The following is a 72,089-nucleotide window of genomic DNA, read 5'->3' on the forward strand; positions in this document are numbered from 1 at the left end:
TGTTGTATCACAGTTTATACCAGTCATCAAATCTACACAGATTGGATAAATTCACCTTTCCCCAGTAGCACAGAACACCATCTCAAATTATAGTTCTTTAGTACTCTTCATTTCAGCGTCATTAAGAGTTTCTTTGGTTCTGTCTCAGCTATATTTTTTTTCATAAAACATAGTAGATGAAGAAGATGATGGGGTAGCAGAAGTGGTCATCAGAAGCAGAAATGATCAGCAGAGAAGGAAGGCAAACATTTTGAGAGTATGAGAGAGAAAGTAAACAAAAATGAGAGTTTGGTCTGAAAGTTAAGGCTTTTTGATTGCACAACACAATTAACAATGCATAACAGTCACTCTCCATGTACTCCAAATTCTACCATGTATGGCATTTATTTGAGAAATTTGACTGTTTTATGTCATCTTACTGTTGAATACTTAGTTATAATCAGAACCATTCCTTATAAAAGTGCTTGTATTTATAACATCACGGTTTAACAAATGAAATTGGCTTTAGGTCAGCATTCTAGGGATATTTTATAAGAACAATCCAAGTGTTAGTGTTGTTCACTGGAAAATAGGCAGATAAGTAATATCATTCTATGTTTTTTAGTACACACAAGCCTTTGCTGTCCTTTATGCAAAACAAAATGTAGAAAGTGAAAGTTTTTTTTAAAGAAACATTTAATTCTTGTGGGAATGTAAATTACACTGATGACACTGGCCTTTGAAATGCAGCTGCAGATAGAAGCAGCTGGGAGGGATTGCTATGGGATTCTGAGCATTAAGCTGTGTTTTACATCAAAAGATCCCACCTAAGAACTGAAATTCTATGCCGTTCCGTAAAGTATAATTGTAATACACTTATTGGCATGTGGTTCCATAACAAAATAATTGTCACCTACATTTTTTAACTTTGAAAGTCACCTGTTGCACTGATATGTCTATAAGCAGCAATGCATTGGTATAATTAAAATCAACTAATCCAATTGCTTTCAGGGTAGCCACCACCAGAGCTCAGGTCTAGCAGATGTCAGCTCCTACAGGAATGCATTCACTCCATAACTGCCTTATAACAGGGTGAGTTATAAAGCAGTTCACTCAGCCAAGTGGCCAAGTTATAAAGCAGCTCCAAAACACATTGTGCACTTTCCAGTCCTGTCCAAAACATATAAAAATCCATAACCAGAAAGAATACAGGTAGTAAGTAAATGGTGACCAAAGTTATTGGGGTCTGTCACCAATGGGAGAGTTGTCAGGATAGTTGTGTTTCATTGACTTCACTTTACATTGAACTTGGCTGGCCTTGTAAAATGTGTAGTGAAATCACTAAGATTTCTTAAAGGGCTTCTTACACATTGAATTATGCATTGTACAGGGCCAGTACAGCCCTTCACATTAGAGAAACTTGTCATTGTTAGCCCTTCATTAGTGAAGAGAGAGAGTAAAAAACCCAAACTCTCCTACAAGAATCTTTAAATATGAACAACTGAGGGGCAATTGTCTCCTACCCCTCCCCTACCTTGATAGCCTTCAAGTGAAAGAAGCCCCCTTAAAAATTCACTGAAATGTGAAATGTCTATTTTCTCATACCAATAAAGAAAAAATTTACACGCTAATAAATTGTGCAGTAAAAAAACAAACTTTCCTTCAACTGAAGTTTAATGGAAACATTCAAATAAGATTATCTTCTATAATTAGGGAGCTTTCTTGGACACACAGTACCCACACATCTATATTTGCTCCCAAAAATGTGTTTATGACTATTGCACAGAAAAAATCTGAGTTCTCAGTTGGAGTCCAAGAAGCTACGCATTGTGTTTTAGTGAGAGCATATGGTTTTGCTGCATTTAATTAACCACTGGGTTTTTTTCTTGGAAATGTGGATAATGCATTGGTAAGTGCAATGTTTAGTTTCTTAGAATAGTCAACCGACTTCACAATGTCAAATGAGTCTGCTATGATATATTTGCATTATTTACTGTTTTTTGTTTTGGTTATGTTACAACTCCCAATATTCCAATCCAGGAGTACATATTACATACAAGCTCTACTTGGCGCTGTAATGCATTTCATAATTGGTATTTATGTATAATTCGGGATGTTTATAGATAAAATGCTAATAAGGATGAAAAACATACAACAAATAAATGTTATGTTTCTACTTTTTGTGATCAATGTTTTGGACATATGATAAAACTGTTTTAAGAATGTAAGAATATTTAGAATTACTCTAACTGCTTTGTATCATCTTCCTTAAATATATTATAATATACTTATATTTTTGGTTATAGAGAAGTTTCAAGAAAGTGCCATATAACCTACCATGAAAGGGAAACATCACAAATGTCCCAGCAGATGGGTTAAACCACAGCATTCTTCCGCAATGCTATCAGTGCTTTTACTAATGCTCCTGCCAGCAACTGACAGCTTGAAACAGAATATTCCACGACTTAAGCTCTCCTACAAAGGTAAAAAGTCTTTCACAAATGCACGATACATTTCATGGACCTTGTTGGAATTTATAATGTCTTTATTTACTGTGGTATCAAGAGATCTTGCACTGCAAACATTTTCCCCCATAAGGCGTTCTGTAAAAAGTATTATTTACCTGAATGTCTGCATACCGATTATGATGTGTAATGACATAATGGAGTACTTTGTCTTAACACTGCACGTATTTTTTTTTTTAAAAGTATAAATTAAAGGACATTGCCTTTATACCAAATATGTCATTATTTTGTGGCTGGTACTTGAAGGTACCAGAGCAGATTATTTTACAAAAATTGGCAGCAGCATTGTAGATACATACATGGCTCATTTCATATTTTGTGCTATGACATACTCAAGGAGAACATGGCTTTTTTTTTAAAATTGTATTTTAGGCATAGACTGTTTTGAAGGGATGTAATAGACTTGCCTCCAGTCTGCCTCTGTGGGATTATAATAATTATGATGCGCTTAAAAAAGTAAGCATTTAAATGTATATATTAGATAAAGTGAAGTCTATGAAGTGGATTAGAAAAGAGATGCACCACTTATGTCTGAAGCTGCTTCAGTGAATAGAAAGGTGATTTCATGGCTTCAGCTGGGCATAGTAATGAAAATGAGTTTGCTGAAGTTACAATGAAAAGCAGGCTGCAGAAAACATTGATAAGCAAGTAAGTTGGCAGCAATAGATATATGACATTTCCTAAAACTCCATGTAACATATACATAACGATGGTTGTAACATGTATGCTGGTTGACACAATACGAGAACAAGATTTCTCCCATGAGAGTTTCCATGAGGTGGAGAGGGTGTTCACTCAACTCTATTCATGACATCAACAAAAGATTGTAAGCATCTGTATACTATCCCTTATTTTCAGTCCCTGTATACTTGAAGAACAATGTTAATGTAGCCCTATTGTTTTCATTTTACATTTTTCGAATATACATTTTGCATAAATCTGGCAAAAATATTTGGGATTGCAGCTCCCTCTGAATAATGTGGGTGTATTCCTTGTATACCTTATCCTGCCGTGAAATTTCATCATTATGTCTATATGTGTCCTCGGTAAATCCTTGTGATAACATCTTTGTTATGCTACACAAAGTGACAAACCTGGCCTGGCTTAATAATAGAATGTTATCTGATGATTTAGTGAAGCTATTTCTACTATGGTAGTAGAATATGAAATAATTTACCCAGTAAACACATGACTGCTTAGGCCAATTGTACCCTTACATATCAGTAGAATACCTTTACTCTTCCCCAATAAGACACAAATATGTGGGCAATTAACCACTGCCAGCTGAAGACCATGTCATACACCCATCTTATACACCAAGAGCTTCCAGCCAGTTGCATTGGCCACCACTGGCTCGTCCGCTTCCAGTTTCTTCTGTTGCCAGTTAGTCTTCTTAGCAATCTATTGCAAGCGGGAGGGTAAGAAAGTTCAAGATCTTCTCCCTGTCTGATCCTGGTATTCCTGCTTGATACAAAATTGTAAATATGACCAATGAAGGAGAAGGACACAACATTCCTGTATAATCCAGCAGTCATATCCCCCTTTCCCATTGATCCAGGCTGCCCCATTGATATCTGCCATATTGCTTCATTTAATCCATTTACTTTCAGTTAATTCTTATGTAACGAGTAAAGTAGCTTTATTCCCTCAAGAGTTTTTTTAGGGCATTTTAACAATTATAAACAATGAAAACATAATTTTGTTAAATGAGAAACTGATGCAAATGTTTACATTCACTGTAAGGCTATGTTTGAACGTATCATCAATGTTCATTCTATGAGGACATTACAGGAATAGTTAAAACATTATGAACATATTTTTATTCACCAACAAACACAGTCATATATGTGATAGAATGAGGTAGTTTTGAGGTTTTCTGAAAGTAAGCCAGAATTTTATAGTAAACTGAAAAGAATGTGTAGGTGAATAAACATAAAAAGTTACACCCATAAAACTGTGAATTGATTGTTTAGCATGTGAAGCACTGAGTCATTCAGCAAAAATGTGTGAAAAACAGACACTCAACAAAGTTGAACTATTAAATGTTTGATCTGGAACTGAAGGATATGTCGTTTCCGGACATATGTAATAATCACTGAAAGTTCATTGTTTGAACTTAAAATGTCCAAAAGGAATAGGTTTAACATGCTCATACTGTGGTAACAGGACAACACCCTATGATTGGTGTCATCATCCTTATTTGCAATTATTACAAATGTGTTCTTTTATTACTTTACATATGTTTCGTGGGCTGTATATATTAAGAAAATAAACTAATACATTTTCATTATCTTTGTTTCTCATATTTCTCCACCCCACCTCTTCGTTCACCATAAATCATAGATTTTCCTGATCCGTGATTTCCTTTTCTCATACTTGTGTAGGCTGATGTAACCTTGATTATCTCTTTATCTACATAGCTTTGTGCTGTAAAGGGGTCAGCACAGGATGTATTAATCATATGTTTTCCTCCAATAGCTCTCTTACCAGTGCAGTCAGTGTACAATTTAATATGGAGCGGAGGACAAAATATAACAATGCATACATGCAAACAAATGGGAAAAAACAAGGAGCACAGTGAAATAAAAAAGTAGATTGTGGCACTTTTTTTTTTTTTTTTTAATTACACCATATGCTTTATGTATTGAGTCCACTTTTCATTGTGTTCAAATTTCATTTTATTTTGTTGATCTTCCCAGAATGGCAAAGTTCAATTCATAGATGAAGCATTTTCTCGTGTTCCAATTTCTTGTGTTCCAATTGCAAAAGGTCAATTAGGATTTTACGAGCATGGAATGTTTCCTCAAAGCATGCTTTTACAATACAAGAATCCAAATAAATGATGCAATAGTTTTGTGAGGCACTGCTATATATATTAAAAAAAATCGTAAAGATCTCTGAAATCAACATTTTTGTGTGATTTGTTTGATTTTAATGCACACTAGAACTGATGCATCATTTATTATGACCAAGACTTGTTCAAAATCCTTTTGTAAGACTTAATTTTTTTTAAACTATTTTTATGGGATAAACAAAAATTTTTGTTCAATCTAAAAACATGTTACAGATTTAGTCAAACACTGTACATGCATCTGTGCTTTGTGATATCACTTTGTGATAATCTAGGCATTTAAAGCAGCTGTCCATTACTGGGTTTTATTTCAGTTTTGCAAAGATGATAAAACCATGATATCAAATTCAAGGGAAGTGTGTTTTCCCTCCCTCAGCACCTACTTCTCAAAAAAAGTATTGTTACCAAATGCCAACGCCGGTCAGACATTATTCTGCCTGTGCCCAAGAGTTAAATGCTGCCCCCCCAACAAAACCATGCCCACCAAAACTACATCTACATACATTATGTGTCACCCACACTAACACACCCAGACACCCACACTAACACACATGCATACAGAAATACGCAAATAGAATACTAACACACTCATCCAGAAATTCACACTAACACACACATCAAGACACTCACACTAGCATGCACACACACTAGTATACTCAGAGACACAGACACTCACGCAAACACATTAACGCAACTGGACGCTAACACACTCTAACAACACACAGACACCAATTTTAACATCCAAAGACCTTGTTATTTAATTTTTGAAGGAATCTGTCTTACATAAAAAAGGCTATACCAGTCAAGAATGCAATCTGTCATTGCCACCACAGTGCACATCGCTATTTTTTTCTCTCTATTATTTTTAAATTGTATTTCTCACTAGTTTCAAAAGTGTTCCAGTTGTCACTTTTACATAAATGGAGCCAGGGGTGTTCTAATGTTGCAACAACATGATTCCTATTGCTCATATAAGAGCATATGGTGCATATATTTAAACATACTGACAAAAATAGTTTTCTGCAGATCAAGATTTATAATTTTGCCTCTCCAAAAAAACTTTTTTTGATCTGCTGGGTTTAAAAACTAAAATGCTGAGCCTTACAGATTTTATTTTTTTATATTTCATACATGCTTAACATCGCAGCTATTTCGGTATATTAAATTATGTATCAAAACATTTAATTGCCTTTGTTGTATATCATTCTCATAACAAAGCTAAATATAATTTTCATGCAAGGCAGATTAAAGAAAAATCTTCCTGATGAAATAATTTAATTACAGGAAGAAGCAAAATTAGGGAAATTCCACAAATGCTGGGGGGCTTAATCAGATTGCAAAATAAAGCATTGTCTAATGACTTCTTTGTAGGGTTAAATGTGTGGTAGCGCACAGAAAACGGCAGCTTGAACTCTGAAATGAAGAGATGAAACAATGTGCATATAAAAGCAAATAGACTTTATTCGCATCCTTTATTCACATTGCAAAAGCTATAAAGAAAACTTAACAGGACCAGGCTAAGCGTTTTACAATTTTCGCACCATTGTTGCTTGGTCCTCCCTTTGCAGCTATAACAGCTTTCACTCATCTGGAGAGGCTTTCCGCAAGATGTTGCAGTGTTTTTTGTGGGAATTTTTGCCCATTTATCCATTTGTGAGGTCAGGAACTGATGTTGGACGAGAAGGCCTGGCTCGCAGTCTCTGTTCCAGTTCATCCCAAGTGTGTTCAATGGGGTTGAGGTCAGGGCTCTGTGCGGGCCAGTCAAGTTCTTCCACACCAAACTCATCCTACCATGTCTTTATGGACCTTGCTTTGTGCGCTGGGTCACAGTCATGCTGGAACAGTAAAGGGCCTTCCCCAAACTGTTCCCACAAAGTTGGAAGCACAGCATTTTCCAAAATGTCTTATGTCCCTTTCAGCATACCAAGACATTTTGCACAATGCTTTATGTTCCTCTAATGCATGAACAATGTAGTGGGATGACAAGTGAATAACTTCATGAGGACTCAACTTAAGGTAGGACTGGCATCATCTGGAGAAACCTAACCTGATGGCCCATATAAGAGATTCTACTTGAAACCATTAAAATGGCCAGCATAGAATAGAGGTTCCATAAAAGTTGCTCAAAAAAACACAAGTAAATGCTACATTTGTTGATGTAGACAAGTAAAATAAACCAAAAAAGCTTTTGGTAGTGTCACAGAATGAGAAACATTTTTATAAACGCTAACTATAACTAAATAAATATTAAACTATTATGTCTAAGCTGATGTTTAAGCACTGTTAACCAGTTCAACACATCTGGATAAGACAAACTGTGTGAAAAGTTGCTATGTTACTCCTTAAATTAAAATAGTTGATTAGCTTAATGCTTCACACTACTAAGAAATGTATACTGTTTGATACATCTATAATAGAATGCTATTAGAGATGTCCCGTTGGGTCCCATCAACAGCCACAAGGGATGTGATAATACTTTGATGCAGGATAAGGTCTATGTAGCAATTCCCAATAACAGTGTAAGCATTACCTAACTGTGTGTGTGGAGAACACCCAGATATGGCATAGTGTTCTGAAGCCCAGGAACCAGGTACCTCACAGATTGTGAAGAAGCAGTTATGTACCAGCTGCTGCACAGTCCTCCAACTACATGATACTGTGGCAGGCACAACTGGTCTTGGAGTGGGACAGTTAGAGATGCTTGCCAGGGGTCAAATATTATTAAAGTCCCGCTACTACAGGATATCTACAGTTCTTAGCCTTAGGTACCGTGTCACAGATTTCACTAGAAACAGGTTTAATTGTTTAATAGAGAACTGCTAGATACCAATATAATGTGCTGCATAGTTTATTCCCAAATGGAAAAAGTATAAAAGAGTTGAAACTACGAATTACCCAGGGCCAACCACATCAAATTTCTATCGCATACAGATCTTAAGAGAATGACCCCTGAGGCTGCAACCAGAGTAGGTTAAAATTGTTACCTTATGGAAAGAAGCTAAGGGAAAACCGTCCTTCAAAATTGTCCAGCTGACTTCCACATTGTTCTAAATAACAATCAGATTGGTTATGTAACATGTATATCTAGTGAAACATTAAAGGTAATTATTTTCCTTATAAGCTGTGTTAACTTAATTGGAATTAGGTTGCGATTTTATGTTGTCTCTACTCAGTTCGACTACTGATCTTATTGATGATTGTTTCAGGAGGCAGAGAGTATTTTTTTGTGTTTCAGCTGTGAAAGCATAGCAAGGAACCATCAAATTGCTAGGTATCATTATTTTTAACCAACTTGTTTATTAGATGGTAGGGAGCACAGGAAAATAAAATTATAGAATATTTCCTCAAATTATATTTACATAACCAGCAAGGCCATTAGGAAGTGTTTAGGGATCCCTTAGGAGTAACTATAATTAGTTGGTTTACATTCCAAGTTTTGGAACGCATTCTGTGGTACTTATTATCTAACTTGTGTTACTGTAAGGTTGTGGTAATTTCCGTGGTAGTACAAGGGAACTGGACAGGGAGCAGAGAAAAGTGGATGGGGAGTAGGCCAAATGCAGTTAGGAAATGCTGCTCCCCGAAAAAGAAATAAAATGACCCAAAGACCCAGGGAAGCAGAGCATTACCTGGGGACACCTGGTCAAATCCAACGAGATCTCAGATATGCTTATTATTTAACATACACCATATCATTTCATCTAAATTGAGTACATTTATTCGGTTTAGCTCTGTAAGGAAAGCATTTGGGATAATTAACTGATATTGAATATGAAATCATTTAAAAATAAAGTCATGAGTGTCTCTACTTTTTATGACAAGTAATCTTATTAGCCAGTTTAATTCTGACTTTGATCATTGTATAAAATGTTTAATATATACTTAAAAGTGCAAATGAAATAATTCATATGCATTGCTCGGCATGACTTTTTGACTTATTGATTTGATGGTACTAACAAAGTACAGCTTGATGTCTAAAACCCCAATAGGAACGTGCTGTCCGTAACCTAATAAATACCTCATGGTCAGAAAAATTACTTGGAAAGATCTGTAATTTTAACTTTACAAACGTTAAACAACACATTCAATTTGAATCAGATATCTGGGATAATGGAGAAATTGGACTAATCTGAAATTATGCAGGGTAGATAAAGTTTTCCAGCACTTGAATACAGACATTAGGCTCAGGAACACATTGCAAGCTTTTTTAGGAACTACTGACATAAGTGATGATGTTATTTTCTGTTCTTTACATAGGATCTATCATTAACCCCAGCCGCCCCTTTGCTCTGTAGAGTGTTTATTTCTCCCATAGTATTTAATCATATCTGCGGTTGCCTCTTATCTACTAAACCCTCAAGTAAACATTTTTTCTTGTATTTTCCACTTATAGAGAGAGATCACGCATTCATGTAATTAATGGTCTTTACTGATATACAAATAAGTAACTTCATTTGATACCAGTTCAAATTTACCTTAGACAGGTTCAAACACACATGTAATAATGCTAGCATTCTTAGTGTGTGTGTGTATCTATCTATCTATCTATCTATCTATCTATCTATCTATAGATAGATAGATAGATAGATAGATAGATAGATAGATAGATAGATATACACACACACACACACAATAACATTTATTTTTAAATATTTTTATTTTCCATTGCAAGTATAGATACATGGGGAATTTAATCAGAAATAATTTTGGGAGAGACCCATATAATCTAGATTATAGCTGCACTGGTTTCATTTACTTTTGGGTTTGTAAAAGTGGGAGTGTTGAGGTTTGTCTGTGACGCTACTGAACAGCTGCCAGAAGTCCATATGGGAAGTCCCAAAAGGACAACGCTGAGATCTCAACTTCATATAAATAGCTTATTACAGGACACAGGAGCACTAAGAATGGGAGAATGGAATGCTTGACTTAATCCTGCCTTCCACAAGAACTAAGAAAATACACAGTTAAAAAGGAAAATTATATTTAATCCAGTAAATGTGACACAGCTTCACAGCTGTACCACCCGCAGGTTTCAATTGTTTCACTATAGTAACCATTTGAGTATCTGATGTTTGCACATCACGTTGGATAACAAATATTTGTTAAATATTAAAATGAAAGACTACGGAGGAAACTATTTGACTTAATTCTCTTTGCCATAGAATCAGCTCAATGCAATTTTAGACCACCCAAAATATCAAATTCACAGATTAAGAAAGTTTATTGGACCAAAATGAAATACAAACAGTTTTCTACGAATGCTAAACTACATTTTTTATATACAACTCTGTATTCTTTTTTTTTTTTTTTTTTTACAACTCTGTATTCTATGCTCAAGGAGAGAAACATTTTACAAACATTTTACATATAGAATAATATATATAAGTATAAAATAACAATTACTCTAGGTTCATATTCGTGTAATATTATATATATATTCTGTGCTATTTCATTATGATATTTGGTAACATTTTCAGTGCAAGTCCAGTTCTCAGGCCCACTTAACTCTAGAAATGGACCAGTAACCTAGCATATTGTGTCATTGTTTTGTTAAAAATGTTTTAATAAAAGTGGTCAGTAGTATGACTTGATATACAGCCAACCATTACTGCTCAAGCTTAGGTTTTTCTACGTATGTGAATGTTTTGCTATCAAACTAAAATTTATTTCATTGATTTAGTTGTGGCTTATTCAAGAAATTTTCTCATGCAAGTTATTTATTTATGACTTGTCAGAGAGCTTGCATAAGTTTCCATTGGTTTAAAAGTATTTATTGAATTTTGACATGCTACATTACGTGATGTTATAAGTACATTTGGAAAACAGTATATTTTAATTGCTTTGCATTTGGTGCATAGAGTATAAGTATTTTATTTATCTGATACATACAACTCGAGTTGATTGTATTTTTCTTTTTGTTGCTGAATGTAACACTTTTGTGACTAAATACTGTACAATATAATTCTTATATGTCATATTTAACACAAATGTGACAAAAAAGAAGGCACTGTTAAATAAATTTCATATGAACAAAAATTATTTATAAGGTCTTTATTTAAAAAGGTATATTCTAGCTACAGTTTTTGGTTTAGAAATATTCATTGGTAACACACCATTAGAGATTGTAATGATTGCAGTGCACCGCAACTATCAAACAACATAAAAAAACACACACAAGTTTATGTGTGTATTGTATTTGTATACTTTCTACAAACATTGTTGTTAGAATGATTTTTAAAGATGCAAAACAAAACATAAAAAAATTGCATATTCTATCATGGTTCAATGACGCTTAGGCACATTTAACAATTTATATTAAATGAAATTTTCATTGTTTATAAATCCATGGCTGCTTTAAGATTTTGTGATATGCTGTGCTAGTTGAACTACAGTCTTCATGCTGGCTTAACATATTTGCAAAAGAAACAAGTGACTCATAAGTAAACATTTTTCATTCTAAAGAGTGTCTTCATTTTCCCACAGATCTACTCCTGTCTAACAGCTGTATTCCATTGGTGGATTCTGCCACCGAAGGTCTGGAGTCACAAACTTTGCTGCTTGATGAAGAGAGGGGAAGGCTGCTAGTTGGAGCTAAAGATCACATCTATCTACTCAATCTGGTTGATTTAAACAAAAATATAAGGAAGGTCAGTTAGTTTTAAACCATTGGTCTTTATGATAAATGACTTGTAAGCATTGGTTGCAGCATGTTATGACTTCACATTTAACACTTTCCTGGTTACTTGTCTATGTAACATTAGCTATGAATTGCTTATCACTTAAAAAATAAAAGTTTAAGTAAATATATTTTTAATGATTTTCCCAACTATCATATTGTGGGAATATTTTTATTTATAGGATGTGACTTAATTTAACCCCTTCAATCCCAGGGGTTTTTGGTACCTCAAGGCCCAGAGCAATTTTGCCATTTTTGCAGTATGTCGGTTTAGCAATTATTCTCCTTTCCTGTGAATAGTGTACCCATGTAAACTATATATTGTTTTTTCAAGGAGAGATAGAGCTTTCTTTTGATACCATAGTTGGATGATTAGCTGAAAATTTAGAATGATAAATTTAGTAAAAACTAGAGAAGATTAGAAAACAAAACACATTTTTTTTACATTTTCCCTCTGAATCCTCCCAAAATTAGGTAAAGTGATGGAAAATCCCCTCCAAGTTTATCAATTCAGGTGTCCTGATTTCAGAAATACCTAATTTATATAGATTTTCCAGACTTTCCCAGCACCAGGGAGCATACTATAAGGTGTACAATTTTGTATAATTTTTATGTCTATGGCTTAACGGGTTTGGGGGTTGTGAACGGGGGCAGGAGGGTTATACTGGCTAGATGTTATGCTAGGGCAATGGGAAGTAAGGTTTTTTAATAATTTTTTTATTATCTTTTTTATATATTTTTTAATTTTTATTTTAATTTTTTTACATTTTTTTGTATTTTTTATATATTTTTTTATACAGAAATGGTTAGAGGTCCTCCTAGGGACCTCCTGAACATGCCAGTGATGTCACAATGACATCACAGCTCACATTATAAATTTTTTTAGTATTATTTATATTATTATTTTAATTATTTATTTAATATTATTTTTTTAATGAATTAACTTTTTTTCAGCTTTTCTGTTCCAGGACAGGAGGGGGAGTGAGAGACATGGTTTCTCACTCCCCTCCCTGCGATCCCCCTGCACCGATCACACTGAGATTGCAGCATCTCTGTGCCTCATCGGAGGGCAGGATATCCCCGCAGGGACGCAACCCGGAAGGGAATGCCCGATCCGCGCGTTTGAATGCCCGATCGCGCGATCCGGCAGTTAGCAATGTAACGGCTTACCGGCTTTCATGCCGGAAGCTGTTACAGGAGATCGAACAGCAGAAAGCCGGCAATGCCGGCTTCTGGTGTCAGTGGGGAGTCCAGGCTGTCAAACGACAGCCTGATCTCCCGTGCAGCGGCAGGGATGTGTCCCTGACGCTGCATGAAGGGCTGGACGTACCGTGACATCCATAGGGGTTTCTTGATAGGCATTTTTTGGACGTCCTGGTACATCTATAGGGGAATGAAGGGGTTAAAAAGCAAAGAAGCAATTCATTTGCCAGCTACTTAGATACATTTGGAATGCAAGGCATTTTTCTCCAAGGCAAGTTAATAAGTCATATGTTTTTAGAAAATACACAACATTTTCTTATGTAATATGTATGAATCAGGGCTTACTTAATTGTACTTTGTTCTAACGAAGTGCTCCAAGTATATTTCCCAGATCTATCACATTCATATAAAATATCCTCAGTGGCTGTTAATTCTAAACTAAACATTTTACACAGATTTGTTTTGTGTACCAATGCCTAATGACTGATATATATTCAGGGTTACTTTAGGATTTAGGGTGCCCGGTGCAAGAAGAACTTACAAAACTCTTTGGTCCTTAGGAAGGGATAGGCAGGGCTCCCACTCTTCCTTACGTCTGCGGTATTTGTAGATCTGAGAGGAGCTAAGTGCTTGGATTTTATATCATATCCCAGCTTTCTTCTTTACTCTTTTTCTAAGCATGGGGTCATGGGCAACATTACTTGGTGCACACAAGAAAATGAGAACTTTGCAAGTACTATCGACACATATGTACAAAATGAATTATATGGTCATGTATGGAGTGCCACTTATTTACGTGATGGTACAGAAGGAGAAGACAATCCTGTCTTCCAAGCTTCTATTGTATACAAAATATATAATGTTCTTGACTGTGAAAGTGGATAATTCTTATAAAACCATATGATGCACATTGCATTTAGGAAGCTTCTGCTACAAATATACATTGTAAATGTGCATTACATTCTTACACGCTAGGGTAATTTGTTTTATAAGTATGTCAGTTTTAGCAGTGGCTATAAACCATGTCAGAGCTGTTTGACTACATCATGCTGATCACAAAATCTTGTAAATGTCAGTGAGTCAGAAATAATTCCTCTCGTTTATACAATAGGCAGAGCACCAAACACTGCTTTACTGCATTTGTCAGTGGGAAACACTCAAAAGTTTATTCTACATAGTAAGTCTGGCATTACATCTTCATAAAGCTATGTTAAGTTGTTCTGCTCTAACAATAGTTATAGAACACATATTCCCTAGCATTTCTCTATGACCAGACTAGTCCAGCATCTACTAATAGCACCTCTAGGTAATATAGATTTAGGAGACCTTCAATGATCCATTGTTGACATTTTGCTGTCTAGAGACTTAGTTACCTTTTAAAGTGCACAGTCTTTTTTCCTATTAGTATCAATGGGTATGGTACCAGATGTCTTATTATATAGCTGTCTCTTCATCTACCACAAAGGAAAATATGATGGTGGACTTCTTCTGTTGCATATTATGGCAACTCAAAGAACCAACTCACTCACCAGGGCACTCTCAAAATGCTCAGAGGATGTTTCCAGCTTTTGTTATGGCTGTCGAACTCCATTCATAAGAGGGTTTATTCACTAAGGCATCCATTGATTAAAGGTAAAGAAACAATCATATAAAGATCTATTGTTTAATTACTGAAAGCTAAGCAGGTCTCTTGTCCATTGACACGTGTGAAAATGATCATCCAAAGTTACTATCTGCATATCATTTTGAAAGTATTTTCTTTGATTCAGCCTTAGCTATATTAATAGTCTGATGAGACCTGATGTTTTATTGTCTTTTAAGTTCATTGGACTGAAGAGTTACTTTTATATTCTAATAGATGAACCTTATTTTTTTAAAAGGGATACACACTAGTATCTTCTTACAATTTTGTTAGGTAAGAGTCTGGATTACATCACTTTCTCCAAATTTAACATGGTTTGTCATGACATATTTACATGTATAAACACATCAAGATGACTTAAAAGATACTCATGCCAAAAGGTAACAGACCGTGGCAGAATGAACCCATTTCTGTCACAGTATCTAGTCTATAGTGTTTATGTTGGCCTAGTGCCATCATTCCTCAAATCACTTTTTTTTACACATGTAGAAGTGACGTCAATGTTATATTTTCAAAGATGGTAAATCAGAAGCCATTTGCAACTTGACGCACATGAAAAAAACAGAAAATCTTTCAAATGTGACTTTGCTGTGTCTGTTATGATTAAGTATGTGAAAAGGAACTTTCTTCTTTATAACAAACTAATACATAGCAACATAGTAATTCTAAAATGACAAAATATATATATATATATATATATATATATCTAAACCTTGTTTTGCCCTATAGCAAAACTAATATTATAATACTTAAATCTAATTGCTAAAACTATTGCTGGCTAAAACTAATGCTGGCCCTCTGGGAAAACTCCTTATGGTCCTATTCCTTCCCACATTTCAATGAACAATCAGGGAATTTGTTATTCTGAGACAATGCAAGTGTCTGGATATAACATTGTTATCGATGCCTACAGATTTTCAGTAATATTAATTATAATAAGGACTATAAAATCATGTTTTTGATACAGTATTCAATTATTGAATACAGTGCATGAGTGCATGTAGTACACATATAATCTTTATTACTTATAAAAATGAAATTCCACTTATACCTGAATATTTGCAGTAAACAGGTTTTTTACATACTGTAAATTAACGTTAAATGGCCATCTCTGTACCTATCTCTGGGTCTAAATCTGGTATAAGTCCTGTAATTATGTATCCTTCACAAGTAGAGAACCGAGGAGGGTGATAACCAAGTTATTTAATTCTAACAACTCGCACAAAATGGCCATGTAAACATGGAATATCAGCATTAAGTACAATTTAATTTCCATAACTTCACTTTTTAGATAAGTTTGCAATGGATTTTAATCATGGGTCGGGGCAACATGGGGAAGAGAGGGATGGCAAATTGTAGGGGGAATGCCATGCAAGTTGAAATGATACTGGAGTGCATATGTTGTCTAGAGTATCCCTTTAGAATACATTTAAATAATTTATTATAACGCAAAAAAAATAAGTCCTAGTACTGTTGAATAGCCCACCCTTTCTCACATATAATTTTTTAATTGTAAAATTATACCTTATTCATATATAACACATTGCTATATAAACAAATACATTTGTCAAAGTTGATATGTTGTTAAATGATAAACCTTCAGGGGAAATAATAAAATTCTAGATCTGGTAAGCTTTATCTTATTATCATACTTGAAATTGTAGTTAATAAACTGGAACACCCCCTTTAAGTACCACACATATTTTGGCTGAATGCACATTTAATATTTTGAGGATAAACCTGACTGAAATACAAACCATCCATAATTAAATAATATATATGGAAACCTGTCAATAAACCAGCCATTTTGTCATTTGATTATCCATATAGGTATATGATCAACCAGATATATAATATGATCAGATATACACTACTGATGAGTGAGCGCAATTTAATTACATTTGTAGCTCAAGTAATTTGATCTAGAGGAGTTAATGTTGGAGCTCAAACAGACAACAATAGGAATGGTGTTTCCACAAAAAAAATCAGAGCCTGATGTTATACTAACAAAATGTATCCAGTCGGTATAGTTGGCAAAGCTTGGTAACCTAAGATTTATACCAGAAGTGGACTGGTGCCATGTAGGGCCCATGGCAAAGATATGTAGTGGGTCCTTACTGTAGCAGCCACCACTAGATCCCACCAACACAAACAACAGCAGGCCAATATCTTCTATGGACAAAAGTAAAGGGACACCTGACCATTATGCCAACATTGACTGTTGACTTCTAAGTATATAGATATTAATATGAAGTTGGTCCCCCCTTTTCAGCTATCACAGCCTCCATTCTTCTGGGAAGGCTTTCCATAAGATTTTGGACTGCTTCTGTGGGAATTTTTGCCCATTCATCCAGGCCCACAATCTTTGTTGCAGTTCATCCCAAAGGTGTTCGATGGGGTTTAGGGCATGGGTTTTTTTGCTACATGGAAACATTTTAACACCTGGCATGTTAATTTATGCCATGTTAATTCCAGCATATATTTCAACTTTGACTTGCAGCTGATGTTGTTAAGACAATTTCAAAGGCTATATGTGCAGTGTATATATTGTCTTTGTTTTATCACAAATATCCTTTTACTTGCTGTGTTTGCTACCCGTTGGCTGGTATGCCCTCTGACTAATATATTACACTACAAATTTGATTTGTTTGGTAAAGGTGAAAGTGTGTTTAAAGGATAAATATTTAATGTTTTATTCTGAGGTTCACATTGCATATAAACACCGTCATTTGTAGAAAAAAAAAAGAACACACTCAATGATTTTGTTTAAAATGGAAATGTTTATTTTAGTGTCAACCGTCCATTGATCTTAGAGTAAATATTCCAACTCTGTGGTTGTAAAGCGCATATATGACGTAATTTACAAGTTGCTTAATAAACAGACACAACTATTTACTGTGTACCAGACAAAGCTTTTATTCATAGTGTAATCGATGATGTTCTATACAAATAAAACCATCTAATTTGTTAGTGATGCTTCAGAAATTGTCATAACAATACCAGCGCTCCCAAAAAATATCATTATTAATTTTCTGCATCTTATAAAGTATATTCATATTTCTACTAACAGAATAGCACAATATCCTAAGTAGATGCTACTAATTAAAAATATAGCATTTGTATACAAATGGTATACATTGTATATACATTTCTTCTTATTAAAATCCTTTCTTAATTAAATTATTTGCCAGCATAGGAACACATTTCGCTACCCCTTTTATTTATTTATTGCTGGTATTCATCATTTTGCAGGGCTTTACAATATTGTTTTTACTTGCATATTCTGATCCAATAAATGAAGAAAATGTTTGTTTTCCAGAATAGTTTAATAAAAGGGCACTTCACATATCTGAAGAGTCCATCTCGTAAAGATGTTTTTCTATATTGGTGGGCTGCTGGAGAAGGGTAACCTTTCTCTGAATTATCTTCATAATGACAGAAACCTTACATGAGAAAATGACTGAACTGTTTTGACCCAATGTCTTCTTTCACTTAAGCGTCCTTAAGCAATCCATATTACTATTTTATTGCTCCACAACAAGAAAAATAAAGCCTTTATTGGTCGAAAAACAGATAGATGGATTACTTTTTAATAATGGTGTCCTTGCATTGATAAGTTAACATTGGCATAACTAGATCAGGAAACAGATGTTCTTCATTATGAGCACACCAAAAAAATCACTAATGATGTTTAGCTTAGGGAATGCAAGTAACGTCAGCAAATTTAATTTAAATAACAATGGCACGTCATATAGAGACATTGTACAAGGCTTTACGTTAATTTAATAATCTACAATTACTGATATTTTTTTAAAAAATTTGCATGGCATAATTATCTTCATGGAAGCTTAGGCTAAACTAACTTCTGTAAATTTAAATAAAAATCCCCAAATTAGGATAAAACTATATCGCAACTCAAGGGAGCATTGTGGTTGCGGAATTTTAAGTAGGTCTCATTCAGATCTGATGAAGTGAGGGACCCCCTGAGAGGGGATGTATTAACTTTGACCAGTATATTAATTCTACACTAAGACTGTGTTTATGATCCTAATGTATAGCTAGAATCTCACAGCATTTTATGTCAGTGGATTTTATGTTTGGGATATGTTTTCTCTTTGTTAAAATGCTCCTTACCTTTTAACTACTTACAGATCTGTACTGCACATGCATTGCTGACTGGGCACGCATGATACAATGTAGTTTCGAGAGTAGCGATACTTATGCTGGTGTCACACAGATTTATTACACTTTTAAACATATGTGCATTGCATTGCTTAATTTGTATGTAAAGAAATCAGTTATTCCCATCAGTAGGAATTAATTAGTTTGATTACATATTTTCCTCTGAAGCCATCAAACCCCCATGCCACCTGCTAGCAATGCAGAAAACTATCTTAAACTGGTGTTAATTAAGAAGCAAAATGCAGTCCCATGTTGAGTTACCAAGATATATAAAGGAACGGTATGTATTTAGTTACATTCTTTATATCTTAGCAAGCCAATGGCATTCATTATAATTTTGCTTCAACAATAATAACAATTATAAATCTTTTTCAGATTTACTGGCCTGCCGCTAAAGAAAGAGTAGAATTTTGCAAACTTGCTGGGAAAGATGTCAATGTAAGTAGGAAAGGTTTTTTTTATTGCTGTTGCATTATAACTATTTGTATTAATGAATGGCTGGCTGTCTGCCTATCTATCTATCATCTATCTGTCTATCTATCTATCTATCTATCTATCTATCTATCTATCTATCTATCTATCTATCTATCTACCTATCTTATAAATACAAATTATAATTTGCAATTGGGAAACTAAAATAATCATCTAGAATGTCTCTATTTTAGCTTGTTTTGTATGTACCTAGGGTAAGCAGGTGGTCTATAAAAAATAGTTCTTGCAATTCCATACAAGTAATCCTGGGATTATGTTCCTGAGTAAAGCCAAAGTACACATGATATTATATTTTCTTGCTTGATTAGTACCCATTGTACAGTGCTACAGAATGTGATGGTGCTATATAAAACAATGTATAATAATAATAATAATACACCATTCTTAAATGAGACCTGTCACTTTTAACATAGCTAATTATTTTAACTGCCTAACAGTGTAACTTTTTAATAATTTGAATGATTTAAGTTATATATGGTTTAAGTAAGGGGCTATTTTACCCTAAATGGTGGGGAAAATTAGGAACGCTATAGAAATAAATAAACATACAAAGGTAACATTGTTGCTTCAATGGCTATATAAATGTAACATGGTTCAGAATACATATACATTTCTTATTGTATTCTGTAAAAAAAGAATCCTGAATTGATAGTTCAACATTAAGCATCCAACACCAAATGAGTCAATGTTGAATGCACTAGACTGAAGGGTCAAATGATCACTTGGATACCTAAAGCATGGAATATGATTGCAACCTAAAGTACATTTTTAATACCAAAATCTAAGGACTGAATATTTTAAAGGTACAGACATTCTGATTCATTATTATACTATTCCAACTTCTGTTTTTCTCATTTTAGACAGAATGTGCAAATTTCATCAAAGTACTTCATCACTATAACAGGACACATGCTTATACTTGTGGTACTGGAGCGTTTCACCCTCTGTGTGGATTTGTTGAGCTTGGAAGTCCTAAAGAGGTAATATTATCTGCAACATGAAACGGCATAACATCATCAATCATGCGGTTCATTATATTTTGGTTTTTTAAAAAAAATGCTTTGGCATATGATGAATCAACATGTCAAGTGTATTAGAAAAAAAACTTAGAAATACATTTGTTCACACTTTTCACATATAGATGTTTCACACTTTATGGGCCATCAGCACCTTTAACCAAGTGTGAGGCAGGAAAGAAGATTAATATGGTGTTATTTAAGAAGGGCTTCTATTTTAATTATGTCTTCTGTGAAAGAGTAAGCAGGGTGAGGTCAGGGGAATGTTGATTTTGTTCTAAGCACACAAGCCATTGCATGTGAAATGTTTTGTTGAAAATATCAATCTGCAAAACTATAAAGACAATCAAATTTGGTATTTTATATATTTTTATTAATGATCCATAGGTTAATATAAGCGGTTAATATGTGTAGTATTGGTCACATGTCATTGAATAAAATGACTATTGTAGTCCTACAATCTATATTAATTGATTTTAAGTCCATCTTTCAGATCGAAAAAATATTTTTACATTTTAACATGAAAATCTATACACAGGAAATAATCTTCAAGCTAGACACGCAATACCTGGAGTCTGGAAGGCTGAAATGTCCCTTTGATCCTGAACCACCATTCGCTTCAATAATGACAGGTAAAAAAAACTGACACACCAGAGAACATGAAACACCTTATTTAGTTTAGAGAACCAAAAAACAACAGATCCATTCACAGCATGAAGTTTTCAATAAGGACTAGATAAAGAATGTGCCTCTTACATGAAGATATGAAAGCAATGATTGATGATGGTTTCTTGGACACAGAGGAATTTACTTTGTATTTATAATTCATTTCATAATTTATATTTCTTGTTAAAGTTTCATTGTATGTAACATCAAAATATGTTTTGTAATTAATGATCAAGTGTTACACAATGCCTATATGATTTTAATTGATCTACAGTTTATTTTAAACAATAGTAGCTTATTGTGTATGCAGCTAATGGCACTTTGAAGAGGTTTCTTTATTCCTTCTGGGTTGAAAGTTCTTCGGAGCTGTTGAAATTTACTTCTAGCTTGGAACAAATTATGTTATACTCTTATACTTGGATGGATGCAGATTTTAACCGTAGGGCAAATTCAGCACAACTTCCAAAATCAGACTTGAGCTACATCACTTACCCGTACAAACATAATTTAATTGACTTTTTTCAATAACTATATAATTGTTTTAGAGACATTTGGTGTGAATAAGTATTACTTCCCAAACCCAATCTTATGAACATCAACATGAGTTAATCTCTTAAACATATCTTCACCATCTATAAAAAACACACTTTTACAGCATAGACACAAAGCATTATATATCACATAAAATATAACAAAAAAAAGCAGAAGGATAAGTCAGATGTTTAAGACACACTTAAGACTTCCAAGAAATCACATTTAAAAAAACCCTCTGTATTTTAAAATCAGGTTAAAATTGATATTCCCTGGCTCTTTTTATGGAAGTCTTCAATAAAAGTAATATTTCATTTTATGAGGACATTTTAGTTGGTGCAGAATATCTCATACTGCAGGCCAATGAATGCTATTTGATTCCAACAAAAATTTGACTATAAAGTAAGGATTTGTGGTATCTTACACAGCAATTATCTTAATTAAATAAGACTTGCCATATGTTTATCTAGTACATTTTCTGCAGCTTCTGCAAAAAATACAGAAAGAGGATATAACCTACATGAAAAACTTAAAAAAGGGCAAATAGCTATTTTGGATATAGGAAAGAATGAGAGGAGTTTCAGAAAAGGGGATCTTGTCATTGCATCACAAGTATCTCCATGGTTTGGAGAAATACAATACCATGTAGAGATGGTACATATGCTCATATTCCATAATTATTGTACTCCTACACTTGGTGAAATGCAGTTGAGCAATTGGTATTTGTAGTTCTTCAACGGGTAATACCTAACAAAGGTCTATTGATGGTGTTACACAACTCTTTTTAGTTCCCTGGCAGGATTTAAGATCCATGTATGCCTAGTATTGTCTTCAATACCAAGTCATCGAACATAAAGGTAGAGCAACGTGCATAGATTTATCAACATTTATTTGTTCAACAGTTCTGCCTCTATGTTATATACAATTACATTTTCCTTTAAGGGTTTGGAATTTATGATTTGAATCGAATCATTGGCATATCTAACTTTTGTTTTTACTTAACATTTTTTAAAGTAATTTTCTGTACATAAACTGTTTAATAATATGAATACATATGTTAACAATTTTTGTTTGTTTGAAGCTCTAATCCATTCCAAATATGGATTTCTGTTTGAATATACTCAATATGTAGATCTCATTCAATATTATTAGCAAACCCTGAAACACGTAAAATAGGTTTTGTACCATAATGTCACATGTATATACAAACATAGGAGTAATATGCCAAAATAGAGCTATTTCCCTAGATATTTGGCTCTGTCATATATAGAGCGACAATGGGCATGCCTTTTCTTATAAAATAATGTTCTTTACTACATACATTTCCTAAATAATCAATTGTAGGTGGGATTAATGAGTTCAGGAAAGGTCTCCTTAATAAGTTGGTAACATAAAAAGTTTCAATATTGTGCATATTGGCAGATCAGAACTTGGGAAGGCTGGCCAACAAGACTTTGTTGCCAATACTTGACCCAACAATATAGTAACACTTAGTAAATAAAGATATTGTGTATTGTCACTTGCTACATCAAGTATACTTCAGTACTCTAAAACATATGTTACATGGCATTAATTATATAAATGTTCAATGTCACTCATGCATAGGATACAGATAAAGGACTTGTTAGGAAAACACATCTTGGTTCAATTTAAGAAGGTTATGAATTACTTGAATGTGTAGATGATTGGTAATCACAATAAAATTATCTGCCTTTTCCTTAACAAAGAGCACCTGCTATAGGTACTATTTCTTCCATAAGAAGGCTTGTTGTATATGCCCCATAAGCTGACTTGTGTGGTCTCGCATCTGGTGACATTCAAGATCTATTTGACCCTTCTACTAAAAGAATGGTGAAAGCCTCTTTTGTCACCAGTGTTTGTATGTTTCAGTTCTTTGGTAACCAGCAAATATACTACCTAATGATATACAGCAATTAGAAGAAAGTTAAACAGAATGCAGTTCTAATTTTAGGAAAGTTTTTGCAATGTCTGAATTTATGAAACATTCAGCAGTTGTTCATATGGTAACTGAAATTAGTGCTTCATCTATAAATTATTGTTACTATACTTATTGAACATGTGGATAGAGTTAAACAAAACACTGAAAAAATGTCACTATCAATTTCCCATGTATGCTGTTGAGACATTGGGTGTCTCATGCTTGGCTAGTGCAGTTTGGTGTGGGATATCCCTTGACCTTTCTGTGCAGGCAAATACAGAGTGTGAAAACATATACTCCCTGTTATGACAGGTTTAATTATATTGAACATCACAAAGTATCTACTGAACACACATCAAGGTTCAGTGAGTGACACTGTGACATTTCTTAAATGCCAAACCTATCCTTCAAGGAGTTTTGCCTAGGTTGTACAATGCAAGGGCAAGGGTGCGGTCGGAAACCTACCTTGTGAATTATTGGGTACCATTTCGATATTATAAAGATAAAGTAGCTTCTTAAGCAAGAAACATGAATATTTATTTGACATCAGTTTTGACAGCAACATATGTGAAGGAGGACATTCTGGGTGAACGTCTACTTTCATCCATGGAAAACTGAGGTTCTGTGGAAAGATATTGATTTCTAAAACAAACTTAACTAATTGTTTTTCTATATAATTCCATGAAGTGGAAAGTTCACAGTCACCAAAGATAACAATTGAAGTAAGATGAATGCAATACAAACAACAATGTTATGCTACATGTGCACTTGATAAAGTGATTAGGTGAAAGATAAACCAGATAAAATAGTTAAAGCAGTATGTGCTCTGAATGGATACAAATGTATCATTGTGTCATGTTGCACAGTTGATGTCTCCAGAACTCCCATGTCAACAAAGGTTAGTCAATGACCGAGTTACAGCCACGAGATCCTCTAATCTGGCTAAAACAAACATCAGCAATTCTTCACTGTGACATTTACTTTTCATACCTTGACAGCTGATGCTTTTTCAATAGCTCTAAGTTTTCTAATGGACGTAATTATTAAAATTCTTTACCTCTGAATATCCTTTGAGGGAGTTACTAATGGTAAATGTGTTTGCGAAAGGTAATAGGTATTTTAACAAGACGCTGAGAGAACAAATATAATATTGAAATTCAATTCATAACAATCTCTGCAATAAAAGTATACGTACAGAGTACCTTTGTTTATGTATACATTTTATGTATACATGTATGTTATCATTCATAATATGCATACATGCTTATTCACAAACAACATGATAATTATAGACCTATTCTTGACTGTTTGCAGATGAATATCTGTTTGCTGGAACGTCTTCAGATTTCCTTGGAAAAGAAACAACATTCACTCGTTCCTTAGGACCACCGCATCACCATCACTTCATCAGAACAGATATCTCTGATCACTATTGGCTTAATGGTAGGTAGTTACACTAAACTAAACATTGCTACTGCAGTACCTTATGTAACTGGTGTTAACTAAAAAGTATTTTGCTTTGATCAATGGGAAATAGGGGGCCTCTAGTGATTCTTCACAATCCTGGATACAGGCTATATAAAATGGATAGGCTTTGGGGTGCATGGTGGAAGTATAGGTTTCTGAAAAGCATCAAATACTTTTTTCAGTTGAAAAGACTTTACCCCGAACAGCCATAACATTATGACCACCTGGCTAATATTGTATAGGTCCCCATTTTGCACCCAAAACATCCCTGACCCATCGAGACTCCACTAGACCCTTGAAGGGGTGCTGTGGTATCCAGAACCAAGATGTTAGCAGCAAATCCTTTAAGTCCTGTACACTGCGAGCTGGGGCCTCCATGGATGCATTCTGGTACCATGTGTTCTCCAGATAAGCAACGCACATGCACCCGGCAATCCACGTGATCCACCAGGTCACCTTCTTCCATTGCTCCATAGTCCAGTTTTTATTCTCACGTGACCCTTAGTGGCACTTTCAGCAGTGGACAGGGGTCAGCCCAATATGCTACAAATTGTGATGCATTGTGTGTCTGACACCTTTCTATCAGAACCAGCCCTTTGGACCACTTTTGATCACTTTGAGGACAAAATGTTCACTTGCTGCCTAATATATCCCACTCACTGACAGGCGCCATGATAACAAAATTACCAGTGTTATTCGCTGTAGGTTAGTGCCCTCATATATTTGAGCACTCTGTTGGCACTGACAAAGTGACTAGTTTAGAAATTGGCTATAGGAATTACATAAAATTAACCTATTCCAGTGTTCTAGATCTGTGTATGAACACTTCCCCAACTGAACTCCAGTAGATGTTAATAAGACAACCCAAATTTGTGATATTCGATAAAAAAAATCAAATTGAATCCTACATTGCGAACATATATACTGGGGACTAATTAGCTCTTTAATCCAGCCTTTATCAATGAGATTCTTTTTAGTCCATGTAGCATAGCTTGAAACATAAATTATTTTTTTTCATTTTGCTCCTCAGGCAGATTCTAGGGGTAACAAATTCTGGAGCTAACTCCTTCATAGTCTACTCATAGTTAATTATACCGAAGCATCCCAAATCAATGCTTTTGAGTGCAAGTGTCTGAATTAAGTATTTATATCTCCTAACATGTAATGATTTTTGCAGTGGCCTTTATGAGACGTATTTGGATGCAATCAAGTCATTGATTTTTTAAGGTGTATCAGCATAGCTACAAAATGTTTGTTACGTTTATGATTATTCTCTCTCTGATGTAATAGTTCAGTTGCAGTTCGCTCATCAGTTTCTATGTAAAACAAAGGTAAACAGTCAACTAAACAAACCGATAGTGGTACTGTGGGGAATGTGGAGTGCATGAAGCACAAATTATTACTATATCTAAGGAAACATATTTTATTACGTAATAATGTAATACATTGCTTTATAAACAAAATAATATGTACTGTATAACGCAGAAGCATGTCAATAAACCTAATGTAGTTATAATGATGTATTTATCAGTGCATGCATACTCTTATTATTTTAATTTCTGTTTAAGGGGCAAAGTTCTTTGGAGCCTATTCTATTCCTGACACATACAATCCAGATGACGACAAGATATACTTCTTTTTCCGGGAAGTGTCTCCTGAGGGCAGTTCTTCTGAAAAAACAATATTTTCTCGAGTCGGAAGAGTCTGTAAGGTAAAAACAACAGTAATAGAATATGAAGAATACAATACGATTCATCAAAATAACCAAACTTAAATTTGTTATACATAGTTTACAGAAAACAGGACAAACTATACAAATGCAATGCTTTTTTTTCCAGCAGTGTAATTTTATTTGTCCTGACCTACAGTAATTTACAGTACATACAAGGGAAATTATATACTTGTTTATAGTATATTTATAATATAAAGTAATTTCAAGTTAGAAATGATGTAGTAGAGACAAAAAATCCCATTAATACTGTTCAATACAGTAGTCCATTATCATTGGTGAGACCAGATAATGTTCGTCTTGAAGCTCCCCTGGCTCGTTTCCTTGGTCAATATGTTTGCAAACATTAAATAATAATTTGTGATTATGTCATATCAATACAGCTTTAAATAGTATGTGGATTGGCACTTAAAAAATAAGATCATCACTAAACATGTAATGCGTGCTACAGATTTATACGCATAATGTATGTAACTTGGTTAAGGCCTTTTCATCCAGTCTATTTCTGAAAATGTATTTTAGAATCTATTTAGACTTTTATTGGAATTTAAGTGTGCTTAGGATTTAGCATTTCAAGCCATATAAATGGAAATCAAACAATGCAAATGCTACAAGAAAGATGTGTTTTATCTCAAACATAACAGTCATAACATGTCAGTGAAATTTGCAATTAAAGCAAATACAAAGTCAAGAAAAAAAGACAATTGTTCAAAATTCATTGTCCATGGCCCACATTCACTCTAGCACATTATGTCTCCGTTCGTTCTCCGCTGACAGCTTCTTTGTCTAGCATGGACATGAGCTCATGGTGAACTTCAGCAAAAATGGTGGCGCTTCTGGTGACATGCTCCAGTCAGGGAGAGGATGTCACCAGAAGCTTTGCCATTTTTGTAGAAGTTCACTGGAAGTTATCTTCCGGCGAAATGGCAGAGCTTCTGGGAACACCCTCTCCCAGGATGATTCAATCGGGGAAGGATGTCAAAGGAAGCAATGCCATTTTTGGGAGGTTCACAGGAGCTTATCTTTGGGCAAAATGGTGGAGCTTCCGGCCACACACTCTCTCTCCTGATCCTCCCATCATGGGGGAGGATGTGACTGGATGCGCCGTAATTTTTGAAGTTTATTGAGGAAGTTTACTTGGAGGCCAAGTCTGCAGAGACATGAAAAAAGATGGAAGACAGAAGAGAGAAGAACAAGATGAAGGAGATGCTACAGAATAAGTGGAGTTGCAAGATATATGGTTGGCAGAGAAGGTAGGGAGACATTCAGAGAGCGTAATCCTGTTAGATTAAATATAATTTAATATCATCTAGATTAAAATATAATCTATAATCTGCAGCAAACAAGGACAACTGAACTGTTCTTTATAATTCCCTTTGAAAATCTTATATTGCTTAATATCAGATATGTTACTGGAAACTGGATTGTGGGTGGTTTATGTATAATTGATATAATACAGCACATATTGTGTGCTTAACCTTTTTAATATTTAGGTCACCACACAATTTACTGTGACACAAAGATTAACCGAATCTTCATTCCACAACAGCAAAAGCATTGAAAGATTATTTATGTAACCTTTAATCCTATATTACAGTGATGTCTCTACCAGTATGTACTGGCCCAATTTTCTGTTCTTCTGATCCCATTCCCTAAGGGGACAGCTGTTGCATAAAATAGTCTGCTTCCTTTTTGGTTTAAGGCCTAAAAATTATAGAAATTATAGCTGCAATAATTTGCCTAGAGACAAACATCTGTTACATGTTCTATTGAAGAGTTGTATCCTGTACAAAATCATCTTCACATATATTCTTTAGCTATAAAATGTCTTTAATACAAAGGATAATTGAACATCTTCTTTTCTCTTTACAATAGACCCAAGAGAAAATATATTGTATTAAAAGCAGTGAATTATTTTGAAATTTTTTTGTAGGAAATGATCGATGTCATGTAACTAAAAAAAATGTCCTAAAGTTATTCATATTTTATTTTTTGTAACACAGCCCAGTATCACATATATTTTTCCTATATATCCAATACAAATTGGAAAACTCATCATTGAGAGATAGTTTGTACCTGAGAACATTAGTAAGACAATGGGTAAACCAGTAGAGTCACTTTACATTTTAAATATAATTTATTTTATTATTTTTTCAATATTATGGTTTATGGGTGTTTGTGCTTGAAGACATCAGACAAAAAAAAGCTGCTTGTGGTTGTTAAAAATTTGAAAATTGTTCAGTATTTACGTAATGTAAATATTTAACTAAAGGGACTGCATTTTCCTGAAAAGTAGCTGCTAATGTATCACAATTACTTTGGGCCTATTATGTTGAAACCTCCACCCAGAACATTAAATAGTCTGAAGCAGATATTTAGTACACAACTTCCTTAGTACTTTTAAAATGCATGAAAAAAGTTCATCAGTGTGTTTTTACAATCAAACAATGTTTTATTTTTTGACCTTGTATGTTTATTTGTGAAACAGCAGCATTTTTTATTAGATTTGATTTTTTTCAAGCCAAGTCCTCAAACATTTCAAAAAGAACGATAATCTTTGCCTTTTCTTAGTACATCATTTCCTTCTCGTTTCTGGTGGGCCAATTTTAATCTCTAGTTTGTTCTTTGCTATATCTCACCATTGTACTGTTTTTTTTTTTCTTTTAGTATTAAAATGTTTTAATTTTTTATGCCTTTTTATAGAGTGACGTTATTACACTATTACAAGGTTTAAAATGTTTTTTGATACTCAATAAATCCGTAGCACAAGTATGACTTTTTTAGTGTAATATTTTATATAAAATATGGAATTATAAGTGGAAATTTGTACAATTTCCATTTAAAGTTCAGAAAATCTAATATGTTTGTAAACTTTGAATGCACCTAATACTTAGTTTTTTTCTCTTGCATGACTTTTCTAACTATAAATGCTGTTGATTTATTTTCCTCAAGTCTCCAACTACTAAACATGAAAAACTACCACTTAATCTTCTAGAAAAACACATCTGTTTGGATGTCCTAGATAAGCCTAGAGTGTACATACTCTTCAGACTGGAAGATGATTAGAGGCACTGTGTGTACTCGTGGCAAATCCTTTAAAAGTAAATTGAATCATCGTAAAGTTAAATCCAAATTCTAGTTAAAATATTCATATATATATATATATATATATATATATATATATATATATATATATATATATATATGATTTGGATATCTCTAGGTAGATAGATGAATCGAAATCATCAAAGAAAAACAATCATTCAATGCTTTTTGTGTTTTTGATAAAGTGACTTTTAAGCTAAATTCAACAATATCTTTTATGCTTAAATTTTTCCTGAAAATCAAAATATTGTATCTAGTAATTAGGAAACATTGTCTTTGCAGCTGTATCAATTCATGCATAAACAGTGAACTAGATTTATATATATATATATATATATATATATATATATATATATATATTCTGCAAATATTAGCTCATAACCCAAGGGTCAGCTATCTTATGCTTGGAAATAAACTGTTTAAACTAGATTTAGAGGCATTACAAGTAAACTGGTATTAATTCATTTATTAATTAATGAAAAAACAGAGCTGTTGCTTATTATCCCGATAGAAGCATAGCTTTGACTAGAATTGAGAATAAGCAATAAGTGTAAATGTATAGCCTTTAAAAAAAACTGAGTGAATGAGAAAGGGGGCAGATATATACAGCCCTGAGAATATATGCTTACTTGCTACTTTTTCCATTAAAAATGAAGGGGAAAGTTTAGCATTGGACCACATGTATTGTATTAAAGGGTACATAACCATATTACCCATTACACATTTCCTGTATAACAAAACAAGCCAATCCGCAAAAAGTATCCATTGTACATTTTAAAGGCATGGTTAGTCCTTGCTGTAAACATTACTTTTTTTTCATTCCTTTTCAATGGAGATTCATAAGTTATAGGAATGAAAGCACATGTCACAAAAACCTAAACACTTGTACTTAAACCTGATTCTCACCCTTTTATGTTTATTGTTATGTCTCATAGATTGATAGTCTAGTTTTATAACATATACAGTATGTATTATTCAGGGGAGTGATGCCCAAATGGGAAAGTATTTAGAGATCTTAGAGTTAAAATTTTGGTTTCTGCACTTCCTACGTTTTACTTGGCAGAAGAAACCAGACGTCCCACTCTTTCTTAGCCCCAGGCAACAGGCAACGTAGGTGGCTGGGGGGTAGCTGGGTGCGTTTGAAGAGCATGGCACACTAAAAATAATACTTGAACTGTGTATTCACAAAAAGGGGAAAAATACAGACATAATGGAGTCTATTGAATAAGGTTTGTGTTTCTTTTTTCTGCAGATGTAATATGCTACCCTGTACTCCCTATGAGATTGCAATGCATATTTATATTTATACCACACGCGTGTATTCAGTAAGAATAAAAATATGCTATTGAAGTATATTGCAAAGTACTGTGAAAACAAAGTGTTTTTGTGGGAAGTGTTTTTGCAGTGTTTTTTGCAGTGTTTTCATAGCATAATTCAAAATTAACTAACAGCAGGGATGGAAATTGAACTTGCCAGCTGCCTGTCATCATCTGAAATGTTGCTGTATCCTGCCACCCAAGCTTGTGGAGAAATTAGGTGGACAACTCTTAACTTTTGCCAACCATTTACTGTGTGTTTGGAGAAATTATAGTGGAGTTTATAGCTAGATGTCTAAATTATGTACATGATTGGCACGCTTCAGAGCTTCATATGTATACTTACCTTAAGAAAGATCTCCTCTTTTTTGTGTATTGGAGGCATTTTAAACAACAAAGGACGTGAGCCAATAAACATAGTGGGTGGTTTATTAGAAAGGCCCTTTTTACTATTTTTTATAGAAAGAAAAAAGGAGGTGGCTGGGGACTAATAATATCAAGGGATTAAAACATGCAAATGATAGATTAACAATAATCGGCTGTAACAAAAATTGCACGTCTATGTTTATTTTAATAATTGTTATTGAAGCTGTCCATGAGCTCACAAGGGGACATATTTAAGGAGAAAGCTTAAGAAAACCAATTATGGGCATCTGTGGACTGCCGTGGATCATGCAAATAAAGCGGGACTAAGAAATCTTAAAACCTCCTAAAAAAAAAAAAAAGGGAGAGGCCTAATATCCACACATTACTTTCAAAACCAGTTATCTTATTTTGGCTCAATATCTGCGTTAAAACTAGGAAATATTATGTGACCGAGTTACATGTCCTCGGGCTCTAAAGTCAATGCAGATAACTAAAAGATCAGATATGGTGCTTCAACAACAATGATACATCTCAGAAATATGTCTTTACCCTTGAGCTATGATTTATCCTATCAGCATTTCACCAAAGTGAATCTATCATAGAGGTTTGTTTCCCTAACAAGTAGTAATGAATTTTAGATCAGTGTTGTAGCAAATTTAACTATCTGTATTCTTTTAATGCCATACTGCTCTTGAATTTACCTGTAAGAACTTATTTTGTCTGGCATACATCTATAAAGGAGACAATAAGAACCCTCCACCCCAACTTTCCAGACAAGTCCAGGCAGTCATTTGGCTGAACGTCTCTATATATTATATAACAGGTTTACCTTAACACACGTATTTAAGTGTGATTATAAGGGGGTTTTCTGAGGTCCCATGTTGTTTATAGAAAGAAGGCCTAAAGTGCTGTAACACACATCCATATCAGTCATATAGTTAGTTCCCCCCAAATAGTTATGAATTATAAATAGCTTTTATTGCAAGGTACCAGTACATAGTTTTTTGTACTGTACCTTGGAAATCTACTATAGATCAATTGCCAACTTTTTCCCTTGCTTTTTCTCCACGCCAGCTGTATACCACTGCTAAGGTTTTTACTTATGATGTTATGATGCATTTGTTATTGCTAAAGATGCATTTATTTTGGTAATACCCATTTTAATTATATAGTTATTATGCCTCTGTAATGTGAAGCCTAAGTACACTTAGTGCTCAAGTCGAGTTTATATTTATACTGCCAAGTTATTCCACTTAACCATGCTCATTTTTCCCATAAAGCCAATGTCTGGCCAGTGAGCCAAATAGTCGTATAGCTAGGAAGAGGAAACAACGTATTATGTGTTAGGGAAATAAAATGTAACGTTTTGTATAATTTATATATTATTTGTTCTGGAAATCATTAAATATGTTTTGAAAGACGCCTTATGATTGATCACCACAGAAAAAAATATTCCTAGTCCTGTTTGCTTCCATTATAAGTTTGTGTGTTAGCTGTTCTGAAAATAATTAAGTGGTTATCCACTTATGAATCATAGGCAAAAGTGATGGAATAAATGGAACCATTCACATACCTAAGGAGAAAAAAGGCTTGAAATGAATGCCATACACTGAAAAAGGGGACAAAAACTAGATATTGATGTATCATTCCTAAAGAGCATAGTTGAAAGATGTTTGAGATAACTTTTGGTGGACCAGTATTTACAGAGTAAGAGTTGAATAAGCGTTCAAGACCTCATAGGTTTCTTCTTCAATTGTAAATACCCCTATTGTTTCCTAGTACTGGCTGCATTCCATGATGATTACATTTGAAGAAGGGACCCTGAGGCTTTCAAAGCTAATGTTACCCTGCATCCTATTCTTTGACTTTAGGTATCACATACTTCTTTGGACCACCAGGATTAAGTAAACCTTTGCGGTTTCACATTTTTTAAATAATATAAAAATCCAATATATTATTAATGTCTATGTATTGCTCTATTACCCCTCTGGCTGCGGACAATGATCACTTTAGAAGAAGAGATGCCTTTCTCTTTAGTATACGTTGATTGCTAACACATTTTATGTCATTAACTTTTTCTTTTTGGTTAGGAAAATATTTATAGAAAGTCACCTGTTTTTACACGAGGCTTCCTAAAGAATGACACTCAGAAAAAGTGGTTTTAGCAGCTGTTCCTTATCTGTAACTTGCTGCATGTGTGGAATTATATCTTTAAATCCCCACCCAAGAATCTTTCTTTCTTTGACTTATCATTTCTTGCCCAGAATGTGGACCTTTGCACAACAAAGAGAAATACAGATAAACATATATATTGGATCGTTAAAGCTAATGTTTTAAGACAAAATGTTTGACACACTCAAAAACACATTTCTCTTGCTTTGAAAACTAAATGTCAGACTAATTTTACATACCAAACAAGATAATAATATATTTTTTTTATTGTCTCCATTAAATGAACCTCTTTTGCTTACATTTAACTAAAAATGTTAGAAATGATTTTACATTTCTAAATCAATAGTTTAAATTATATACAGTATATATATATATATATATATATATTTCTAATATATATATATATATATATATAGTTTTATTATAGTTATTACAAGTAAGACATATCTATGTTATCTTTAAAATAAATAAATATAGAACTTAAAGATATGCATTAATTTAGATGATTTTACAGGGTAAAGCTTTATTTTGAATATAGAAATGTACAATATGATTGCTTAGAGTAACAGATGACAGCATGTGTATGGTTGAGAAGGCTAATTGTACTTTTCACCTAAAATATATAATGAAAGTACATTAACAACATTTTAAATGAAATATTTAGTTTCAATAGTCCTATTTTTTTTGTTTTGTTTTGTTTTTTGACAAATATTTTATTGATATTTCTTATAAAAAAGATAAATACATACAAATATAAATCACACAGTCTTTTTAAAGATTGTTTTAAGCAATGTATTTTTAGTTTTGTCATTGTATCATACTCATTTAGACTAAAACATGTGGCTGTAAAAAACTTAGCTGTTTATATATGTAGTAGAATTACTAGAGGGAATGTCAAAATTCACTAAAGCAATATAAACCTGTTTCTTTCTTTTTTTTTTTTTTAAACAGAATGACATTGGAGGCCAGCGCAGTTTGATTAATAAATGGACAACATTTCTTAAAGCGCGTTTGGTGTGCTCAATTCCTGGACCAGATGGAGGAGACACATATTTTGATGAACTGCGTAAGTTGATTGCAATCATGCCTTCATAGGTTGAACGTATAGATGAAACTGGATTCCATCAACCTGATTCTTCAGCAGCAGCCACTATAAAAATAATGTATGATGCTTAAGGGAAGAACCCTTTAGGCTGATATCAATAAAACACTGTCATAGAAGCATTTTATTAATTGCCCGAAAACACATTTACTTTGTTTGGAGTCTAGCTAGCCAATAAATCAAGCATGCAATGAATTTGTATGATGTGATTCCTGCACAACAATATTTCATGTGCTTAGACCCAAGGCATAGCTTGCATAACTGCCTGTCTATACACTGAACAGACAGATGGTAAGGGGGATAACAGACTGATTGGTGGACAAAGTGAACTATACAAGACCACGGCCTACTGAGTTTTTGCCTTCCTTTTAGAATGTTTACTAAAACAAGACCAATTACTGGTGTGGATTACATACAAAAACAGTCTAGAAGTATCCCCAGAATTAAGCCTTCTTTATATACGGTAATAGGTGAAAAGGTAATAAGCGATCATTGCTGATCATTAAATATAGCTGACTTAGTGGTAGAGTGTTTTATTTCCTTCAAACTATGTTAGATTTAATATTAGTTATTTACTATATTTGGAATTAGGAACACCGTTTTTATCAACCATGTTTCCATCTTAGTAGCTTCTAATAGTCATACTGGTAATTTGTCATTACAAATATGGTTAATATTTGGAATAAGCCAACTATTTTGTTGAACTGATATCAGAGATTTGAGGTTGATCCAGCTACTTAAGACAGAAACCTCTTTACAAATTATTTTTTTAAATCTTTTGGCAGTTCTATGTATCAGGGATGGGATGGGACGGAACGAACTCAAATATTTTCCTTATCTGAGTGCATGAAAACATCCCATAGATTAATAGAACAGTAAAACCACTTGAACAGAAACGATTAATATAAAATTGTGATGGGCACAACCATTACAGATTACATGCTCCGTGGGGCTTGGTTGTGGCGAGTTGTAGATGTGATTTAAAATATCATTTCACCACCATTAACCTTGCGTTAAATGGCTAACATAACCAATCTCACAGAATACATTCACAAGAGACCCTGCTGTGCACCCACCCCTTGTAGAGTACTATGGCCCCTAGATAATTTTAAACAAAAGAAAAGTTTTAAGAGGTCCATTTGTCATGTATAGTTCTAAAATTGTTTAATTTTACTTTTTACAGAAGATGTATTCTTGCTTCCCACTAAAGATGAAAGAAACCCAGTTGTCTATGGCATCTTCACTACTACAAGGTATTACTTCAGTTACGTGCAAATGGTCAGTTAGTGTAGTGCATATGTGTACATTAAAAAGCTTGTATCAGCAAACATATTTACAGATTTTCAGGGGTAAGCTTAGGGGCAGCTGTGATACGCATCCCCTTCTATACGTGTTCCCCTATTACATTTAATTACATTTTTAAGAGTTCTGGGGAAACCAAATCAACTTAAACCATTAACAGAAAACAAACCTAAATGAATTCATTTTTAGTTTAAATTATCATACTTCCAAGTGAGACAAGATAAAGTTTTTGTACAAAATCGAAATGCCAAATGTCAGAGTTTTTCAACTTTTTTTTTAATAGCGAGGTTGCGCAAAATTCCAACAATTGACGATTGTGAAACAAAAAAAAAATATATAGTTCTTACAGAAAACATGCCTTATTTGAAGTTGGTAATTCACTATTCTATCAAGATCCCATTAGTAATCCCACAAAAAAACATTCATTAGAAAATCATCAAATATGTTGCCTTAACAGATGAACCAGAACAATCAGGTCTATTAACTTTTATTTGCCAAGCTATTATTTGTTGTCTGGATTGGTCATTGCCATTGCAGGTGCTATTTACATTTGTATTCTGTAGCAAGTAGTACTAGTGCAACCAGTCGGCTCAGATGCTGATTGTTAAGTTTATTTATCTCTATTTGTGTATATTTTAAGTAGATTTGGGATTTATGAAAAGTTTTATTAACATTCTAAATAATGTACTTTTAATTATTTTTTAAGGCAATACTGCATAAAATACTGCATAATTTTACTACCTAGTCCAGTTCATGAAATTGTGTCCTAATGCCACAATTTCCAAAACGGTTCCATACCAGAAATTGTACTTCATTTATACACAACAAAATGGTACCCAGACTAGGAAATAATTAAAAGATAACTATAGTTAATGGTAATAGTTGACTTATTTTAACTGACCTTTAAATAATATACAGGATTATTGCCTTAGCATATGGCCCAAATCCCCTATGATGACTAGACCAAAATGCTTTTCATGTGGAATGAAATCATTTGGTTTAATAAAGTGGCATTGTGGTATAGGCCACCGTTTTATAACATCAGGTAGTAGCGTAATTGAGTTATTACTTCATGTTTTTTCAGCCTGATTCTTGACAGGGCTGACCACATGCTAAAACAAAGATTTCTCAGTTGTGTTTATGAACTGGATTTTCCATTTGTTTCTGTAGGGCATGATTATCCTTTTTATTTTTAAGTCGCAGTAGAGGGGATTATTTATTATCTCTTCTACCACTGAACTCCTACACTGACTACTGATCTCTCTCCCAGCTTAACCAGCAGACACATATGGAGGAATATTTTCTGAATTCTATAAAATCGTTGTCAACATCTGGAAACCCTTTTTTTTCTTTTTTTTTTTTTTTAGCTCAATATTTAAAGCATCTGCTGTATGTGTCTATAGTATGGCTGATATAAGAGGTGTGTTCAATGGCCCATATGCTCATAAGGAAAGTCCAGATCATAGATGGGTACAATATGAAGGACGGATGCCTTATCCACGACCTGGTACAGTATGTATCTTTTTTTGAATATTTTCATATATCTGTTTTCATATGCAGAAGTGAATTGGCATTGAATACCTCAATACCCCATATAGCCCCATCAAAGAAGAATGCAAAGTACTTGGTAAACACTTTAACATGAGTCCTTTACTTGTGTAAATAATTTTTGTATAGCATGTATAGACTTACCTGTTAAAAATGCTCCAGCTCCAAGGCTAGAAGCAGCCAGTCACTAAAGCACTCCCACTGACAGCATCAGGGTGTTTTCTGCACATGCGTGAGGGGTGGTCTCAATAGACCCCCTGGAACGCAATACAAGATACTGGGCACAGGAAAAAAGTGCCAAATGTTTAGAAGAGGGTTTTACTGAATTTCTCTATGCATTTGGGTGTAAAAAGGTAAAATATAAGGTGACATTACTGTATAATATATAAAATTATAAATATATATATATATATAATATATAATTTTCTGAATAATTGTAATACGGTATAGTACAATTGGTTCATAGATTAATTGGATTTATTCAATTTTAACCACCAAGTAAGCAATTTTAATTCCTGGTATCATATTTTACTTGTCTTAATAATGTGCAGAACTTTGAAATATTGCCAGCCTGCAGATCAGTGCCTAGTTTTAGGAGAGTTTGAGTTTGGCACTGAAAACACAGAGATTTTCTGAATAAATTGAAATTCTACCTAAAAAAAATAAATAATAAAAAAAAAATGTTGTTAATGTATCTTGGGGCCCCTATCAACTAGGCACTTTAAGTGTTACTGGTAAATTTGAGCTCTGAGGTTATATAGGAACAATTTGTAAGCAGCAGAAATCACCCCAAAATGATATAATCTGTTGTTTTATATTACCTTTTACCTGTTGGTCTAACCAGTTTATGTTATGTCTGTCAGGACTTCGGAACTGGCTTTCCAAAATCCTTTTCATCATTTTATCGCATTCAAATATAAGTGTTTAGAGCTCATTAAGTGTTTAGAGTGTATTATTTGGAGACCCTAGCAATTTGTGCCTGGATCTGAATGCCCAAGAGAGTTACTATTAAGACAGCTGCTTAAGATTTAACCTTTAAAAAGTCCCTTTGCCAGGTGTAGGGAGTAAGACTGAATAGGTATCAAAGACTGTTGCAAGCTGAAGCATACCCTTTGCATAATCACTTTCCTCTGCAAATTTGCGTCAGCTAATCAATGACTAAAAAATGATTTAAAGAGGCTGCTGGCATACCATATATTATGAAGTGTTCTGCATTGGAACATATCTACTCAGATAGAACATCTCATAAACTCTTTGAAAAGTTGTGTACATTATTAAATTATTTGACGTGACTATGATGACATCAAAACAAACTAGGAATGATATATATATATATGATTATCTCTGCCTTGAATAAAGTTCAAGTTCTAAAGAAATAGTTTTAATATGTGAGAGTTTAAAGATTTTCACAAATGTGGAGGCTAGAACAAGGGATTTTCTGTAGTTAGGAATAGTTTAAGTTATACTAAAATAGCAATAAATAACAAAATAAAGTCAACAAAGTATTCTTAACATAACTTAGTCGATGAAATGTATATGTACATTGGTGTGTATTACTTTTATTGTCTATAATGTAATAAAGAGGGGCCATATGAATAGATAAGGCCAGGTCTTATAACAGGAACTGAAATGATCAGACTAGATGGGAAAGGCAGCTATCCACCACCATACTTCTATGGCTATTGACAATAATAAGGAAGGTCAAAGGATGAACCGTGAATGTAATAGTGAAGAGCTCCTTGACATCCCGCTTTTTTAATGAAGGGCAAAGATTTGGGAAAGCAATGCACAAAGGAATTGGGTAAAAAACAAATCACTCAGTTAATAAATTTGCGTATAAACTGTTAAACATTGTGGAAAAAAAACAAAACATAGAAAGACTTAAGGATCATTATAGCTAGGTAAACCATAGAAGTATAAAAAACCCTGTTGACCTTAGATAATACATTAAAACAATTTCTAAAACTTTGAACACAGTAGTTAAATCTATTAACCTAAGCGTAATAATTCTACTGGGCAATCGGCTAATGATTTAAATCAAACAAGCCGACAATCTAAATGTGTTTATAAGAATTAATCTATTTAAATAAGAACGTTGGTTAAAAATATAGTTAAGAATTGATGATGACCCAATGTACCTTCAATATTACTTATATAGACATTAAGATGTTTATTTTTTCTAAATTAATCCTCCATATACACGTAAATTAAAATAAATAAGTTAAAATAAATAGTCTAACTTATAATGCGTTTAATAAATTATAGAGTTAATTTCTTCTAAATGTCTGTTACAGGCAAAGAACAAGTTGAGAACATATTTTTTTCTGTCTCTATAAATATACAAAGTGCTGGCTTCCTCTATCATTTGACTGACTAGGTTACAAGTGACATGTCCCTCAGATGACCCTCAGGTCGAAAGGGAACACTGACAGTGTCTCTAGTTTGAACTTGTTTTAACTTGTACGCCATTGTTTACGGTTTGGAAGGTTATACATGAATTAGTTGGTAATCCGTAGTATCACTAGGTCCTCAGTGTGCTGCCAGTGATTGTGTGGTGCAGAACGGGTAATAATAATACTCATGAGACTATTCTTAAAAATCAGTGTCTCTATTATTTGTGATTAGGGGAAAACCTGATTCCTCAGGGGCAAAAGCTGGTGTGAAAATTCCCCCCGGAATTCAACAGCTAGTCTGTGCCAGCATTGCCCCTTGCCTCCCCTTCCAAAAATACAACATATGTAAACACACAAATTACACACACTTATTCATACTCAGTAACACACACTCAGACCATCTCCCCCCACGTACACATTCATGCTCTCACACACACCGTTACACATCCATGCTCACACACACACACAGTCACACATCCATACTCACACACACACACGCAAAAGTACATGTCCATGCTCACACACACAAAAGTATGTCCATGTTCACACAACAAAAGTACATGTCCGCGCTCACACATACAAAAGTATGTCCATGTTCACCAACACAAGTACACATACACACATATAAGTACACATCCATGCTTACATACATATATATACACACACACAAACGCATATAGATACATCCCACCTACCTCCCCGCCCCTGCTTACCTCTCATCGCTCCTGCAGCTTGCTATCCGGCTGCTCACACACTGTGCAAGCAGCCTTGGTTTCACCACTGGGTCACGTGACCGCTATACGCTCCTGTCTCATCGTGCCTTTTCAAAATAGTTTAGAAAGGGCCCATTTGACCTGGATCAGTGTGGTCCAGGTTGGAAGGGCCCTTTCTAAACTATTTTGAACCAGTACGAGGAGACACGAAGAAGGTAGTTACAATAATAAATGTGGGCATTACATTTAGGGAGTAAATAATTTATAAGGAATAGAAAATAATGTGCTTTGGTGAATACATGGAAATTAACCATTTACATTATCTTAAATTATATTGTAAATCTCTGCATAATTATTCCTCCCTGTTATTATGTTACTTCACAGCTATTGTTCATGATTAATTTAGGCATCATTTTTAAGGTAGGCAAGAGTGACAACTTTAGGACAGGAAATTGACCATATAATACTGGCTCTGCCACAGGCTGCTGCTACCTGGGTGGTCAAATCCTGCTCCTGTGCCTAGACAAAGTGAGAGCTCCCAGGTATGAGGATTTATACCGAGGTTGTCAAGATTTAATGCTTTATTTATCCAGACACCAGTATTTGGAATAAAAATCCTAAAGAGATCAACTTCAACACAAAATATATTTATAACACAAAATTGCACCGTTCTAATGTTGTCATTCCCCTTGGATGTATGTATTGTTAGAAGTGCTGCATAAATTGTTAACACTATATAAATAAAACATATTAATAAAATAAAATGTAGGCTTTGGGAAAAAGTGACATATCTGCTTTACATTTCATCTCAAATGGATCTTACCTGCCATCATGGTTTATGTTGCTGTGAGCTTATCAACTGGTGAAGCAAAAGGAAACTAGCTGTGCAACAACTCAACCAGACAGACATTAAACACCCAAAAACCCTGGGATTTATGTAGACAATGGGGTGCCATTGCCTGAACTAGCAGAAATAGAAATTGTTTAAAGGCCTTTATTTGTAACCTGCATGTGTAATGTATAGGTATGTAGACCAATTCAGTTACGCTTGTTAGAAATGCGATACAATTTAATTGCCTTGAGATTAGTACCCACCCTGTTCTTTAAGGAAATTATTTTATCGCTAGATCACAAATGGCAGTTTTAAAGCATTTACTTTGTATAGCAATTATAGTGCAATTATGTGCTTTTGGTATACTTAATAGCTAGCACCATTACTCATTAATATAAACAAACACAAGTCACACAATCGTTCAGGAAGAATGGTTTTCTGTGTCTCACCTAATCAACGACGCTTGGGAGATTTTCATTTTTTCTTTTTTCATACTAGATAGTGATGCATGATCACTTCAATGTAAAATATTAAAAACAAAAGGGGAATAAGATACAGCTGCTGATATAACACCAAGAGGTACAACAAACCCTTGCCCGCTACATTCACATTGGATCAGAAGTTACCAAGATTAACAGTCCCCTGGGGGCAATTGTAAAAATCCACCCCCCTGATCCTATCCAATACTATTATTATTTTGAATCATTCTTTATCTAGCTCTAGTTAGCTCAGTTGGGTCTAATTAACTCAACTTAGGCCACCCACCCTTCCCAAATAATCTTTGAATACCAGATGCCAGGCCAGGGAGAATAATGTACATCCACTACAACCCCAACTGTTTGTTATTATGATGGGGAAAACCCAACTCCTTGCAGACCTTACTTGCATGTCAATCATTGTCAAGGGATGCTCCTTAGCCAAGTAAAGGGGGCCCTATATGAAAAATAATAAAACATTCCAGACAGACGGTAACACAATCCTTTTTCGGGGTCAGAATAGCAATGAATTGAAAACATAGCCAATATCCAGGGATCGCATGCCATAGAGGAGTAAAGCATCAGATTCTTACCATTCAATATGTTGAATCACTCTTTGGCAGTAAGAGAATAGGTAACTGATGTTGGTTATTCAAATTGCCAGCGGGCCTGAAATTAATCATACCACAGTACTCAAAAGGTTAAATATATATCTGGTATAAGCACTGGTATATCAGTACTTTGAAACTACACAAATATAATCCAGGCTTGCCCAGTAATTTAGATAGTTAGATAGGTTAATAGTCTATTCAATTGATAAATAGTTTATGCTGCACTGGCCATTGACAGGGTTTTCACTTTTCCAGCCTGAAGGGACTGATAAGCGATGTTAATTTATAACACAATAAAGAATTATGTCAGTTACAGTAAACAGCCTCTCATGTAAATATGTGCTATGATTTACATTAGTGTCTGTGCTGTCAGAAATCATTTATCATATGATATAATCCTTCCAGTATGTTTAGAAGATATGCACTGCTGTTTGGCTTGTGGGAAAGAGAGGTGGGTTAAGCTTGTATCCAAAAATCTGTTACATTAAAGTGTTCTTTATTACATTTGATATAAAAGACTCACGCTGCCTTCACATGCCCTGTAGAGCGTTTTTACGCCTGGCACCATGAAACATGCCTCATTTCGACAATCGGCAAGACTTTGGCTGTAGGTGGTGTTTGGCTGTAGGTGGTGTGGTTAGTGGAGTGCATGGTTGGCACGGGGTATTGGCCTCTAGGCTTTTATGATTGTTTTATTGGGATTACATTTGTACTGTCATACCTGGGTCCTTTTTTTGCCCATTTAGTTTTTCTCTACATTTTCTTTCTAGAAATGTGTTTTGGACAGGGCTGGATAGTATACATGTCTGTCAGAGTAAATTAAAGTTACTTATTCATACTTATATAGAAGATTATGCATTTTGTATATTTTTGATGTTTCTATACATATTATTGAGACTTTTTGGGTTTTAGAGCACTGCAATACGCTCATACCCAGCAAACATTCTGAGCGCCCAGTTAAGAGGGACTGAGGGATTTGAGTCTAAAAGAACGGACTGATCCTCCTAAAAACACTTAGTAGGTGTGCAGTTCACCTCCTCCTGCTTTCTCACCTTGGCATCCCAACTTGGCAGTTTAAAAAACTAACTGATCTTACTGTGCATTGCGCACTGATTACCCAGCTACTCTTGCTGAAGTATTTTACCAGGTGTGACCCCTCTTAATGCATAGTGGGATGTTCACCTTTGGATCCTTGTTAGTGAATATTAATTGGTTTTGATAATTTGCCTTGTGTAAATGGTATAGTATAATAAACCAACACAGAACCCGCTTTGCCAAAAATATCAATTCATTACTCCAATTGGTTTTGGTAATTTGACTTTACTTGATACTTGGTGAATTAAAGGGAAAATAAATCAAATTATTTATCTATCATACTATGTAACACTTTTCCTTCTATGCACCACGTAGCTCCTAGGTATGTTCATTTCAATGCGATGCCTACAGATGACACTACAACACAAACATGCATTTGAGGGATTCTAGATGCAATGCACATCACTATGGACATTTGTGAATTAAAAAACTATATTTTTTTCAATTTCAGTGATAAAATCAACTGCATCCAGGCTAAATATATAGTTGTCGTTATATTTTATGTACCCCCTGTACAATTTATTTTATCCACAGGAAAATCTCATCATAATGTGTTTCCATGTCAATGTCTCCCCTTTGAAGAGAAATTATCAAATTAATAATCTCCCTTTTACAGGACGGCTTGTCTCAAGATCCAATTTTTTCTTTTTCTAACCAAAAAAAAACCTGTTACTTTTCTGAAGCACTTTATTAGTTTAATGGAGTTTATGGAAGTGTTTCATGATGGTTTTTGTTTGAAATTGGATTAAAGTGGCTTATAATGTTCTCAGGAACAAATAATAAGGAGATGGAATCTGATTCCAAGAAAAATAGCTGTGCGTACAATGTTTAATTTATACAAATCTGTAATCTGCTAATTTTGGGATATCTGTAGTATAACCCCCCATTTTGTATTTCAAGATATATTTGCCAACTAACAATATACAATGTCTGGGATTTTATATCTTTAGAACAATACTTTGGCTATTTGGAGATAAGCTTTTTGGCATTTTTCCATGGTTTGAACATTTAGCTAGACTTGATAAACATGTGATTTTTTCAGTTTTAAAAATAAGTTTTTATGAGTAAATAGTATATTATAAGAATACGTTAAACGTATATGTCTTCATAGTGAAATACATTTTCAGGACGTCAGCCCATACACTTTAGTATAATAAATATACTTTGTGGCCACTAGATGGAGGACTAGTCCAAGCAATATTATACAAAATTAACATACCCCATCTTTGATAATATTTCAGTATATAAATATACATCTAGTGATATATATATATATTCATGTATTTTCTTATAGAACAACAAATTAGAGTAGAACTTTAAACAAATGCCTGGATATTTCCATAGAATGTGTCTGCTACAGATTAGTTTCCCAGTTAGACTAATATTGCAACAGGCAACAATTTAAGCCTGCAATATGTGATTTTTATTATTCACATTTTATTATGTGTAGCATTGTTGTGTTTTATTTATTATTTTAATAATTATGATTTATAGGTATTTTACAGGGTCTAATGTATCTTTTTTTTCTTTAATAATATTTATATTATTTTTTCTACATAGATTATACAAATAAGCATCACAATCCAAACACAAAAAGCAAAAGAAGAGACAAAAAAACGTATAATTTAAATCATACAACATATTTTAGTATCATCAATAATACTTATAATACTTATAATGTCAATATTGAATGGAGATCATCAGGCAGTATTTATTCAATAATTGTCATACAAAACAAATGAAGAGTCAAAAATCAAAAGTATGGAGCCGGGCATTGGCTAGGTACCAATTAAATTAATTTATAAGTTCCTTATTCTTTTTGATCCAGTCCTTACAAATATCTTTATATAATGAACTGACCCAACTTTACACTTTCTCCATTTGTATCTGAAACAATACTTGGTTTACCAACTGTATCTTAGGAATAGGTTTAGTTTCCTTCCAAGATCTAGCAATTAGAAGCTTAGTTGCAGCTAGTACATGTACTAATGTATCATTTTGATACTCCTATCAATAAAACCACTGCAAAGTTCTTACTGTGCATATATCTGTCTTTCAGTGTCCAAGCAAAACCTATGATCCTGTGATAAAATCAACTAAAGATTTTCCAGATGACGTCATTAGTTTTGTGAAGAACCATCCCCTTATGTACAAATCGGTATATCCCCTTCACGGTAGGCCTGTGTTTACCAGGCTTAATGTGGACTACAAGCTGACACAAATTGCAGTTGACCATGTCGCAGCAGAAGACGGACAGTATGATGTTATGTTTCTGGGGACAGGTAAAGTAGTTTTTAGATTCACAAACAATAAGCTTATTTCCATTCCAGTGTACTTCCTAGCATTACATTTTAGTCCTGTTACTTCTTATTATAGGGCTATTTTAGGCAAACATTTTGGAATTTATACTCCTAACTTTTGTATCACTTTTCAAGTAAATCACACAGATATAAAATTAGTAGCAGATGAAAAAGGGCAAGTCAGTTGCATGCCTAATTATTATAGCTGGCTTAGGTTGGGGTTGAGTACAATACTTGGCTCATTCCTGGTTCTTTAGGAGGAGCACTAGCCTGATCTGAGAATGCTCGGAGTCCTCCTCTCGTCGTGATTTCTCGTAGCCTTTCATTTGCCAGTTTATCCCAAACACAGTTTGCCGAGCCAAGCCTGATATTGGGCTTCATCCTGGGTCGCCTTGTGCTGTGTGGATGCCATCATAAATAATGTTTTCAATATACATATGCAATCTGAAAGGCTTTGTCAGATGCCTTTTGTGTTGTGAATTAATTTACATTTAAATGTGAATTCTGATGCTAACCTTCAGACTCACCAGCAGAGGGAGCCAAAGCCTTTAGTAAGGACTGTTCCTTTACATATAATACAAAGCAATATATTTAGGTAAAGTGTTGCCATTTGAGCAGTATGTTTTCCATGTAATATATTATGCTTTCCAAAGCATTGTATTTAACTTAATCATTTCTGTGGCATAGAGGCCTGAGTAACAAGTTTTATTCTTGTACATTTAATTCATAGAAAGATATTCATCAGAGAAGCAAAAACCCTTGACAGCATGAGGTTTTTTTGTTTGTTTTTTTTACTTAAATGAGCAGTCATCCAGATTGTTCTTGTAAATTATAAAAGAACCAAAGCCTGCTTTTGTTCAATTTCCTTCGATTCCAGGTATGGAAGGAATGTATAAGAATCTCTATTTATAGTGCTTGGCCTTTTCTATTTTGGACAGAGCTGACAGATTTCTATACTTAATGAGTAGAAAGGATGCAGATGGATTGTATGCAGAATGCTTGTGCTATTGACTTGCGGCTCCTGGTGAAGTTATGGCATATGGCAAATGTGTTTCACACTTGGGTATTCTGGATATTCCGGTATGCTGACCTGTCCCACTGTTGTGTTTTTAGATATTGGAACAATCCTTAAAGTTATTAGTGTTACAAAAGATATTTGGAACATGGAAGAAGTTTTACTGGAAGAACTGCAAGTATTTATGGTAATTTTAGGGTTTTTTTTGAATAAAGAAATATTGAATTGAAATGCATGGGCCTTTCAGTGGATTCTATGATCAGTTTTAGCCATACAACTACTTTGTATTTTTCTTTTCTTTTATTATCCTTTTACACTTATTAGTAAAAAATGTGAATCTAAGTCCTTTTGGTTTCCCAGTGTACTAGTCTGTTGTAGCTCATTTTAACCATGCTATTTATAAACACATTCTAAACTATAATACGTAATATGGGCGAATGGACGCAGATAAGTTGGGTGTTGCATCCTCTGCTACAGGAAGCTCTAATCCGTTCTTCATAATCAAAGGGCCAATTGAATGTTTACAGAACTACCCAGACTAATTGCCTTACAGCCAGCAACTGTTATTGGCGTTCCTCACAAGAGAGAGGGCTTGCCGATACAGTGATTTTGGCTATAAGATTGCGGTAAATTCATGATGTTTTACTGGAATGCTTTACTATCCCAGAATAATGATCTTTTAGCTGTGGTATGCATCCCTCCATATAGAACCAGCATGTATATATATATGATATCAAAAAGGCATACACTATGTACCATAGTAGTGATATGCTGGGAATGTACCTGAAAGCAGCATACATTTAGTATATATGGTGCATCCAAGTTCATTACCCCTCGTGCTATGTAAGAATCAGAACTATTACAGATTGTCCTGTATATTAGGTTATTGTATATAAGGCTACCTGCATGAAAAAATAATACATATTTCTGTTTTTGTGCAGCAACCATCTCCTATTACAAACATAGAGTTATCACTTAAACAGGTAAGTAGACATTGAAAACATTACTACAAAATGAAATAAAAAGCCACATCATAAAGCTGACTTTCCCTGGTGAAAGAAATACAGCATTAAGGCAAATTATGTTGTACATATGATCACTAATAAAAACTTAAAATTAGAAATACAATGAATATATACAGCAAAAAACTCAATATTTGCATATCAGCATGTAATAAGTTAATTTTGTTTTACAGCAACAATTATACATTACATCAAAGAAAGGCCTAGTCCAGCTGTCATTGCACCGTTGTGACACCTATGGTAAAGCATGTACAGACTGCTGCCTTGCAAGAGACCCATACTGTGCCTGGGATGGAAATGCCTGCTCAAGATACATACCAACATCAAAAAGGTAACTTGGTCTGTAGAAAACGGCCAGACTAAGTAGGCCAAATGATACTTAACTGCCAGCAAGTCCTTTGCTTCTCTGGTCAGACACAAATCTGATCAAGTAGGTTGTATGAAAACCAGTACAACATCTAAAATATACTTCACTTAAGCGTATTAGTACCAGCAGAGATGTTTCTTCCCATGGGGCAGCCCAGCTAAATGGTCATGACCCAAAATTAACCACAATGCATAATTTACCATGATCTTAAAACCCTTATCAAATTCTAATCAAACCTTTATAGTACTTATCGAATTACAGTACCAAAAAAGGAGGCACACTGAACAAATTTAAAGAGTTTTGCATACTAAAGGCTTGCTTAAAAATATCAACATAGCCAAATAAATGATTATACGCAAACAAGGGATACAGATCCCCAGGAGGGAATATATTTCTGGCTTTTTTGAGACAAAATATCATCAATGCTGTCATAGCGAAGCCTTGTTTTTATGTGCATGGGTTGAAATACTAGGAAAAAAAGAAAGTATAAAAGAAGCTCACCTAAAAAGGGAATTATTAATTCCCTGTGGTATGGCAATATTCTTCCATGGGGACATTTAAAACCGAGAATAACACATCTGGCATTACAGAGGACAGCAGTTTACAAACATACCAGCCTGATCGTATACATAATACAGATAGGTTGTATATTCCATCGGTGCACACTACCAATTTGTGAAATCATTTAAGAGTCCCCCAACAGGGTAATAATAAGTTGCTAGTTAAAATGATAATTTCTCTACCTATGGGTACACAGGATTACTTAATTTTATTATTCTTACCATACATTATTTTGTTTTCCAAAGACGTGCAAGAAGACAGGATGTAAAAAATGGAGATCCATCAACGCAATGCTGGGATGTGGATGACAGTAAGTGTTTCTACCTAATTCTCTGTATTTAACCTTGGATGCGAATGAGAGTATTTCTACCTACATCTCTGTATCTAAAAGTTTCAGAACCTATGCTACAGATATAATGTAATTGCACAGGTAATGAGTTTAATAAAGTACTAGTATTTACATTATACCATACATTATATGGGAAGGAAACCGTTCACTCAAATAACATCGTCTCCACTTTAAAACACACACGAGCGTTTAAGACTATCATTTATTGGAATTTGTGTAGCCCCTTAATATGCTTGATATCTGATCATTAAAGCTAAGTTATGAAATGTTTGGTTTGCAGGTACAACCCGGGAAACTTCAGAGGAAAAAGTGATTTTTGGCATTGAGTTCAATTCTACTTTTCTGGAATGTATTCCAAAATCCCAACAAGCATCTATAAGGTGGTTTATTCAGCACACAGGAGAGGAACACCAGGAAGAGGTAAGCTATCCTGACAGTATTTTCGCAACAGGAATCAGATGTAAAGATCACTACAGTGCCTTTTCTTTCCCCATTCTGAATATGTTCTGTGGCGGTTATGATAAAACTTATCTTTATGAGAGGAAAGCACTCCCAATCCTGTATGATTTCCTATTTTATATTTTGTGACATCAGGGAAAATCCTGTCATATATCTTTTTTTTGCCAAGTTCATAAGGTTGATTTTGGAATAAAACACTTGGCAGGGCATTAAACTGATGAGAAATTGTGCACTGTGATAAGGTTTTGGGAAAGCTAGGGGTTTTTTTTTTAGTGCAACTTGTATCCTATCGTGTTTAGAAATGTTCTCTAGTTTTTCAACTGTGTTTTTAACCCACTGAATCCTTATGAAAAAAATGGCATGTACTAATTTGCTGCTTAGTGTCATACATTTAATTTCGGCAGAGGCCACAACTGTATTTGTCCCCTTTCAGAGAAGACCGGTTTAGAAAAAGTCCAGACCTAAACCCCTTCCAAATGTGATCATTTTAGATAATATTAGGTTGAAAATATAGGAACCTTATGTGCCACAAATATTAAAGATTGCAGTCAATCAAAAGCAGTTTTTTTCACTGTATGAAATCGAGTTGTACCAATACCAGATTAGAAACTACAAAGTCATAAATTTATGTATATTGAATAATGGTAACTTCATCAAGTGAACGAACCACAAAGTATGTATTCACAAACCTAGGAGAGATGAAGATTTCCGCTTTCTAATAGCACTATCAGGAATGAAAGACAAATTCTTGTGCTGTTTAACGCATTACGGATGTGAGCAATGCCACCTTGCCTTTCTAACTGTGCATTATACAGGGGTAACTGATCCCTTACAGAAGGGGGAACTCCACATGGAGTAAATAAACATGCAGCGTGAAAGCAAAAGAGAATTGCTTGGCGCGTTTTGCACCTTAGTGCTTAGTCATAAGCTAACTACAATGGGACATACATTTCTTCCATACTAGTTTGATTGAATTCCGAAATCTCACACAGAGGAGAGTTAATTCCAACTCCTCCTTTCAAGAAATGAAAATTAATTTAAAAACCGACTTCCAATTGCTATGTGACAAATGCCTAGTGCCTCATAATTGTGAAGGAAAGAAGAGAAAATTTATTAATATTGAGAATACGCCCTCAAATCAATATATGGTAAAGATGAGGCGGCCTGATGTTGCTATAAATGTAAATATGGGAATGGCAAATGCATTTAAACTTACGCCTTAATATCAGAAGCATAGGAACACCAAATGTATTAGTATCGATATTTGAATCAGTGTCAAAATTCAAACAGCTGATGCTCAACAAAGATTGAACCCATTAACGGAGACTACCCATACTTCTGAAAAGACAGGACAAGTGTTAATTGCCAGACTACAATTAAACAAGGGAATCAATATCTTATTATTTAAATATTCTCTTAATGAATATAGTTGGGAAAATGGAGTCTTTAGTTAAAGATGATAACTTTTATTGGGTCAATACAATACAATAAAAAGTTTTAAAATACAAAAGCCCTCAATACCTTAGAGGTTTTCTCTTTAATTGGCCGAATAAAAATATACCAACTTCAGCTAAAGACTCCAATTCAAAACATTTAAAATCCAACCAATAAATATATACTAATAATTAAATATTTTAAATCTTTTTTTAAGCTGTACTTATTAAACATATAATTGGCACTTATTGTCATCCAGTACAGATAAAGAGACTAAGAACCATAGCATTAGAGGATATCTTTTAATATTTGTTACAGTTATTCAAAATATTTACTTGTTCAATGTGCACAGAATTTCTTGCAGACATTACAATAATTCAGTCCATCTGTTCAATGTCAGAATATTTTATAAAGACTATCAATTTAAATAAACATTTACAGTTTTGTAGAAATGTATAAACTTAAGCAAAACTCTATATAATTATTTTGGTTGGTTGAAAGAGCTGGCAGCGAGTATGCTGGCTGGCTTTCTGTTAGAGAAGACAAACCAAAGGAAGGCTTGGAAACGCATCTGTCTACAGGATGTCTCCCACTTTTCACCTCGAAGGTCAAAGCTTAGAAGGTTATTTTTATTTCTAGAACTAGTGGGTGAGTCAGGATCTTCATGTGAACTGGAACTACCCTTAGGTCACTAGCAAACTAAGATGTAAGCAGTTTCATGTGAACATGTCATGCTATTTGTCTACTTCCACTATGTGATTATTTAGCGTGACAGTTATCATTACTAAAATAAATTACTTGCTGGTATCATATTTACAAATAAACCATGCATTTCCTAATAAGCTTAACACACAGGAAGGGATACATCAGGTGCTTTTTTTGGACAAAGGATACGCTCTATGTCCTAATTCTATAATTTTATAGTTTAGCTTTAACATGTCTCCTAGGTACATAGTTTCACCGAATGGTAGCCACAATGGCTACCATTCGGTGAAACTATGTACCTAGGAGACATGTTAAAGCTAAACTATAAAATGACTGATGTACTCATTTCCAATTAGGAAAAAACACTACTCATTATACAATATAATGAGTAGTGTTTTTCCTAATTGGAAATGAGTACATCAGTCATTTTAGTAATTTTAATAATTTACCATTTTGTTTTAACAAAACATTGTGAGTCTATTCACTAAAGGGAAAGTTGACAGGATTCTGTGTGGTAGAGTTGTGGTTTCAGCTTCTAAAGTATGAAGGACCTGTATAAGGTATAGTAAAACCAGTGAGATTTCGTCAGTTTCTTCACCTATTAAATCATACATTATACAAGGCTAACTCGGCACTTCCTTCTGGAGAAACTTCCCAGTATTGGCTCTTCATAATGAATAATGAAGTGGGGTGTTAAAACTACATTTTCCCCGCAAACTCTCTCTTTAGTGAATAAATGCCTTATTTATAATTGTAATTTGCACAATTTAGCTACATTTACTTACAAGCTAGAAAATCTCAGTTGTACTCAGATGGCTTAGGATCAATCTATAAAAAAATACAGATGGATCACAATGTTATGTCATACATGCCTTCAACTTCCCAGGGGGACATTCAGTCTTTGTAAACTTTATTCTCTTTTACGATGATTAAAAGCTATGCTTTGAAGATATTTACTCCAAAGATTTGACCTTTTGGTTATGTAAGCTGGATGCTTACTTAACAAAATGTGCTGCCCTATTTTGTGTCTCACTATATTATATTTTGTCAACACGGTCAATATACTTTGGAAGTAGTAATATACTACTTGGAATTTTAATTTATGGTTTAATATCATTTATTGAGTTATTTCAAACAATTTCATGAATACAAGCTAATAATTGTAGCTTTTTTAAAATAAAATGGGTTGTTTATCTTTACAGCAAATATTTTTATCCTGTAATATTATTTAGAAAGTGGTTATAAAAATGTAGTTAGTTAGCTTTTGGAGCATCTCTGTTAAAGTAATATTGTTGTGAAATCTATGAACATGGCAGAAGGGTAATGGGAGCAGCATCAGGGAAGCAGAAGTGACAGGAGCTGAAAACAGAAAAAATATTTTTCTAATGTAATGGGGTCTATTTGCTTTTAACCCCTTAAGGACCAAGGTTTTTTTTTCAACTACAGGAATGGAGCAATGTACGGCAAATTGATTGGCTGTACATTGGCTACATGTCCCTGAGCGGTCAGCCACAGCCGTCCCACCCGCTATCCAGCATACACCGTGATTCTCTGCAGATTTATCTGCATGACGAAGGAGATAGGTCTTTGACCTTGGTTCTCACATCCCCTGCATCCATGGTTGCTAAGGTGTTAAATAGCAAAACCTTTACTTTTTATACATAATGACCGCTGTTAAAAAAATCCCCGTCTACCAGGTTGTATTAGGTATGTATTTGTAGTACCAAATGTGAGAAGAAACTGTACATGCCTCGGAAACAGTCCTGGATTTCACAGGACATTTCCAGGTCTTGATAAAGACCTCATCGTGAGGTCGAAACGTTGTTGTTCGTCTCTTCCAATAAATCTGCCTGATGGAACCCATGAGTGCCTGGAGCCTTTTTCTATTTTGATTTATTGGGGAGCTGGCCCTTCCTGGCACAGCTAAGCACCTGAGTTCCTGTGGGGAGTGAGTGCAGATTCCTGATTTTGGTGATTTCCAGTTTTCAGGCATTGTATGAATTCTGTTATTTTAGATCAAGATCTTCTGGGAGTGTGCTAATGTTTGTTTTTTTTTTATCTTGCAGATTACACCTGATGAAAGGATCATTAAAACTGAATATGGACTCCTGATACGCAGTTTACAGAAAAAAGACTCAGGAATATACTACTGCAAAGCACAAGAACATACATTCAATCACACTATTGTAAAGCTTGTTGTAAAAGTGATAGAGAACGAGCAGATGGAAAATACACAGAAAATGGAGGAGGATGAGGGAAAAGGCAAAGATTTAATAACAGAGTCAAGGCTGAGATACAAAGATTATTTGCAGCTTCTTAGCAGTCCCACTTTCAGCTTGGATGAGTACTGTGAGCAGATGTGGCACAAAGAAAAGAAGAGGCAACGTAATAAAGGTGGCGCCAAATGGAAACATGTCCAAGAGATTAAAAAGAACCGAAACAGAAGACACCATGAGCAAAGGGAAAAACATGAAAGGATTCTGTCTGCATAGAAGGAGACGACATCATGGCATAAGCATAGGCAGAAGCACGCTAGGGTTTCTACATAGACAGGACTATCTGTTGGCAAGGACATATGCATATTGGACACTTCTTCTATTAATAATTATTTTTACTAAATGAGAGTGGAAAACTCAAAAGACAAAGTAGTACCAAGAATACCATAAAAAAGTGAATCCGGTTCACATTTGTTTGTATTACAGCTTTTGGATACGAGGGGTTTAAACATATTATTTTTGTGTAGTGTTATGTTTTGTATGTAGTTTCATTACCTGGGTTAAGTTAATGATTGGTCATTCTTTTTATTTATTAAACTAAGATATTTTAGGTGTTGCATTCATTTCTTTTTCTAAGTTATAAATAGGTATTGGAACTTTTTCTTATTATTTTTTCTTATTTCTAAGTCTCATACACTAGAATAACGCGCACAATTTCTATTTGGAAAAAAGTCTTTGACAACCATTTGTGCAAATGAACATTTCCAAACTTATTTATGAGGCAGAATATTACACTTGTTACAAGTTATTTCAATACTCCTGGACAAGATAATAGTAAAAAAAATATAGTACCTAAATGCCACAAATCAACTTGTGTATTTTGTTGCATTTCCAAATGCTATGAAATGGGATAGTAGAAATGAGTTAAAAGCTTTTGATAAGTTTACATTGTCTTATGATAAACTGTAAGGCGTTTGCCTGCATTTAAACATTTCTTACCTTGTCAGAAGATGGAATATAGCGGTCAGATGTCATATCTAATAGTTGCACATCACATATACAAATAAAAGGAGAGTATTCGAATTTATCGACGTACAACATGGCATGATATTGTATCCTTGTCAATATGGTAATATTGTTAGCAAGTGATCCGTTTTTCTCATATTTCCTTTTCTTTATAAAAATATTCACACTTGTTTACAAAGCTACAACACAATATGTGGATGGTTTTAAATTTGCATTAATATAAAATTATTAATGATTTTTTTATCCTGGTATTTTTTGTAAAGAAGATACGAGGACATTACTCTTATAGAGACAAAATTACACAAATGATGTAGCCCCAGAAACATTATACGGCTTCTAATCTCATGTTAACAAGTAGTCCACCTTTGGGCTTTTAATATTGTAGCTTTGGACTGTCCAAAGTATTATGGGGCAGGAGTTCAAGAGATCCTACTGGTCACTATTGATCAATTCTAAGGATCATCTTTTAAAATGTATAAGCCATGATTCAATAGAGTTTAAAATGGTAATAATCCAAACACTGTTTTAAAATTGGCCATGATTGTGTTACGGAAAATCATAGAATGCAAACCAAATATGATGGTAGCTTTTAAATCTATGTATTTTTTGTTTTACGAAGACAATCAATGTATATTTTGTTTCTAAACAATAGTACAATTGTGTTTAAACTCATTTTGAGACACTGAGTTATTTTAATGTTGCGTAGAGGAGAATAGAAAAGATTTCCTAACAATTAAAGAATTGTTTACGTTCGTCTTAATACAGTTTGGAAACAATTGGATGGTTTAATGTTTGTAAATAGATAACTGGCTATTAAATGTTAACATGCTGACTCTGTGATTTTGTTAACTCTATGGATGATTTATAATGATACATAAAAATTACCAGTGACCAGTTCAAAATATTCATGTACAATATGTCAGTGCTCTGGATCTGGAAAAGTCTGCAAATAACATTATTGACATATTTTGTTTGACACACATTCAGATAAAGCTGCTATTATTCAGATAGCCTTTAACTGTTGAACGCTCTTACCAGGCCCGGACTGGGACAAAAAATAGGCCCGGGCATTTAAGCCTGAGCAGCCCATATTTATTTATTTATTTATTTATTGTTAAAGCCCACCCTTCATGTACCATCTTTGCATTTAATCATTCACACAAATCATTAACACATTCATTAATGCAGTCTCACAAATCATTCAAGCAATTCATCCACACATGAATTCATTAATTGTCATACGCATTCACACAATTCATCCACACATTTATTCATTCATTCTCATACGCATTCACACTACCCCCTCTCATCATCTTATCTGCCCCTTCTCACTATGTTCCCCCTTTTCACTATGTAACCCCCTTCCCCACTTCTCAATATGTACCGCCTCTATCTATCCCCTCTCCCCCTTTCTCACTACCTAACCCCCCTCTGCCCCTTCTCACTGCAGCCCCTTCCCTCACCCTATTTACCTTGTTGCCAGAGCAAGCAGCAACTGCGACCGCGCCTGTGGCAGGGCAGGACTGACTTAGGGGCTGATGGAGCTGCAGCTCCAGGCTCCTACCTTAAAATAGGCCCAGTCAGGACCGGACTGACTGGGCCTATATGGCCGCATTAAGGCAGAGCCCCTTAAGCCCGCCGCAACTGCAACCGGGTCCGCCACTCTAAGGCAGAGCCGGCCTTAGGTGTTCTGGCGCCCTGTGCGGACTACTCCTCTGGTGCCCCCCCACCCCAAAAAAAGAAAGGAATAAAAACTTGTAACAAAACTCCCCTTTCTCACTATCTATCCCCCTGTATCACTATCTACCACCTCTACCTCTTCTCACTGTTATCATTATATACTGAGGCAGACATTGACGGTGGTACAGCATAATACTTATCACTATATACTGAGGCAGAAATTGACGGTGGTACAGCATAACACCTACCACTATATACTGAGGCAGACAATGACGGTGGTACAGCATAACACCTATCACTATATACTGAGGCACACATTGACAGTGGTACAGCGTAATCCCTATCACTATACATTGAGCCAGACATTGACAATAGTGCAGCATAACCCCAATCACTATATACTACGCCAAACATTGTTGTGGTGTAGGCATACCACTTCATTGTCTGGCTTAGTAGTAGGGATGCACTGAAATGAATTCTGGACTGAAACCGAAAATGCAGCATTTACCTGTCCGAAACCGAATATGACCTCCCCACACCATAAAAAAAAAACCTTTTATTTTAAGTAAGTAACACACCAAAATAGGACAAAACAATTAAAAAACAATATTATATGTATATATATATGATTGTTAACAGCAATCACATTCCTATCATGCCCAGGCATACCCAGATTCCAGGATGTACTCGCAGACTTGGCATGATAGGAGTATGATTGCCCTATCTACCCCTTCTCACTCCCTTCTGCCCCATCTACCCCTTCTCACTCCCTTCTCCCCTATCTACCCCCTTTCCCCCTATCTACCCCCTTTCTCCCGTCTCACGCCCTTTCTCCCTATCTACCCCCTCCTAACTATCTACCCTCTCCCTCCTTGAAGTTCACTTACCTTTCAGGAGTCCTGCGGTGAGGGTGCAAGGCCTCTGCCTCCCAGCTCTGCCACTGTATGGAACAGTATAGAGTGATGGGAGTTATGATGTACTTTTAGAGCATAATTAGATCATGAAAAAGACATTGGAAATGGTACAGCATAACACCCATCACTCTCACACACTTACCAATCCACACATATATACCAATCCACACCTATACCAATCCACACCTATATACCAATCCACACGTATATACCAATCCACACGTATATACCAATCCACACGTATATACCAATCCACACATATATACCAATCCACACATACACCAATCCACACATATATACCAATCCACACATATATACTAATCCACTCTCACTGAATATTTTCCTACCTTTCCTCTTTTCTCCTTACAGCTCCTTTTCCTCCTCTTCGCTCCTCTTCTCTTCTCTGTCTTCTTCCGGTTCAGAGGGCACGGACAGCGGTGGGCGCGGCTTCAGTGTTGTGCGCCGGGATCTAACAACAAACCCCGGCGCACAGCAGCTGTTGCCGCACGGATCACAAGGGAGCGGTATCGGAGGTCTTTAGCAGACCTCCGGCTCCCTTGAGTGATTTTAAGCCGGGTTGAACCCGGCTTAAAATCACTCAAGGGAACCGGAGGTCTGTTAAAGACCTCCGATACCGCTCCCTTGCGAGCCTGCTCCTCCAGCGGCGGACATTACTGTCCGTCTCTGGAGGGGTGCCGGGTGCCGCAAGTCGGCACCCCCTGATGAGCGGCACCCGGTGCGGACCGCCCCCTAGAGTGTGACGCCCTGTGCGGTCGCACACCCCAAAGGCCGGTCCTGCTCTAAGGGGCCGGGAAGCCCCCACCAGGGCCGGCCTTAGGGGTTTGCGGCCGCACAGGGTTTAAATTAAAACATCGGGGGTTTTTTTCAACTTTATTTAACATCCTCCATGTTAAATAAAGTTAAAAAAAACTTTATTTAACATGGAGGATGTTAAATAAAGTTAAAAAACCCCTGATGTTTTTGACAGCCCCTAAGTCAATGCGGCCCTGCCGTGGCCCGGCCCACCGGGCAAATGCCCGGTGTGCCCGATGGCCAGTCCGGGCCTGGCTCTTACCATATGTACGGTATATATAAAATATGCACACTTTGCAGTCCTTTACTCAATAGTCAACATAGGTATAATTATATATATATAAATATATATATATATACACACACAAACATACATACACTAGAGCTTTCATGAGCAGAGAGTATATACATATTTGTAAAATAAAAGGAATCGGCTACAAACAAGTCATTTGCAATGACAACAAAATGACAGAAGTTAATAAAACTACATCCAGTTGCAACCAAACTGGTTAGGTATCATCAATTGAATCACATTCAAAAATTAGAGACATTGGTTTTTAACTTAAAATAGTTGCAGTAACGTGATTAGAGTGGTCTTGATAGTAGTAATAGTTGTTTCTTACATCCTTATAATGCTTGACTGCCTACTAAGTAAGCTAGACATGCCCACACCCTGCCTACTTGGCCAATGTGCCTCTAATGCTACCAGTTTCCCTCTATTTTGTTGGCAATAGGTGAAATTAAGATTAATACATCATTTTGACATATAGAGGATAGACACATTTTTTTACAAAAAGAAAAAAGGAACATGTGTTGTGTACTTAACTGTTAGATTTTGTGACAGTAAACCCTGGCTCTTACATGGATCCACCATCTGTAATATGCTGGTGGTCCAAACATGCTCAAAATATATTTGACTTTAACTGTTTAGAGTTAACTAGGTATAGATAAAGCTATGCATTATAAAAGAAGCGGACACACACACTTGTATTGATCCTAAATAAAGCCCAAAACTTGTATAATGTATTATTGCAAGGAAATAAGGTTCGTACATTCTTTATTCTTAGTGCACTATTTCTGACTTCAACCCAAATGTAAAGAACATTTCTATGATAAGAACATATTACATTAAAATGTGTTTAATAGTTTGACTCAGTTTGCAGGTTTTTTTTTATAAAAAGACACAGCAAACGTATCCTTTATTGTCTCCAGATGTTCCATAACAAAGCTCTTGAATTCTGAATATTTTGAATGATTAAAAGGTAGGACCACACTGCCATGTGCTAAGATGAGTAGTTCTGAATTTCATCCATAACTCTTTCAGCTGGTGTGTATTATCATGGCACTGTCAACATGATGAGATTCAAAATACCTTTTGCTTGCCAACTGCAGATGTAGGGAATAATATATGGATTCTTAGGCAGTGGAAAGTTGTGGAAAGTGCAAATGTATGTATTCCAGTTTTGGAAATAACACATGCGTTTTTTTGCAGATTTGATTCTTTTTCTACTTTGCAGTTGTTTCCAGATACATTTTCATAAAAATCTGGGTCATTGTTCATTGTCAGTTTTACTTTTTACCACTTTATTAAACAGAAACATGTATTTGATGTTTTGTATCATGATTATTTTGTGTGTAAAGTCAATCCATATTAACAAGTACTTAAAAAATAGGGGCAGTTCTTAAGAATCTCTGCTATAATTATGCTATATGGAGCTGCATTTTTTCTGTTTTCCACTGACTATGTATATAATGAAGACCCTAAAATGAATAAATGTTTCCTGGTGTCTTTAAAATTAATATTAAACGTGTGTGCTGATTCATATATAGCCCTTATTGGTGATTGAAATGCAGCCAATATTCAAGACGCGATGTAATAATAAAAGTTGTAATAGTTTAATATGTTCTTTGCATACAATTGTGTTTGTAGGGCCACAGTACACCCATGGCTGGTGAATTGTGCTCTTTTAGAAGAGGTGGGTGCATTTCCAGAATAAACAAATAATGCCAAACAATTTGTAAATTATCTATATGAAACATAATACAGTTTCTTTTGATGAGGCACCAAACATAAAGAGCTAACTTTTCTTCAGATATACCACATACCCTTTAAGTTTAAAGGGGACATTTAAAATGCCATATAAACTGTAAATAAGCCAAAGGGAAAAGGCCAGAATATATTTCAATAAAATGCTCCATTCATATAGTTTTTAAACTAGTATTTAATATGAACAATTGGAATGGGCAATGTGTCTTTTATAGCAATGCAATGTTACTCTGTAAAGGAGTTGGTGTCACAGACAAGGTTCACCATAATGAAACACTCTGCAGTTGCTGCTGATTGTCACCTGACAGTTTATACTTTGGTTTCATAACTGGAATCGAGTATAAATGCTTGAGGTTTCTGGAAACACTCCACTGTTCTATCATGTCTTGATGCTGAGCAGAAGTCAGAAGACCTGCATTTGGGAGACTGGTGTAACAGTTTCTTTAAGCCTTTTTGATCCATTGAGAATGCATAAGCAGTCTAAATGTACTGAAAGGAAGTTTATCATGAAGAAATATTTTTGCATGAACTTTTAAATTTATGGTAGCGTCATTTTGTCAAGTGTTATATAGAGACAAATTGAGTCCCTGCATGCCATTGCCTTTTCCAAAGAACAATCACTCCACTCTTGACATTTCTGTGAAGATCACGAGAGTCATGCATCTGACCCCTTTACAATGCTGAATGATCTTCAGATTCCATGTATCTGTAAACTAAATAATGTCAAAAGATGTGCTTTAAATTCTTTTATATGCAACCTTCTTTCCATAACCCCAACCACTATTAAATACTTTTTTGTTCTGGAAACCAGTGGTGAAAAAAAATAGAAAGCATGTTTAGATTTTTATGACAGTTTGCACAAGCTTGTGTTTCATAAAAAAAAGTCTTAGGGATATAACATGTAAACCTACAATGCATACAGAGATGAAGAGCCCTGTTGGATGGAGTTTCAATAGCTTAAATTTATATTTAATCATAAGTACCATAAAAAAAGGAAAACCTGGTTCAACTGTACAGTATTTCCAAAGGAAAGAGGGAGGCTGGTGAGCCTAGGGTTAGTGATGCAAAGGAGAGATAGTGTGTGTTTATATGTAAATATATGGTGTTAGAGTGAGTTTGTGTTTGTGCAGGGATCATTCATGTGTATACATCTTGCACATGCTCAGCCCATCTCTTCAATCCCATCTCATTACTGTTGAGAATTCCACAATATACCAATTTAGATTTTTTTCTCACTTTTACTCATCTGCAAAAACTAATGAAAAAACTGCTAAATAGATTCTACAATTTGGCCTGAGTTTAGAAATAACCAATGTTTTTATGTTGGGCAATAATTACAAGTAGCGTTTTGCTATTTCAAATCTGGTCATTCTGCTGCATGTGGTATTTGGGACATCTTTGATACTCCAAGGTATTTCAAATGCTGGTATTTTAACCCTTTCCATGCACTATTTCTACCACAAGCCTTTGTCAAATTTTATGGTAGTATTTTTTTTTTTTTTTGTTTCACACACGTTGTACTTCAAGTATAAATTTACCGTTCCTGGTCCCTGTCCCTGTCAAACACCTCAATATGTGCTTAGTAACATCTCCTGAGTACAGTGATACCCCCCATACATGTGTTTGTTGGGTTATATGGGAGGTAAAAGTTTTACTAGCAAACAATGCTTCAAGCAGAAAACTTCAGATTGATTACAATATAAAAATAATTAACAGAAAGATATGTTCCCACACAATATTACATTCTTGTGTCATAGATCATCTTGACTTAACTTCTGTACTTGACATTGGCCAACATTAAAGTACAGGATTGTAATATTGACAGATACAGGTGTAATTTAGTTAACATCAGAGAATGCAATCTGTAAACAATGTAGCATCAGGATCAGATCCACAATACACTTGAAATATTTCCCCCTGTAGTATGAATAGATCATGTATTATAAATTTATATTAGTATCAATTTGCATATGTAGCAATCGTGAAATACATATGTCTATGTTTATATCAATGTCCATCACACACAATGAACCCGAACTTAAATAATTTTGTATCAGTTCAGATAGATGTAATTTACTAGTAACTATATTTCCCACCATGGAAGATATGAAGGGTTTTTAAGGCTTAAAGCGATGAAGTAATTTACATTTTACAGTGTTGTAAAAAAATATTACACTGGTTCTATTACAATTTCTATAAACACAGCTAAGACTGAATATTTGAGAACAGGAACATACCAGACATATTGCATTATAGTTAATCTCTATTCAAACTATTTTCCAGACATTGTTGCGAATTCCCTAAATTAAATCTAAAAGGCCCCTTTCATTTGCCCTAAAGCAAATCTCTCAGAACGTTTGTAGATGTTACATTTTTTTTGGCTAGGTAGTTAATATAGATTAATGATATTTTTTTGTTGAGGAAATGTTATAAACAGTATACCAGCGCAATATCAAAAGCATATGCTTGCAGATGTGAAGAAAAGAAATGTTGAATGATATGATAACATATCAATTTTATACCGCTTTGTTTTACATAGTAGACTCATTTTTTACATTGTTAACAAGTCAAATTCTACAACGAATATCTGAGAATCAGAAATTCTCAAATGTAGTCTTGAGCTATACCAGCTTCTTCTAAAGGTGAAGCCATTCACCTTTCTTCATTTTGTGAATATCAAGAAAAGCAATGAGAAGATCTCAGAGTCCTGGTAATAATTTTAGAAGTGAAACCTCTGTTTGAATCCATTGTGTATTGTATATTTATATTTGCTAATGCAGACTGTTTTCATTAACCCCTTTAAACCTAGATATCTCATTGTAATGGGCATTGCCAATACAGTTGTTGTGAAGATAAGGTGATCATCTAAATCATGTGAGGATTAATTAGCTGGTTTACATTCTGAAGTTAAGAGTTTTATTTATACACAGTAGAACCCACAATTTCAGCTTTGGCACGTTCAAATATATCTCCCTGCAAAGAGAGCAAAAGAAGAAGTTCTAATGTTCTTAATGTTGCAAGCTCCTCTCTGGATTGACTCAAATTCAATTAACAATAGCTTATCAGCAGTTAATAAATATTTTATTATACCACTGGACTCAAGTAATCTATGTAAAGAGAGACTATAGCTTTTGCATTTTTAGCGTAACTCCCCATATTTTGTGATTGTTCGTTAAGTATTTAATTCATAGAAGTTGAGCTCTGTTTGCGTCTTCTCAGTCCTCAGTCAAAGGCTGCCTCAACCACATATTAAGCAACTTAACAAAACAAAGGAGTTTTATAAATATGTTTTTATTTCTAGGATTTAAGCAAAATCTAAATATTATATTGGTTTGGTCTATTGATCAATGTCCCCATTGTCAAACACTGTATGATGGAAGTGTAATATGTAATTTTACCATAAAGCAAAATTCATTCAGGAAGGTATAAAATATACAAACATATATATTGTAAAAGAAATATAGCTTTTTAATATCAGACCATCTTTTTTTAAATTAAATGTACTCAGAGTACTGCATGGGATAACCCATAGCTAATTTCCATTCAAGGTCTCTATATTTAATAAATGGTATAATAAATTGTTGCATTATATAATTTGTCAGGAAAACATGTCTACTATTACACACAAGATACTTTATATTCATAGAAAGGCTGGTAGAAAGGATGTGTACACCACATGGCAATAGTTATGGTGTCTTACTGGAAAATGAATCTGCAGCAACATCTCCATTAAAATAAGATTTGCAGTCACTGTAGATGACCTTGAGATGCTATTATTCTAGAATAAGGTGCAGAGCTAATTTACGGTATGTCTGTTCAGTGATATAATATGGCAATCTAGGCTTTGATTTACTATATATTATTTCGTGTTATACTGTTCTTATGGCCTGTTCTGTAAAATAAATTGTTCTTGTGTTTTTTCCAGCTCTCTAAGAGAATCTCATTGAAGAACATAACAAGTCACTTGGTATGTTGTGATATATTTTAATGGATAAATATATCACAATTCTGCAAATGAAGCTTTCAAGACTAGAATGTGCAATATATCACACATGCCATATCTGATAAAATGACCCAAGCTTCCCTGAAAATGTATTTTTCAGATAAACCTGTAAGATTTAAGTGCTTGTTCTTCAGTAAGTTTTCAACTGAAATCACTGATAGATTTAAAAAAAATGCTTCTAACCCCACATTGTTGCAAAAATGTAATATTCCTCATGCACTTACAGTATATCTCTCCCTTATCCTCTCACTGTAATTATAGTTATATATGGTTTCTGGTGCATGAAAACTTTATGAATAAGCTATGTATGTAGTCCTGCTAAATATGAAATCTATTAGATTAATAGAACAAATTTTGGAAATAGCTGGTCGTTGGCCAACTTACATTATTATGCTGTGCATATAACTACATGTATCTGCTGAAGCAGGCAAGCATGGATGGCAATGTCTTCTGCACCACCTGCATTGATTATTTTAGTCACCCAATCAAAAAATCAGTTAGATTAGTTGGATATAATCTTCCCGAAGTAGACACCTGTCATTTTGATCTTAAATTCCATGTGATTTTAGATGCTTAACAAACCTATCCTTAGCATAGGTTCCTTTAATTTCCCTACTACTGATGTGACACTCACTGGCCTCCAGTGGCCCGATTACTCCCCACTACCTTTTATTTTTGTAAATGGGCACAATATTTACTAGTTTTCAATCTTCTGGTTTCCAAGACTAAGACTCTGTCATCTCATAGTAGCGGAGCTGGACAAGGCCTGGTGCAAGGCGACTGCACTCTGCAGTGTGTTGAGCACCTAGGGTTGTGCGGACACATACCAGGGCTCTGACATAGCCAGAACAAAGCAGATTTTGAAGATATCCTTCAGGCACCTTGGAGCAGGCATGAGACATAGCTCTACAGATGAATATGCAGGATACTGCAGGCTGGGAGTAGGGAAGCTAAGCAGAGTAACAGCAGAAACATAAGAAAAAAAGAGGGACAGAGAGAGCAAGGGACAGGGAGACCGAGCAAAGAACATAGCCAGACAAGACATACATGGTACAGGACACAACAGAGGACAGAGAACAGGGCAAGGAACACAGGAGATGGAGTGAGGAGCCGGAATCCTCGGACGCTTCTCCTTTAAGCAAGGATAGGACATCTTAACTGGGACATGAGGAGAGAGGAACTGAGATCCTCAGATGATTCAGGGAAAAGAGAGAAAATGCACATAAGAGACAGACAAACATGTATACAGGAACTAGCCTAAGACTATGTGATAACATAGTCACATTTCGTTGTATGCTTAGCCCACCACTATGCCAAAGTACTCCAATATTCGGTGGGTCCTAGCGTTAACCCTGCCTACTGAATTAACAATAAGCTGAAACTAAACATTGACTCTAAACACAGAACAAGAAGGACATACCTTTAGACTGCAGACTGAGACAAACATTACAAATGGGTGTGGCACACCTTATAGGAAGCAGAGTTGAAGCTAAGAGTAGAACTCAAACAAAGTGTGAGAAGTAAACAGCAGAGATCAAGGAAATCCAGGAATGGATCACAGCAAAGGGGGAACTATAGCAAGACAGGGAAAAGTAGAGATATGCAGCTCCGCCTGGATGAGGCCTGACAGGTGACCAGAGGAAAATTGTTATTAATGAATTTGAAAGGGTTAATAGAATGATTTTGGAATGCATGTGGGAAAAAAGGGTTAATTGTCGAGGAAGGTGTTAATATTCTGTTTTCAGTTATTCTCTGTAGAAATAATATAACAGCATTGTGCCTAATTATCAGTCCGGGCCTGTTATACAGACTCTTTTAGTGATCTCTGTTTATCACACAATGCATCATATCCAAAACCAAATTTTGCATGATAAAACATATCAGTTCTATCATTGCATAACATTGTGTAACACTGCCTACATTTGTTATGTTTTATATTATACTAGATTACACTGACATGCATAATGCAATCTGACACGGTTTCATAAGTGCTGTACAATACTCTTCAGTATAATCTCCTTCAAGTGAAACAATGTTACTAAAAACAAATATCAGGGAACAATATACTTTATTATTACATTTCAAATGTTTTAGAAATTTTCCCATGACTGTAATGAGCATTCCAATATATAAATATAAACCTATATGTGAAATATGAGAAAAAAAGGAAAATTAAATAATGTACACCTTACAGTAATAACATCAAGTGGTTTGTCGTTAAATTAAATTATACATATGGCAAGTTTTAGATAAAACGACATGGATATATTAATAAATGTGGAAAAACACCTGCTTTTAAAATTTTATAACAAATTGTTAAAAGTTCATAACAGATGTACATTTCATTCTTTTTTGTTTTCAAATGGTAATGTAGTACAAGAGCAGCTTGTGTGATACAATAATTCCTAATGACTACTAAGATCATATAGAAATGCAAATAACGTAACCAATGTATTATTGTTGAGAAGGAATAAATGAAAATAACAAATGCTTTAAAAAAAAAAGCATGAATAAATAATGATTACTAATACATTTTCCTATATGGCTCACAGTAGATATAAAATTTTGCCATAGAATACTTTAATGTTGAAGAATGAAAAATCAAATATTCAGTGCTCATTAAGAGAGTTAGACTGATGTGTTGTATACAACTTCATTTTAATTAGCTTATTGTTTCGCCAATTTATCAAAAGTGTTCCTGCTGTTTAATAGAGCCGTTTTGGTGTAATCCCATTTCATAAAAGATTTCACAGTGCCAAGACTACTGTTAGATTTACTACCAAAAGTAAATACAAAGAAAATAATTTAAACGGATAGAAACAAGATTTTAGGCTATATTTTCACCAACCTAAACATCAGATGTTACATTTCTTTATTTGACAATGTTCAAACTGTAAGCTTGCAAAAGCAGGGTTTTACTTGCCTTTTGTTCCATTGTGTCTAAAATGATATTGTCACCATTGGCATGATTTTTGTGCATGCTTGTTCTATAGCACCAGAGGCAGTATCAACCTTTCACAAACAACAAAAACAACTAACAACTTGGACAAACCCAATATTTAACTAAATTAAATCATCACATCTTGATAGCACTTACATGGCTAACAAATGCATGGCCTTCTTCTTCCTCGTTTGCATAATACTGAGATTCCATATGCAATAAGGAATTTTTGTAATAATTTCTTGTCTAAAATATACAATGGGAAAGAAAGACAATTGTGTATATGTATAGCTTTAACTTATAACAGACTGAGCTATTAACATATAGGTTTTATTTGTTCTTTTGGCAACTTGTTTAGCTCAATGTTATCAAGCTTTTATATTCAAAGACGTATACTTGTAATTGTTTAAAAACTTTCGAGGGTTAATCAAGACTTGCAATTTCATTACATTGGAAATTTTGTTTGTGACTTGTAGGACATTTTGTGCTTCTAAAACAGTTTTTCTTTAAATAATCTATAGTTCAGTGATCTTCTTTCTGTAAAGCTATAGATATTTAGAAATGTAAAATGTAAAAAGAAATTCAGGTCGTAGCTTAATTTCTGTTCTGTTAATGTTAAAATGTTGAAACGGCACCACTGATGAGTTAGGGAGCAAAAAAGCAAATCACAATACACAAATTAAACAAAACAGGATTCTTAGAGTGGCAGAAAATTGATTTGAAACAATTCCAACTTGCATCAAAATGTCCTCTATAAAATTGATTCTTTCTACTACTGAAACTCAAGGGATATTTTACAGTGAATGTTTTTAATGGCTTTTAATGGTCATCAAATTTGATGCAGCAAGAACACTGTGGGAACTGAAGCCCGTGAAATCTTTTTTAAACAGCTTTTATGTTTACTGTTGAAGCTGCACCTTGTCCTCAAAAGACGGGCCCTCTAAATTGGCATCAAGTAATTTACAAAGTTCTTCCCCCATGCAAAAAAGTGTTAAAAATAATTGTGTGTCCTATTACTCATGCAAACAATGTTGTTCTCATGGTTATGCTCATGAATAATAACAAACTAAGGAATCCATGTCAAAGAATATCCTAAATACGAGAAAGAGAAAGCAATATATTCACTGGCTTCCATTCATCTGAAAAATGTTTTAAATAATTTAAGGATTTTCCCATGAAGTATCTGTTATAATAGTTAAGTAAAAGTAAAAAGTTGAATAAACAAATACTTATGAAACACTGATTCTAACTATAGGAGTGTACATTGTGGGGAGTAAGAGAAAAATGTGTTCTTTGGTAGTATTAGCATATCATTTACAATACAAATGAGTAGGAAAAACAGGCTAGATCCACCAGTAAAAAGCAAAGCGGTTGGGCATCAATGTCTGTAAGAGGGGAGGTACTCTTGAGACAAAACATGGCACTACAACAAGTGGTTGTCAACAGGGACAGATGGAGTATGGCACTTTAAGGTTAGCAACCCATAAATGGCATACATGCATCTGCTTGCATGAGACATGTGGCTGCAGACTATGCTTTCACACTTATGCAGCCTTATAGTTGTATATCCTGCTGGCGACTATATGCTAAAGGAAGAGACCTTCCACGCAAGCTTTAAAAAAGCTATGTGGGTTATCCACTGGGCACCAGGCCCACCAGACCCAAGCATTTGTCCAGTTTGTCTGATGGCCAGTCCAGGACTAGCTAAAATGCTTGCATTTTTGGCCATCCATATGGAATTTTCTCTTAAACATCTTGTAGCAATTTTGCTTTAATATTTAATATAATATATTTTTTTATATTTTTTAGATTCTAATATGTACATTTGTGATTAAACTATTTGGTTAGCTAAATATATTTAAATCAGATCCAGACCAAGCCTCTAATGCATGAACGAGCAACCATCTGTATACCACAATATATTAGTGATAGTGACATATTTTTTATAGACTCAAGGGCTACAGTATGTAGATGCTGTAAGGATATTGCCAGTGGAAGCAGTTACATAATATAACTATACATAGATATATATGTGCTTATATACTGTTATACACACACACACATTATATAATATATATAATAAATAAAAACTACATTTTACTTTCCTTTTTGAAAAATGCATTTCATGTTGTAATATTGTTCTTGTCAATTTTATCTTAAATTTAGTAAAGTGTTCGTGCAACACTGAGCTTATGATCAGGGATGCAGAATTATATTCTTTAATTACTTCCACCTCTTGTATATAAAAAAAAATAAATACAAATGTAAATTATTTTGCTTTAACAATGCATGCATACATTTTACATAATACCACTAGTATAATAGAATATATATATATATATATATAAATATATATATATACACACCCACACACACACCCACCCATCCACACTAAGTGGACAGAAATATTGGGACACCTGACCATTACACCATCATGGGCATTTTTGTGACATTGCACTCTAAATACATTGGCATTTGTAGTTGGCCCCTCCTTTGCAGCTATAAAAGCTGCCACTCTTTTGGAAAGGCTTCCACAGGATTTTGGAGTGTTTCTGTGGGAATGTTTTCTCATTTATTCAGTAAAGCATTTGTAATTTCAGGCACTGATGTTGGGTGGGAAGGCCTGGCTTGCAATCTCCGTTCCAGTTCGTCCCAATGGTATTCAATGGGGTTGAGATCAGGGCTCTGAGCAGGTCAGTCAAGTTCTTCCACACCAAACTCACCCAACCATGTCTTCATGGACCTTTCTATGTGCGCTGGAGCACAGTCATGCTAGAATAGAAAATGTCCTTCCCCAAACTGTTCCCAGAAAGTTAGAAGTATAGCATTATCCAAAATGTCTTGTTATGTCCCCTTCAGCATACCAAGACATTTTGAAAAATGCTATGCTTCCAACTTTGTTTGAGCTCAGCGGGACAGCAGGATTAAAGACCCCAATCCCACGCTGATAATTTCTTTCTGTAGGGCCAACAGTTTGAGTGACACGCTACCTCCCAACCTCCGCCCCCCGGCATCCCAATAACATACACATGTAAATATGGGCACACCTCAAAGCAATACTACTAGCAATACTGATGCTATAAAGAACTGGGTCTATTCACCGTAAATTGGATTTTCATACACCTGTAGTATTCACAAATTAAGTTCTGAAGGAATTGCTAAAACCTTTTTTAAGTAGGCTGATAAGAAACTGGGGTTGGGGCATGCCTGAGAACTTTCTGGGACAGTTTCTTTTCTCTCTAGGCAAGTGAACTGGCTACTTCCTGATTCATTTTTTTGCCATTACCCACTCCTACTTTCCTACCACTCTCCATCCATTAAGGGTTTTTTAATGCTACAATATCCCTTTTCAAAGTTGCTCCTTGAGCCTGATACCACCCTAAGGAACTTCCCAGATATGGGCTTTTGGAAGGTGATCTGCAAAGATATAGGAGGACAAGCTACTAAGGAATTTAGTCTGCGCTGAAGATGGTGTTTGACAGAGTATTACCTCTAATGGCTAGTAAGCGTTAGCTTGCCCATAGAGTAAAGCTGTATGTCAGGAGAAGCTCATTGCCTGGAAGAGCCCTGCAAGTAGTTTGTGGGGCCCGTCATGGTGCAAGAAGAGCATGGCCATGAGTAGCAAGTAGCAGGGACTGCACAGGACAATTTTAACTTGCTGCACATTATAGAGGAGGAAGCACCACAGAACGTGATTAGATGCCCAAGGATTTTGAAAGAGTAAGACAGGAGCAGTGGGCTGCTCCTGTAAATATGATAAATATGTAAACAACAGTACATGTAACCTAAACATTCCTTGTTATTTTGTAATGATGTAAAAGCCTTAACAACAAAAACTGGTCCTTTTATTTACTGTAGTATTTAAGCAAAAGACACAACCATACATTAAAACATACAATAATTTACGACTTTAGACGTATCCCCTTAATAGATTTTTAGGTCTTTCATCTATGGATTCTGGCTACTTTAATTTGTCTGTTACATTTAAAATAGCATTGATCTTGTACCCTAGCAAGCTTTGCCTAATCTAGCTCACACATTTTGACTATTGTCAATGACAATACATACGAAAATTTATAGTTGCAGACCAAAGAGCTTTGATTCAACGTGATCTTAATACTACTAACCCTTTTCTTTCTCTGGAAAGATTTTTTTTGCAAATAATAATTAAAAAATAATATATCTGTTCTTATTTACTGATGCAGACATCTACCTTATCATTGTTGTACGTCTGATTATTTTAAGGAATTTATGTAGGAAAAAAAGTGGATTTTTTTTTGGCTCATGTGTCATTTGACCTTTTTTTTG

At 34.6% G+C, this 72,089-nt stretch overlaps 1 protein-coding gene across 1 annotated transcript; it reads left to right on the top strand.

Moving 5' to 3' along the window:
- The first annotated feature begins 2,377 nt into the window (after window positions 1-2,377).
- LOC149298831 (semaphorin-3D-like) lies at window positions 2,378-54,633 on the top strand. Its single transcript, XM_089487115.1, has 17 exons — window positions 2,378-2,462; window positions 11,839-12,002; window positions 19,434-19,496; window positions 20,411-20,530; window positions 21,105-21,198; window positions 25,017-25,145; window positions 26,738-26,880; window positions 34,809-34,923; window positions 36,143-36,212; window positions 37,629-37,773; window positions 45,989-46,211; window positions 47,343-47,431; window positions 48,186-48,227; window positions 48,440-48,597; window positions 49,440-49,504; window positions 49,824-49,963; window positions 54,208-54,633. Exons 1-17 carry the CDS (start codon window positions 2,378-2,380, stop codon window positions 54,631-54,633), a joined length of 2,271 nt encoding a protein of 756 aa, XP_089343241.1.
- Window positions 54,634-72,089: the final 17,456 nt, after the last annotated feature.

This window comes from Sceloporus occidentalis, unplaced genomic scaffold, assembly GCF_023333645.1.
Source record: "Sceloporus occidentalis isolate IW3139 unplaced genomic scaffold, rSceOcc1.0.p SCAF_31, whole genome shotgun sequence".
Classification (NCBI taxonomy): domain Eukaryota; kingdom Metazoa; phylum Chordata; class Lepidosauria; order Squamata; family Phrynosomatidae; genus Sceloporus; species Sceloporus occidentalis.

Coding starts and splice junctions, on each gene's coding strand:
- LOC149298831 (XM_089487115.1), top strand. CDS start 2,378: ATGCTATCAGTGCTTTTACTAATGCTCCTGCCAGCAACTGACAGCTTG. Junction 26,881..34,808: donor GAGTCGGAAGAGTCTGTAAG/GTAAAAACAACA, acceptor TTTTTTAAACAG/AATGACATTGGAGGCCAGCG. Junction 46,212..47,342: donor TGTTATGTTTCTGGGGACAG/GTAAAGTAGTTT, acceptor TTGTGTTTTTAG/ATATTGGAACAATCCTTAAA.